General features: G+C 37.0%; 3 pseudogenes; 2 read left to right on the top strand and 1 right to left on the bottom strand.

Moving 5' to 3' along the window:
• Positions 1-12721: 12721 nt before the first annotated feature.
• Positions 12722-38674, top strand: LOC140506314 (galactose-1-phosphate uridylyltransferase pseudogene; annotated as a pseudogene).
• Positions 38675-38710: 36 nt separating this feature from the next.
• Positions 38711-39320, top strand: LOC140506262 (matrix metalloproteinase-26-like; annotated as a pseudogene).
• A 16971-nt stretch (positions 39321-56291) lies between these two features.
• Positions 56292-56850, bottom strand: LOC140506208 (ubiquitin-conjugating enzyme E2 G1 pseudogene; annotated as a pseudogene).
• Between the last annotated feature and the right edge of the window lie 15239 nt (positions 56851-72089).

The raw sequence follows: 72089 nt of genomic DNA, 5'->3' as shown, positions 1-72089 counted from the left end.
TAAGAACACAAGCATGCATAATTTTTGTAACAGGTCTCATCCAAGCTCTATGTAAGTTTACGGATGAAAGCCATTTCATTGCTGACCACCAGATTCCTATGCAGCAATTTAGAGTAGGTGATGTTATCTGACTCTTCTATGCTCAGGACAGCCCAAAATAGACGCTGAAAAGGCAGATTAACCACTGAGGAAAAAACTCTTAACTTACAAACCATTAAATCCATTTGATGGTGACTTTGAAATGCAGTAGGTAACTTAACAATCAGGGTATTTTGTCTGCGTAGTTTCCCAACAAATAAAACTGTTATTGATAATTTATGCTGAAGTAGTTTATGTCACATGGAAAAGGGCTCAATTTGCAAAGCACATATCTCTTTATTACCAAATGATTCATTGTAAACTACAATTTGTGATGATCGCCTAGTGGAAGGGTGGTTGGTTGTAAAAACATCATAGAAGAAAATTCCATGATGAATATTATTTATACAGAAGAATGCATTTGTATTAGTTACGCACATCCTACTATGTATATCCTGAAATTATGGCTACACTGAAAATTTAGATGAGCCTTGTAGTAGAGTGAACGTCAGCATTCCTGATAAGCTCCAGTCTGCACAAAATGATAGCTTTTTGCAGGAAGATGAGTCAAGTAACACAGAAACTACCTTAACACCTTCATTATTTCTAAAATTAGCCACTATTTGTTGCAAAAGAAAAATATAAATAATACAGATAAAGAGAAAAGATCGAAAGAGAATAAAAGTATGAATTTTGGAAACAGATTTCCCAAGCATTCTAAATTACTTTGTCAAATTGTCAGTTGTATGAGGAAGCAAGTTAACTCTTTCACCAATATGTGAATCACTAGATATACTTAGAGCAACAACTAGAACATTTCATAAATGGATCAAAAGGCTCAAAATGTGTGTGGAAAAAGCAGAATGAAATATACCATCAAGAAGGGGCAGGGAGGGAGAAGGGGAGAATTGATTGAGCATTGGGTTGAGCCCTATGTGTAGGTTGCTATCCAGTGAGTACATGTGGAGGGTAATCAAGGCAGGACATACTGTCCTCAGGAGGAAATCACGCCAGCTGTTTACTTTCTATTTTAACAAATTTTTCATGACAACTAAGTACCAATCTCAGTGGCTTCACAAGCGATTTCAGTGGTCCTATAAATTTTGTGTCCTGAGGCAAAGCCACTGTTAAACTATTCTAGTTACTGCTGAGAACACTACAGTAGTATAAGAACATGCTGACAAACTCTATTTACTATTTGGCTATTCCATCCTACAACACCGTGGGACAATTAGTTCAATGACGGCACTATTATTGATGGACAATCAATTAAATTCCTTACAGTGTGGTTTCTGTGATATTTCATTTTTGTTTTCTTCCCTCACACTACTCCTTTCCTGATCTTCTTTGCTGATCATTCTTCCTCTCTAAATATGGTGATCCATAACATTCCACCATTAACTCATTTTGCTTCTTTTTAGAAACTCTCTAATTTAGTGATTCATATACTATTTTATCTTTTAGTAAAATTTCTATGCAGATATATCCCAAGTCTATTTTTCCAACCTCCACATCTTTCAGAGGTCTGGTATTACATTTCAAAATGACTAAGGTTATCTCTATCTGGATGTCTAATACATACCTGAAAATTCATATTCAAAGCTGAATTCATGATCTTTCCTCAAAGTCTAACTATTTCCATAGCTTCTCCAATTCTGTTTACTAAAGTACTATACTTCCATTCCACTAGGATTGACTCTTCTCTCTTTCATTCTTCATATCCAGTTGAATATTAAATCTTAATTACATTTCCACAACTCTTCTATATTCCCTTTTTTCAACATCAACTGCAATTGTCTTAGTTCATCATCTTTTGCTTATAATATTTTAAAAACTTCCTGATATTTTCAGCTTCATTCCGTCTTTCATATCACTGGCCGAATAATCTTCCTACTGATAATTTCTAGGTAAGACAATCCTCTATTCTAACATCACCAGAGAAAGGCTGATTGTACTAGCATTCAAAGTTCTCCACAAAACTTTGTTTTATATGTCATTGCTTCTTCCATTCAGATATTCTATATTCTAGCCAGATTGAGCTACCAAGTACTATCCATTTTTTTAACCATGTCATCATTATATCTCTCTCTTCATACCGTTCTCAAAATAATGGGCTTTATCACAACTCTCCTTTATCTACCTTTTGAAATGACTACCTTATTTCTAAAAAATCTGCTCAGGTGCTATGTCTTTCCTAAATCCTTTACTGACAAGCAATCTTTCAATTGCTTAACCAGCCTTCCAATCACACTACTCTATTGAACTGAATATCAAGTTATACCCTAAACTCAAGAAATCATATTTATATTTGAGTCTTATCCTTTCTGCATCTTATAACACTGTTACTACATTCTCTTAGCTAGTCTCTCTCATCCCCTGACTTGTGTGATTCAGTTATTTCTTTGTTCTCCTCCTATCTCTTTGCTCCTTCTCTGTCTTCCTTGCTTAATTTTTATTATTTCCTAAATGTTGCTGGCTATCCTTTAATGCTCTGATATGAACCCTCATTTTTTCTTTCTCTATATTCTTTTTTCATCTTTTTAACAGTTCTCAGAACTACAACAATCATACCAAAGTAGATGACTTCCACATCTGCCTATGTGTCCACTCATAGACTACCCACCTACCTATTTGTCAGCTATCCTATCATCTATCAATGCACTCATCCATCCACAAATCAATCTTATTTAATCCACTTATTTTATCAATCTATCAATATCATATTTCTCCACCTGCCTGCATTACATCTCTAATTGGATGTCTTTAGCACCAAAGTGATTTTCACCACACCTGTAGTGGCTATGAATGTGCCAGTACCGTTTTGAATTGCAAAATATAACAGACTCTTCACATGGAAAACAGAACCCAATCATTTATTCAAACACCAGAAAACGAAATCCATCTTAGCAACAAAGAAATCTATACACAATAACAGTGCAGGGGGCACTACCATCCCCAAGCCTTCCCTCTGTTATTCTTCCCACAAACCAGCTCTCTTAAAGAAATCACAGAGTCCCTTGAACAAAACCATACACAAGCTCTCCCACTCACACTAGTTGCTACTTGCTCTCTCATTCCCAGCTCTGACTGCTCTGACTCACTTCCTGATCCATCCCAGAAAATTTCTCTCACCACAGGCTCCATGTGACTCAGACTTGCATGTAACCCAGGCAGGTCAAATAGGCTTAGTAATGGGTGAGAAAGATCTTCCCATTTAAATTACCATTGCAATGCCCCATAGTTATCTCAAACTCAGCAAGCCTAAAAAGAAACTTATTATTTTTGTCTATCAGTCATACTCATCCCTTCTCAACGTCTCTATAACTTTGTGGAGGTAGCCACCATGTTTTGAATACCCAAGTTTTTCAAACCTTTGCCTTTACCCTCACATTCAGTTATCAAGTCTTATCTATTTTATGTCCCATTATTTCTCCATCCTATCCTTATAGCATTCTTCATTCATAATTCACCTTTGCTACATTTTTCTCATCAAATACTCTCCTCCTTAATATTCCTTCCTCTCCGTGTTTCTGAGAGAACTCTATGATGATTGAACCTGTCTGATTGCATCATATATATCATGCTGTCTAACAGTGGGCATTCCCAAAGCCTCAACCCTAGGCCCTCCTCTCTTCTTCTTTGTGTTGACTTTATTAACTCCAGTGGGCTAATTGTTGTATTTCTGCAAATAAATCATAGGTCTATTTATTTAACCTCAATCTCTTCACTGATTTCAGTCCTGTCTTAGTAATTGTCTCCTAATTTTTCTAGCAGAATGCCATGAAAATATTTTAAAATCAGCCTCTGCAGATCAAAACTTACTATTTTTCCCCTCCCTCCAATCACAGCAAATCCATCTCTCTAGCAAAATTCACTATTACTTTTGAAGGTACCATATTCTTCTAAGTAATTCAGGTTCATAATCTCAGTTTCTTCTTCACCTCCTTCCCTTAACTCACTCTACATATTCAATCAATTGTTAAATCTTGTCATTTTTACTCTCAAAACTATATCTTATTCTACCCCATCATTATCAAAATCTTTCTATAATAGACCAAGCAGTATGTCTCAAACTTAACTATTTTTGGAATACAACATATTATCTTTGTCCTTAAACCTACCCCTGTTCTCAACCTCCTCATTGCAATTAATTGTAGCAAAAATTACCCAGTCTATAATATGAACTTGAAAATTGTGATAAGATCTAAGGATACAAGGCAAAAATTAAATTATTCTTGCCTTCACAGTCTTCACATTATTTGAAAAACAGCATGTAGATAAGAATATTCAAAATGTGGGAATTCAAAACTAGGCCTATTATTTCAGTCATATAGGCAACTACTAGATGAAGAAGCTCTACCAATGAAGATTAATAACATTTCTGTAATTTGCATTCTTGCTGTGTTATTGAGATCACTGAGAGGTGGAGGGATTTGCCCAGGGTTATAGCTAAAATGCATTTGGAGAGGCTTGAATCCAGGTCTTCCTTACCAACTCTATATCTACAACGCCATGTGGTTTTATAAAAGTGAGAGAGTAAAGCAAAGTGATTTTTGTGGGTTGGATAAGAGTGATAAAAGCTGAGGGGGGTCAGGAAAAGTCCTCTATCAGAGCTGATATTGAAGGAAACAAGATTTCTTTTTGTTTTGTCAAGAGTATTGCCATCTTTCTTAAACTCCCATGCTTACAATTTAAGAATCATCCTTGACTCTTCATTTTCCCTCTTCACACACGCACACACACACACACACACACACACACACACACACACACACACACACACTAGCTTACCAAGTTCCATCAATTCTGTCTTATTTCTGGTCACATGTGGCTCACTGCACAGTTATTACCTCCCTTTAGGATTGCCATTTTCTGTACAGACACTGAATTAGTAGTCCCAAAGCTCATCTCTCCAATTTTTCCTATGCTCAAAAAGTTTCTATGGTGGCCTTTTTCCTCTGGGACAAGACACAAAATGTTCTCTGGCATTTAAAGTCATTTTTTATTTTTCTCCAGTAAATTTTTCCAGACTGCTGTCATATTAAATCTTGTCCTTCATTATATATTCCAAATAGCTTGGCCTTCTAACTGTTCTCTGTGTAGTATAGAATCTGAGACTTACTCTCCCAAAATTTATTTTTACTTCCAGGTTGGGTTCCTGCAAGGAAGCTACTACTTTTCCCTTCAGAGTTCTAAGAATAAACATGAAAAATTAGGAGTTTCTAAAACAATTGTTAATGAGGCCCCCTCAGGTCTGTGGTCCCAATATCACTTACTTATTTACTTTATCCCTGGTATAAATTAGCCATTTTATATCTCTACAATATCAATTAATTAATTATCAATTTGTTTATAGAGGGAAGAGTGGACTTAAAATTAAATTGGTTCCTGTAAAACATTCCCCTTAATAAACTCATTTCTGAATTTGGCATAACCAATAAATGAGCTACTTCCTTGTTTGCAAAATATGGTATCTCTGCTTCCAGGTCAATTCACTTCAGGAATAAGTCTAGTAGGTCACTTTTCAGGACTAAATCTTCACCAGATTAATGGATTCAGTTGCCAAGGGGCCACTCAGAGGCCCATTGCATTTCTTTTACATCCTCCCTCACTTCCAAGGCAGAGAAATTTCATCCACTTCAACTTTTTGAATACACACTCAATTCTAACTCAAAAACATATTAAAAGGTTTTTTTTTGTTTGGTTGTTTTTTTTACCATTTATTAAGCAAACAAGAAACAACCAAACAGGCATAGAAGAGTTTGTCAGCTATGAGCTGGTCACATGTATGCAAAATCAAGGTTACCAAGCCTTTATACACTTTACGTGTTTTGGAAGCAGGAAAACAGTGAACATTCTCTAAAGTTTGGGCTTTATTGGCTAGACCTCTAAGTATATGTTGCAGTGGCAACGTGATATTCACAGTGCCTATGGAAGCTATAACTATGCCAGCATAATTCTGAATCACGGAATACAACACACTATCCACATGAAAGACAGAAGCAGAACACTTATTCAAACACCAGAAAGCCAAATCTCAACACCAGAAAACCAAATTCCTCATGGCAGGAAAGAAATCTATACATAATAGCAATGTAGGGGGCACTACCATCCCCAAACCTTCCCTCTGTTAGACTTCCCTTAAACAAAATGACAAACAAGCTCTCCTACTCATGATAGTTGCTGTCCCATTAGCCTGCTTTCTCTGTCCTTCCCAGTTTTGACTAGTCTGACAAACTTTGTCTCAGGGCTGTTCCAGCTCTGCTTCTTCCTGTTCCATTCATCCAACAAGATCCTCCCACCATAGGCTTCATGTGACCCAAACTCATGTGACTTAAGTTTCTATGCGACTTATGCAGGTCATATGGACCTATTAATGCATGGAAAAGATCTTCACATTAAGAAGCAAAATTCCATTAACAATAAACACAAACGCATTTTCAAAACATATCTATGCAAGATGTTTCATCTTCTGTCTCTGTTATTTTCACATGTTGTTTCCTGTATTAGGAATTCTCTATTTTTTCTTTCCAAGTCTTAGAATCCTTAGTTATCATCAAGACTCAGCTCAAGTGGCATCTCCTATGCAAGACCTTTCCTGATTTTACTAGTTTTTAATGCTCCCACCCTGGCCAACTTATTTTGTATGTACTTTACATCTATTTTGCAATTTCTTATCTGTGCATGTATTTTATTTCCTAAGTGGAATGTGAGCTCCTTAAGGGCAGAGACTTTTTATTTTTTTATCCAGTGCTGGTACAAAGCAGGTGATTAATATATGTTATTATAGATACTTCTTGAATCATTTGTTGAATGGGAATAATAAAGATGTGGCACTTATATTACAGGGCAGTTTTAAGGATTCAGTGATGTATTATATGTAAAATGCCTTATATATCTTGAAATCAGATATAAATATCAGTTATCTTAGTTATTTCATTCATTACTAATGAACCTGCCTAAATAAGGCAAATTTATACCAGGAACTGTCTGAAAAAACAAAGAAACAAACAAAGAAAAACAGATTGTGACAGATGGGTTTTGTGTCAGAGAGCAGCTTGGGAATTTTGAAAATAACTGCACAGTTTTCCATATCTACTCCCCTCCTTTCAGTTCTAGGTCTACTTTCTCTTCCATCTGCTGTGCCTGTTTAGGCTACTCCTGGATGAACTCTATATAGAGAGGGGTTTTTTTGCTATAAAATTAAAATGAAAACCAAAACCCACAGTTTCAGCAACAGTCATTTTTCAGCAATTTTTTTCTCTATAAATTATTAGCCTTGGCTTTGAATGGTTATAGATTTCTATAATATTCTGGGGATACCAGGAATTAGTATCATGTGTTTGGCAAAGAGAAGCATATGGATTCATAACGTCAAAAATAATAGTTGAAAAACTAAGGAAGGCCTTCTGTAGAAACTATATGTAGAGTTCATAGGTGAACACAAACAAGCAAGAGTCATTTCAGAAGAAAAAGTATGGGGTCATTGCTGTTTTTGCTTGATGGAAAACATAACTCATGATGAGATTATGGATTCATTAAAATATTAAAATATAAAAGCAAGACAGAATGAATTTGTAATTTGTGGCCAACAGTTTATTTAAATTGCAATGTAGTCAATTTGATAGATTCTGTGGATACTGAACATCAGTAGAGTGGATAATAGTTTCTTCATTTGTATATTGTATAAGCCAAGGAAACGTGTTACTGAGAGTGCACTGAACCCTAGCGAAATTTCTAAGTCAAAAAATATAAGCAACAAATTCAATTCACTCACCACACAATACCTTTTAAGGAAATGAGATTGCTATGTTTAATTAAATTCAGTGTAAACAAATATTTATTAAGTGTGTACTATATGCAAGACAGAAACCTTTGGTATTACTCTATACACACTTGAACACATATTCAACAGCTTTGTCAGTGGATTTATTGCTTTAGTGAGATCTTTTATTTTTTATGCATGTGTTTGTGTATCTGGTTGATAACCCTGTAGTTTTGTACATATGATTCCACTGATGTGGTAAACATCTGGATGAGGACACTAGTTCTACAATGAAATTTGATATGTACTGTGCAATTTATAGGGAAAAGAAAATAAGTTGTCTAGACTCATAAAATTGGTTAAGTGTCTGAAGAAGGATTGGAATCCAGCTCTGTGACTCTGAAGCTAGTATATAGTATATAAGCTAGTATATAGCATATCCCCTATGTCATAGTGGCTCTCAGTGAATTCATTAGTAGTGTGTATTGTTGAAAGGTAATTAGGAGAGATATTAATTTGCTTCCCTTCAATGACTATATGTGTTTGACATGAGAAAAACACATACTCAGTGAAGTCCAATTAAAAGTATTTGGTAATAGCAGGGAGATCGCTGAGAATATCACCTCTATCATATAAAATTGCTTTATAATAACTCTGTGATACTAATCAGTTAATTCTTTCTATAACTGACCAAATTACTTTTCAGGGTTCATGTTTTTATCAAGAGGTAATACAAAGTTCCTGACAATTATACAGCATGACAATGCATTTGTCAAGCTACATTAATGCTTGAGTTCTTTACCCACAAGGTAATTAGTAAGGCAGGAAGAGGTGGGTTCAAATCTTGCTTCCAAAACCTTCTGCCTATGTGACCCTGGGCAAGTTACTATAGGGTAATTCGCTAAGACTGAAATTTAGTAAGTACTAAATTGCATCAGTTGAAGAAGTTTCCTTCTATGAGCTATTTAAATGCCTATGATTCTAAAGGTGGGTCCCTATTATACCACACTGCCTCATGAATTTGAATTAGATGGTACTTAGATTCCTTGAAGAGATCATGCCTATAACTTGGAAAGATGCTCTCAGGTGAGATAGAAGATTTGCTTTTGGTTAGATCAGACAGAGGTCTCGTCTTGATTTTTGGAAGGTGAGTTTAAAAAAGATAAAGAGAATGAATGCTGAGACTCTTCTAGAATATTCTAGAGGACGTGGTCTTTAAGGAATTCAATGAGATATTATACTTTGATCTGTCACTATAACAAATTCCTTTTTTTGTGACTTGGATATTACCGAAAAAAAATAATGAATTTCTGGAATTCTTTGAAGGCCTACAAATATACAAAAGTATATAAAATCTATCTGAAGGTAACCCTCTTTATCACCAATTTTGATTTTAAGAAGTGCTAAAACCTACAATAATATTAGGTTCCTTGATGCCCAGGTTCACTAAATGAAACACATTTTAATGTGTCTTCACTAGCAACTCTTCATTTATGCCAGTGAGGCAATTTTGTCCCTAAATGACCCCAGAGCTGAATTTTTTTTCCAGATCTCCTTCTGATGTCACTTTCAGATTCTACATCACAACACTCACTCAGAAAAACCATAAGAGCTTTATTACAAAACTTGCTTCTGGAGTTTTATACTTTTGAACACACCCAGATGAGATTCATATTCCAAATGAATGCTTCATACAGAAGTCCTCTATTCCTGATGCGAAAGTGAGTCTTATTTGGGAGTCCAATTTCAAGTCGAGAATTTCACCTTTGCTGCATAATTTTAGATATAAGAAAATTGCCAGAGGAGTAGTTTTGTTAATGAAAACAGAAATCCCAATTCATCAAGAAAAGCACTGTAAAATAAAGGGTGGCTTCAGTCAAACTGTTTATCAGAAATGTAGGCTTTGAACAGTTATTTACTCATAGGAACTCAAATCGGTAAAACATTTTTCAGTTACTGCTTCACCACAGAATTTTTTTCTCGATAATATCTCCCATAATATCAAGAAGTTGTGGATTTTTTTCCTGGCAAAACAACTGTAAAAGAAAAGCCTTTTTTTCTTTTCCCATTTAATTGTTGGGATAGCAAGAAAATCACATTATTCTGGTTTTAATGAAGATGAGTTATAATTTATTGATAAAGCACTAGAAGGACAAAAAGGAATCTTTCTAAATTAGCCTGCTGAGTGAGCTCTAGTCACCCTAGAAGGAGGAAAACCACAAAGCACAGATACTCACACACACACACACAAACACAAAGACATCTGAGATATTGATTTGCTTCTCTTCAATGACTATATGTGCTTAACATGAGAAAAACACATACTCAGTGAAGTGCAATTAAAAGTACTTGGTAATACCAGGGAGATCACTAATAATATCACCTGTATCGTATAAAATTGCTTTATAATAACTCTGTGATACTAATCAGTTAATTCTTTCTATAACTGACCAAATTACTTTTCAGGGTTCATGTTTTTATCAAGAGGTAATACAAAGTTCCTGACAATTATACAACATGACAATGCATTTGTCAAGCTACATTAATGCTTGAGTTCTTTACCTAGTTCAATAGTATCTCAAAGTATACCTTTAAAAACAAGCAAGGAAATATAATTAAATTTCATTTAGTAGTTTGTTTCTTTAAAATGAGATGTGTGAAATGGGCATGGTGGTACCTGACTTTAATCCTTGCTTCCAGAGCTGATGTTGTTAGATTTCTTGAGCTACAAGGTACAGTTTGTCATGGCGGTGGAGTGTCTACATTAAATCAGAAACAGACAGAAAATAAATTACTTGCCTTATCAGGGGATCAGGCCCAAAAGTAACCTTTGTACTCCCATATTGAATCAGATGGGGGTAAACAATCTTTGAAAAATTTCAATATTAATGTTGATAATGGAGTTAATAGCCAATGAGAACCTGGTTCATTAAACATGCACAAATATTCTCTGCCTGACTCAGTCCAAGAGATTGTGTGGAAGGCTAAAGACAGTCTGCTTGCAACAGTATGTGCCTGGAGGATTGGTACTGTGTTTTGACAAAGTCTTCCAGATTGCTGTGAAGCTAGAAGAGCTGAAGATTCAGGAGGCATTGAAGTCAAACCATGCTTGCATACAAAAGAGAATGCCTAACATCTTTAATTCCTTTATCATTCTTGGCAGTGAGGGAGGAAAGAACTGTTGTGAGGTACCAGTTAAGAGAAAGGCAGCTACCCTATCTCCCAACTGGCAATCATGTGTCAATGAACTCCTGGCACTACTATTGTGTGTGTGTGTGTGTGTGTGTGTGTGTGTGTGTGTGTGTGTGTGTGTGAAAGAGACAGAGAGACAGAGATAGAGAGACTGAGAAGCTGAGATACAGAAACAGAGACACAGAAATGACAACAGAGACAAAAAGACACAGAGAGAAAGTATTATCAAGTATTTAGCAGTACAGTACCTAATGATAAAATCGATAAGGTTACAACCTTGTGAATTCTGAAAAATCTAAAGAACTTTCAGAATTACCACCAGCACCTCTAGTAGGTAGCAAAGCCTCCTAGAAGTGTTAGCAGTGGATGATGATAAAGAAAGCAATTTCAAATAAATATGGAAATCCAGTCATCAAACCATGGTGCAAGCTTTGGGAACTATAGTCCTTGAGAAAATGAATGTTTTGAATTCTAGAAAGATACTGCACTAAGAGCCCAGGAGAAAATTTTACTTAAGGTAGACTTCATGAGGACCTTGCAAAAAGATTTCTAGTAGTTTGAAGCTGTGAATTCATCCTTGACTATATGTGTTCTAGATGTGTTTGCTTCACTCCTTTTAAACTTTTCATTTGAGCCACTATTCCATGGAACCTTGTGAGTACAAAATTCTTGTTTAGAGTATTGTGATTGCAACTGGTATTCTTGCTACTCCTTCTCAGTAATGTTCTTGCTAATGTAATTCAAATTATTTTTACTGACTTTTGGACCTTATCAATGAGAAATTAAAAAACAAACTAACTATAGTGTTAAAAAAACGTCAGTTCTTCAGTGTTATCCCCAGATACCTGAGGTGTGCCCTTTGGGAGACCCAACTGACCACTGCTAGTATGAATTGAGAAAGGGACTTCAGATGAAGTGCTTCACAAGAAGCTAACACTCTCAGGAATTTCAAAGTGGCTATGGCCTCCAGCCTGACTCACTTTTTTTAAATAAAGATATTCATACAACTTATGAAGGATGAAACAAGGGGCACTCAGGTTGTGACTGCATGGAGTCAAAAAATACTCATTTAAAGAGGAAAAGAAGACTATTGGTTAATATATCCTTATGTATAAATTAACTGAATGTTCTTATTTTTGACTATCAGTGTTGGTATTCTGTATAAACATACTCTTTACATAATCTTTTCTATTTATCCCACTGAGAGGACTGATGGGTAAAAATAGAAGAAAAAGCTGTGTCTGGAACTTGCACTGCTCCAGAGTTAGGTCAGTTATAAACATGTCAACCATACTACAAATAAGTATAAAGAACAGTCAGAACCTAGCGTACTATAGGGAGAAACATATAGGCATGAGGAACCTTGACAACTGGTAGGACATCTGTCAGAAAATACACAAAGTCTGACAGAAAGAAAGAGCAATTGCAAAATTGGGAAATTATAAATTGCTAAGAAAGAATATGCATCAGATGAGTTAATGTGCTAGTGAGAAGAGGCATCCAAAATGGATGGCTGGGGTTTGGAGGAGCCAAATGTGATGGTCCCCATTTATAATTCCACCTAAGAGTGAAGGCTGAAGCTGGTGTGTCTCTTGATAATAAAAGTTTTGACCTACAACTGGAGATGAAGCTGAATTATTAGTTTGTACTGTTTAGCATCAATACAGTGATTTCCTGGGATCGAGGATGACCAGATTGCCTAAAAAGAGGGACATTAATCCAGGTAAGAAACTGAGCAAGTCAAAATCCCTGCCTGTGTCAACTGTTAAAGGGATCAACCAATGGGTAGTTCATATAGTACTAGCCAATGTGAGATGGGGAAAGAAAGGAAGGAAGGAAGGAAGGAAGGAAGGAAGGAAGGAAGGAAGGAAGGAAGGAAGGAAGGAAGGAGGAAGGAAGGAAGGAAGGAAGGAAGGAAGGAAGGAAGGAAGGAAGGAAGGAAGGAAGGAAGGAAGGAAGGAAGGAAGGAAGGAAGAAAGGGAGGGAGGGAGGGAGGAAGGAAGGAAGGAAGGAAGGAAGGAAGGAAGGAAGGAAGGAAGGAAGGAAGGAAGGAAGGAAGGAAGAAAGGAAGGAAGGAAGAAAGAGAGAAGGAAAAAAGTGAGAAAGAAAGAAAAAGAGGGAGGGAGGAAGAATTATGGATTTATTACATTTCTAGGGGTTTAGTAAAGCACTCAAGGGGCATCTTGTTGTTATTTGCCTTGTGAAAGCTGAGTATGAACAGTTACTGCTAAATACCCAGGACAAAGGTAAAAAAACAAAACAAAATTAACTGAAGCATATTTTTAAAGGGATAAACAAGGAACTTAAATCATGCTGAGAGGAATTATAGGTAACAAATCAATATCAGTAATAAACTTTTATGCTTCAATATGTTAGATACTCAAATTCATTAAGGAAAAATTGTCTGGTCTACAGGAAGATATCAATAGTAACACAATAGTGAGAGGAGACTAATAACTTTGGATAAGTCAAACAGAACGATAACAAAAGTGAAATATGAGCTGAAAAATAATCTAGAGAAACTATAATTAAAGACATAACATCTTTCAAATGGAACTGCAAAGGCATAGATAGATAGACAGAGAGAGAGACAGATAGATAGACAGATGCATGTGCAAATGTATATGATATATAACATATGTGTACATTATTGTGTGTGTATTATGTATATGTCTGTATCAACACCACGTGGAAGTTTTACAAAAATTGACGTGTAGAAGGGCATAGAAATATTGTAAACAAACTTAAAATGGCAGAAATAATTAATATATCCTTTACTAACTATAACAGAAATAAAATAGCCATTGGTTCAGGGACCACAAACAAAGATTCATATCCAAATGAAAATTTAACAATGAAATCCTAAATAATGAGTGGGTAAAAGAACAAAAAAGAAAAGTACGTAACTTAGAAGAGAAGGTTCTAAAACTTTTCCAAGAAATGAAATCTTTAAAAGTTAGAATAGATCATACAGAAAACAAGGATTTCATGAAACAAAAAATTTTAAAATGCAATCAAAAGACTGAAAAAAGATTATCCGATATAAAATAAACAACCAAAAATTATGATTTTAAGAAAAAGGCCTGGACATCTTATTTCAAGAATTCATAAACAAGAGGAGCCAAATCTATTAGAAGCAGAGGACAAAGTAAATATAGAAGGAATCTACCATCTACCACCTAAAAAGAATACTAAAAGTCCCAGGAATGTCATAGCCAATATCCAGATATTTTATTTATGATTTAAAAAATACTGCAAATATTCAGAAAAAGCAACTGAAATTCTGAACAATTAGTTTCAAATAAGATCTGGAAGCTTCTAGGGAAAATTAGAGCTTTGGAGTATATGACTCCAAAAAGTAAAAATTTAGGCTTACAATACAGTTTGCCTAGTAAAGCTAAATATAATTGTACAGAGAAAAGTGAACGTTTAATGGAATATAGGATGGGCAAAGGGACGTAAAAGAAGGAGGGACAGAAAATAATAAGAAAAAGAAGGGTAGAAGAAATGGGGAGTGGAAGGGAGAAGAGAGGAGGGGAGTAAAAGATAAGATATAGGAAGAAAGAGAAGGAGAGAGAGAGAGAGAGAGAGAGAGAGAGAGAGAGAGAGAGAGAGAGAGAGAGAGAGAGAGAGAGAGAGAGAGAGAGAGAGATTGAAACACATCTAAATAAATTCAGAATAAATAGAATACTGAAGTAAATTTCAGGTCTTCAGTTGGTCTACTTTGACACAGGGCATAGAGAATGTCTCACCTTATAAAGAGAGCTATGTTGCTGATAATTTTTCTGCCCTTCACAAGGGCACCCACACAGACAAAGAAAAAGAGAAAAGAGGAAAAAACAACTTAAAAACAACACTAACGACTACTATCTGTCCAAGAATAAGGTTAAAATTTATGCTTCTGCTCTCCATTTCTGAAAAAGAAGACACTCAAGGAGACTTCCCTGACATTTTGCCCAAATTACTTCTTTCACTTTTTTTCTACTACTAATCTAATGAAGACCAATGCAATAAATTTTCATCCTGCTTGCTTAAACCTGTTCCTCGGGACCCCCTGAGTGTTGGGGACAATATAAAGTAAACATTTCAAGCTCTATGCAATTTGTTGGGGCCGATGGGAAAATCTCTTTGGAATCAAGAAAAGTCAGAATTTTTTGGCCAGAGGAAGTTATATCATTCATTGGTGCTTAATTCCTGAGACCTGTTGTTTTTGATGCTTTGTTGGAGAATACAAAATTCATATATTTCCTTGCTATGCAACTACTGAGGTGACACTAAATGATTACCAAGGATAGTTAAGTAGGCATGTTTTTCATTTCTCTCTATCAGTGGAAGGACAACAAGTACTAAACTTCCCTCTCTGATATTTTCTAAGGCTTTATGAACTGATGTTATTGAAAAAAGGACATTTTCATGGCTGAAGGTATTTGCAAGGTAGCATTCAATGTATGTAAGTAAACGTTTTTGAAAAGAAAAAAAGCAGTTTGGATTTTGGAGGTTAAGAGCTGGCATTTTAGTTTACTGTGACATATATTCAAGGAAGATCAAACTTACTTATTTTACATCTTATTCAGCTCTATTTATATTACTGGGAAAATTAATTTTCTATTTTAATTATATTTACTTATCTCAGAAATCCCTCAAACTATCTAAATTTATCTCTGCAATATTTTCCGTCTCCAGTAAATATAAGGCTTAATTGTCTAATAAAATGTTTGTGAATGATAAGAGCTATTAATGAAGCTCTTAAAGTGCCAACTTTTAAAGTAGATTTTGAAACTGAATGTTGAGCTTCAAAAAGATAAATGGATGAAACGTTATAATGCACAATGCATTTAAATAATATTCACTTTATTGAACATAAGAGTACCTTATAAGTGTTCAATATGCACGTTCTTGTTACATTTCAAAACCACTTATAGTTTGCTTCTATGGTTTATGAAGTCACCAATAAGCCTTGAAAGAGTTATTGCCTTGTATACGTAGGATATGAATTGTAGTTGTGGTAGAAATGGTGGAAAATATATCTGATCATTTACATAGTTTATATCATATTATTCATAATATTTATCTTATTTTTAATGTATTTACTTTCCAGAATGTACAATTACTGAGTTTGTGTTTTACAATCCCATAACTTATATTGTCATTTGTCCATCATAAAATAATATAACTGTGCTGTATTTTTTCTTATTCTGTATGTATCTCACCCTTACAATAAGTGAACCATACAACTACACTGTTTGTGGACTTTTAGGTAATGCATGCATATTTCTACTCAAATATCTGCAATTTATTTATTCAAAATTTTTTGTGCACATAATATGTAAGAAGCATGTTTTAAGATTTGTTCATAGCAAAAAAAAATTTAAACCAATGAAACAAAATAATAGTAATACAAGTAAATTAGGAGAAAACAATAAAACATCTTCATGAGAATCTCAATGTGCTGAAAGGGTATGTGTGAATCTTTGACTGTAATTCTACTTATCACCTACTGAGCTACATCATGACATTATGGATCACTAACATAGCTAGTCAACTTATTTTATTCATTTTTTAATGCTTTTTGAGCAGTTATTTCTGTCTCCCTTGCTATTGTTCAACTAGTACCACCCAAAGAGCTTTTCTTTGTAATAAAGTGGGGAGGGGGAGTGCATAAAAATGAAAATCATGACTACTTCTGACATCCTGTGTAAATAAGTAAAAAAATAATTTGAAGCATTTATTAACCATTTAATGTGCATTAAGCAGTTTGATAAGTGCTGGAGATACAAATGTAAGGAAAAAAGATAGTTCCACGTAGTGTCTGGTGCCAAATTTGAACTCTCAAAGATAAGTCTTCTGGAGTCTGGGTCTGTCACAGTATCCACTGTGCCACTGAGCTGCCCTAAGCTGACCCGACCCCTAACTCAAAAAAGTTCTAAGAGGAACTCAGTAGCAGAAGGAAGGTGAAAGGAAGATTGGATTTATGGGAGCCAAGGTTGCAGACAAAGAGATAAGTCCCTTTCATTCTTCCTTCTTGACCTCTAAAAACCCAGTAAATATTTCCCCAGGAAAAACTCTGTGATAGTTAAGTCAGCAGAAAGACAGTGTTTTGTAGACCAGAAAACTGGGAAATTAACCAGAAAGGCTTCCCTTGCTCTGGCAAAAGCAGAGCAGTACCGGACCTGAGGGGCCCTGCAAAACAGTGGTAAGATGTACCTCAGCAAACCAGGGGTTTGCCAATCCCCAATTAAATACCAAATCAGAAATTCAGCAAGTTAAAGGAGAGATTAATAAAAATGCAATTATGAAATCTGATTAACTAATATGTAAAACTAAAAGCTGTTTTTATAAAAAAAAATAAAATAGATAAATCTTTAATTTGATTTTTTTAAAAAAATTACCAGTATCAAAAATGATAATGGTAAATTCACCCACCAATAAAGAGGAAATTAAAACAATAATCAGAAACTACTTCGCTGAATTGTATGCCAACAAATTTGACAATCTCAGTGAAATGAATAAATATGTACAACAATATAAAGTGCCCAGTTTAACAGAAGAGGAAATAAAATACTTATATAACCCCATTTCAGAAAAAGAAATTAAACACACCATCAATAAACTCTCTAAGAAAAAAATCGAAAAAGAGCAACGACTCACCTAAGCTCCTGGACAAACTTCTTTGGATACCTCTGAAAGGAGAATGTGACTAAATTTTGGAGGTGCAGAATGCAGTGGCAGACAGACTGTGACGGATTCAGAGGCCAGGTTAGACTGGAAGGTCCACAGGAAGGATCTATTCCACGGGGATGAGCCCCCAGCGCACAGCGCAGCGTGGTCAATGCAGCGGAGAGGAAGGGACCCGAGAAGCCTGAGAGCAGCGGGTGGAACCAGCGGAGTGGGAGACAAGTCAAACCGATCTGGTGAGAGACACTGAGCACCAGATATCAGCGCAGCAGGTCCTGAGACCTTCAGCCTGAAGATTAAACTTTGGTAAGTCAGCTACTTGAACTGCTGGGAGCTAGGATGGCGGAGTGATCAGTAAATGCTCTCTCCTCCCCCCAATGACTGTGAAAGAACCATAAAATATTTCCCCAGAAAAAATCCTGGATCAGCGGGAACAGCAGAAGGGGCAAATAGTCTCATAACAACTGAGGCTAGGAAAATAGCTAAAGGGGATTCCTCCTACTGTGGCGTGGGCGAACCAGAAGGACAGAGGACCCAGGGCAGAGAAAACTCTCACTGAGACCCAGGCAAGCCTCAGCTCCAGGAGAGGAGCCCCAGGAGGGGTGGGAACACGCATTAGCATCTAGGCTTGCCTCAGCCCTCGAGGGGAAAAGGGAAGGCAATAGAGAAGCTGGGATCACCATCCCCTGAGCTTGCCTTAGCCTCAGTGCAGCAGAGGAGATATCCTGTGACCAGACCACTCTTCCCACACACTTAACAAGCTAGCCCCACGGTTGATCTGGGAAGCAAAAAACAAAAACATGCTTTTAGCTTTTTCACACATCAGCTCAACACAAAGTTCTGTAGCTTCTGACTGAAAGAACCAGAAGCTACAACACTCAGTCAACATCACGAACAGGAAAAGGCAGATGAAAGGTGAAAAAACCATAGAATCTTTCTATGGGGATAAGGACCAAAACACAAACACCAAAGAGGTCAGAGCTGAGCCTGTACTTCCATCTGAAACTTCAGAAGGGACTATGAACTTCTCACAAGCACAAGCAGCTCTCCTGGAACAGCTGAAGAAGGAAAGAGAAGAAAAACTAGTCAATGATTTTAAAATCATAAAAAAAGAATTCACTGATGAGAACATCACTCTGAAAAGAAAAATTGAACAAATGGAAAGGGAAGTTCAAAAATTAACAGGAGAAAATAATTCCCTAAAAGGAAGAGTTGATCAAATGGAAAAGGAAACCCAAAACTTAATTGGGCAAATGGAAAAGGAAACACAAAACCTAACTGGGAACATTGGTCAAATGGAAAAGAAAATACAAAAACTAACTGGAGAAAATAGCTACTTAAAGAGAAAAATTGGTCAGATGGAAAAGGAGATGCAAAAGTTAACTGAAGAAAACAATATGAGAAAGATTAGAAGTGGGCAAGTAGAAACTAATGAGTCAATGAGGCAGCAAGAATCAGTCAAACAAAATCTAAAGAATGAAAAGATAGAAGAAAATGTAAAATATTTAATTGGAAAAACAACTGACCTGGAAAATAGATCCAGGAGAGAAAATCTAAGAATTATTGGCCTGCCAGAAACCCATGATGAGAAAAGAGCCTGGACAATAACTTCCAGGAAATCCTCAAGGAAAACTGCCCAGAAGTGCTAGATTCAGAGGGCAACATAGTCATCGAAAGAATCCACCGTTCCCCTCCTGAAAGGGATCCCAAACTCAAAACCCCAAGAAATATCGTTGCCAAATTCCAGAGCTATCAAGTGAAGGAGAAAATACTACAGACAGCAAGAAAGAAACAATTCAAACATCGAGGAGCTACACTCAGGATCACACAGGACCATGCAGCTTCTACATTAAAAGATCAGAAGAATTGGAACGCAATATTCCATAAGGCAAAGGAGTTGGGACTTCAACCAAGGATCAATTACCCAGCAAAGTTCAGCATAACATTTCAGGCAAGGAGAAAGTCATTCAACGAAATAAGGGATTTCCAGAGCTTCCTGACCAAAACACCAGAACTCAATAGACAATTCGATCTTCAAATGCAGGTCTCAAGAGAATCATAAAAATGTAAACAGGGGGAAAAACAAAAACAAAAACTTGTTATTCAATTAGGGCAAACTGTTTACCTCCCTATAAGGGAAGAAGATACCTGTTAATCTTGAGAATTGTACAGCTATTATGATAAAAAGGATATACATAGAGGGAACGGGTATAAAGTAAATGATGTCACCTCAAAAATATGATTTAAGTATGAGAAGGGATTGTAATAGGAGGTGTGAAAAGGAGGAAGCAGAAAACGGCAAATTACATCACAAGAAGAATTACAAAACTATAGTAGAGGGAAGGAGGGGAGGGAGATGAGCATTGTTTGAGAGGTACTATCATCTGATTTGTTTAAAGGAGGGAATAATAATCTGAAGTAGATAATCCTAACTAGCTCTATAGGTAGTAGGAGGGGAAGGGGGAAGAAAGGGGAGGGAGGCTAAAAGGGAGGGAAGAAGCAATAAGAGTAAAGGGGAGGAAAAGGGAAGGGGGCTAAAAGAAGGAGGGGAAGGTTGCAGGAGGAGGGGGTGAAAAGTGAATACTATTGAGGAGAGGAAGGGAGACAGAAGAGTTAAAGGCACAAATGGTGGGAAAGAGGATGGAGGGAAATACACAGATTGTAATCATAACTGTGAATGTGAATGGAATGAACTCTCCCATAAAACGGAGATGGATAGCAGAATGGATTAAAAGCCATAATCCAACAATATGCTGCTTACAAGAAACACATTTGAAATGGGGGGATACACATAGGATAAAGGTCAAAGGATGGAGCAGAATATATTGTGCTTCAGCTCATGTAAGAAAGGCAGGAGTAGCAATCCTAATCTCAGACAAAGCAAAAGCAGAAATAGATCTAATTAAAAGGGATAAGGATGGAAACTATATCCTGCTAAAAGGTACCATAGACAATAAAGCAATATCATTACTAAACATGTTTGCTCCAAGTGGTATAGCATCCAGATTCTTAGAGGAGAGGTTGGGGGAGTTGAAGGAAGACATTGACATCAAAACTATACTAGTGGGGGACCTCAACCTCCCTCTCTCTGAACTCGATAAATCTAACCTCAAAATAAACAAGGAAGAGGTTAAGGAGGTAAATAAAACTCTGGATAAGGTAGATATGATAGATCTTTGGAGAAAATTGAATGGGAATAGAAAGGAATATATCTTTTTCTCCGCAGTACATGGAAAATTTTCAAAAATTGACCATGTACTAGGACATAAAAATCTCACAATCCAGTGCAGAAAGGTAGACATAATCAATGCATCATTCTCATATAACAATGCAATAAAAATTACATATAATAAAAAGCCATGGAAAGATGAACCAAAATCAATTGGAAATTAAATAATCTAATCCTAAAGAAGGAATGGGTTAAAGAAGAAATCATAGAAACAATCAACAATTTCAATCAAGAGAATGACAATAATGAGACAACATGCCAAATCTTATGAGATACTGCAAAAGCAGTTCTTGGGGGAAGTTTTATATCTTTGAATGCCTACATAAATAAAATAGAGGAAGAGGATATCAATGACTTGGGCTTGCAGTTGAAAAAGCTAGAAAAAGAACAAATTGATAATCCCCAAGTAAATACCAAATTAGAAATACGGAAAAACAAAGGAGAGATTAATAAAATTGAAATTAAGAAAAGTATTGAATTAATAAATAAAACCAATAGTTGATTTTATGAAAAAACTAATAAAATTGATAAACCTTTGGTCAATTTGATTAAAAAAAGAAAGAAGAAAATCAAATTATCAATGTTAAAAATGAAAGAGGTGAACTCACCTCCAATGAGGAGGAAATTAAAACAATAATTAGAAACTACTTTGCCCAACTTCATGCCCACAAATTTGATAATCTAAACGAGATGGATGAATATTTTAAAAAATACAAATGGCCCAGATTAACAGAAGAGGAAGTTAAATACTTAAACAACTCCATCTCAGAAATAGAAATTGAACAAGCCATCAATGAACTCCCTAGGAAAAAAATCTCCAGGGCCAGATGGATTCACAAGTGAATGCTATCAAACATTTAAAGAACAGTTAATTCCATTACTATATAGACTATTTCTGAAAATTGGGGAAGAAGGAGTCCTCCCAAATTCTTTCTATGATACAAATATGGTTTTGATACCCAAACCAGGAAGAGACAAAACAGAGAAAAAAATTATAGACCAATTTCCCTAATGAATATAGATGCAAAAATTTTAAATCACATTTTAGCAAAACGAATACAGCATCTTACCAGGAGATTAATACATTATGATCAGGTGGGATTCATACAAGGAATGCAGGGCTGGTTCAATATTAGGAAAACTATTAGCATTATAGATCACATCAAGAACAAAGCTAACAAAAACCACATGATTATCTCAATAGATTCAGAAAAATCTTTTGACAAAATACAACACCCATTCCTATTAAAAACACTGGAGAACATAGGAATAAAGAGAACTTTCCATAAAATAATAAGCAGTATCTACCGAAAACCTTCAGCAAGCATTATATGCAATGGAGATAAGCTAGATGCATTCCCAGTAAGATTAGGGGTGAAACAAGGATGTCCATTATCACCTCTATTATTAAATATGGTACTAGAACTGTTAGCTGTAGCAATTAGACAAGATAAAGATATTGAAGGAATAAGAATAGCCAAAGAAGAAACTAAGTTATCACTCTTTGCAGATGATATGATGATTTACTTAGAGAATCCCAGAGATTCAAGTAAAAAACTACTTGAAATAATAAACAACTTTGGCAAAGTTGCAGGTTACAAAATAAACCCACACAAATCTTCTGCATTCCTATGTATAAGCAACGAAGTCCAACAGCAAGAGATAGAAAGAGAAATCCCATTTAAAGCTAGGGTAGACACTATAAAATACTTAGGAGTCTACCTGCCAAAACAAACCCAGGGATTATATGAACACAATTACAAGACACTTTTTGCACAAATAAAGTCTGATTTAAGTAAGTGGAAAAACATCTGTTGCTCATGGGTAGGCCGTGCTAATATAATAAAAATGACAATTCTACCTAAATTAATTTACTTATTTAGTGCCATACAAATTAAACTATCAGATAATTACTTTCTAGAGCTGGATAAAATAATATCAAAATTCATTTGGAAGAACAAAAGGTCCAGAATATCAAAAGGACTAAAGAAAAGAAATGTTTGGGAAGGTGGCCTAGCACTACCAGGCCTCAAATTGTACTATAAAGTAGCAATTATCAAAACCACTGGGTACTGGCTAAGAAACAGAGAGGTAGACAAGTGGGATAGACTTGGCACTCAAGATGCAGTAGGCAAGGAATATAGCAACCTCCTGTTTGATAAACCCAAGGACCCCAGTTTCTGGGATATGAACTCACTGTTTGACAAAAATTGCTGAGAAAACTGCATAACAGTGTGGTGGAAATTAGGCATAGACCCATACCTCACACCGTACACAAGAAAAAAGTCCAAATGGGTACATGATTTAGGTATAAATATTGATACCATGAATAAACTGGAGAAGCAAGGAATAGTGTATTTATCAGATCTATGGAGAAGGGAAGAATTTTTTACTAAAGAAGAGATAGAACGCATTATGAAATGCAAATTGGATAATTTTGATTACATTAAACTGAGAAGTTTTTGCACAGCCAAACCCAATGCAACCAAAATTCGGAGGGTTGTAGTCAATTGGGAAAGAATTTTTATGACTAAGCTCAGGGAGAAAGGCCTCATTTCCAGAATATACAGAGAACTGACTCAAATGTATAATCATGCAAGTCATTCCCCAATTGATAAATGGTCAAAGGATATGAACAGGCAATTTTCAGAGGAAGAAATTAAAGATATCTATCATCATATGAAAAAATGCTCTAAATCACTTTTGATTCGAGAGATGCAAATCAAAACAACTCTGAGGTACCACATCACACCTATAAGATTGGCAAACATGACAGAACAAGAAAATGATAAATGCTGGAGAGGATGTGAGAGAGTTGGAACACTAATTCATTGTTGGTGGAGCTGCGAGCTCATCCAACCATTCTGGAGAGTAATTTGGAACTATGCCCAAAGGCTACAAAAATGTGCATACCCTTTGACCCAGCAATATCGCTACTAGGACTATATCCCCAAGAGATCATAAAAATGAGAAAGGGTCCCACATATACAAAAATATTTATAGCAGCACTCTTTGTGGTGGCCAAAAACTGGAAATCAAGGGGATGCCCATCAATTGGGGAATGGCTGAATAAACTATGGTATATGAATGTAATGGAGTACTATTGTGCCATAAGAAATGATGAACAAGAAGACTTCAGAGAGGCCTGGAAGGACTTATATGACCTGATTCTGAGTGAAAGGAGCAGAACCAGGAGAACTTTGTGCATAGCGACAACCACAGTGTGCAAGAGTTTTTTCTGGTTGACTTGGAATTTCGTAATAATGCAAGAACTTATTTAAAAAAAAATCCCAATGGTGGATTTCTAAGGCAAAATGCCTTCCACACTCAGAGAAAGAAATATGGAAGTCATTTGCAGAATGTAGCAGACCATGTTTGTTTGTATGCGTGTTTTTATGTATCATGTTTTGATTTGTTATATGATTTCTTCCATTTATTTTAGTTCGACTACATAACATGACTATAGTGAAAATGTACTCAATAGGAAAGTATATATAGAACCCATACAGAATTGTTTGCGGTCGTGGGGTGGGAGGAGGGTACTGGGGAGTAGGTGTGGGGGGATAAAATCTTAATTTTATGGCAGTGATTGTAAACCATTAAAAATAATAAAAAAAGAAAAAGAAAAAAAAGAAAAAATCTCCAGGGCCAAATGGCTTTAAAAGTGAATTCAGTCAAACACTTACAGAACAATTAATTCCAATACTATCGAAACTATTTGAGAAAATAGGCAAAGGAGTCCTACTAAATTATTTGTATGATACAAATATGGCGTTGATACTTATATCAGGAAGAGTCAAAACACAGAAAAAAAAAGTGTAGATGAATTTCCCTAATGAATATTGATTCAGAAAATAAAAAAAAAAAAACATTAACAAAGAGATTGCAACTTATCTCAAGGAGAATACACTACGACCAGGTAGGATTTATACCAGAAATACTGAGTTAGTTCAATATTTGGAAAAATATGAGCATAATTGACCATATCAATAGCAAAACTAGCAGAAAACATATGTTTATCTCAATGGATGCAGAAAAAGCTTTTGACAAAATACAGGACTTGTGCCTATTGAAAATACTAGAGAGCATAGGGTTGCTCTCCATCCCTATGAATGGAGTCTTCCTTTAAATGATAGGTAGCATCTATCTAAAACCATGAACAAGCATTATGTGTAATGGGAATATGTTAGAAACATTTCCAATAAGATCAGGGGTGAAAGAAGGATGTCCATTATCATCACTATTTTTCAGTATTGTACTAGAAATGTTAACTTTGGCAATAAGTGAAGAAAAACGTTGGAGGAATTAGACTACACAATGAGTGACCAAAGATATTACTGTTTGAAGATGATATGATGGCATACTTAGTGAATCCTGGACAATCAACTAAAAAAATGCTTGAAAAAATTAAAAATCTTAACTATCAGGGGACTCATACTCTTTCCTCTGGAATGTAAGGTATGTTCAGGGATGGCCATTACCTTTGGTATGATGGCTGTCAAGCCCTTTTTAGGGCCCTTTTCCACCTTTGATGTACACCTGTTCTTCCTAACTCTCACCTGTGGCTCCAAGAAGCTTCAGCATGTGCAGTGACCACACCCCAGGAAATCATTTCAGCAGATGGGCCAAACCAGGTTGAGGGTAACCAAGGAGTCTGAAACCCATTGGTGAGCTAGGGGGGTGTCTATCCCAAGTATTGGAAGACTTCCCCTTGTTCCAAAGGCTACAAGCCAAGACCAAAGTGAAGGGAGTGCTGGTGCATGATTTTCTGTTTGGAGATGGTTGTGTACTCAATGCAGCCTCTGAAGTTGGGATGCAACAAAGTATGGACCAATTCTTTTTCGCTTGTGCTAATTTTGTGCCAATAATTAACACCAAGAAAATACAGGTATTCCATCAGCCACCACCACACCACCAATACATGGAACCAATGGTTACAACAAATGGAGAAGTGTTAAATGCTGTGGTTAAGTTCACTTACCTTGTTAGTATATTTTACAAGGATATACACAATGACAATGAAGTTGACACATGCATTGCCAGAGCTAATTCAGTGTTTGTGAGGCTCTGAAGAAAAGTTTGGGAGAGAAGAGTTATTAGACTGACTACCAAGGTGAAGGTCTACAGAGCCGTTTTATTGATCTTATTGCTGTATGCCTGTGAAACGTGGACAGTCTACCAGCATGACATCAGGAAAGTGAGCCACTTCCATTTGAACTATCTTTGGAAAATTCTGAAGATCACCTGGCAGAATAAGGTACCAGACACAGAGATCCTTGCTCAAACTAAACTGCCAATCATTCAAATTAAGCTTCAGAGAGTGCAACTCTGATGGTCTGGCCATGTTTGCTGGAATGCAAAATGTACGCTTGCCAACAAAACTATACTATAGCAAACTCGCATGAGGCAGGTGATTGCATGGTGGCCACAAGGACACTCTCAAGGTCTCTCTCAAGAACATTGGATTTGATTGTGTGACATAGGACACACTGGCACAGGAATGCTCAGCATGGCATGCTCACATCAGAAAGTGTGTGTGCTGTGCTCTATGAGCAAAGCAGAATTTAAACAGCATGAAAGAAACATAGGATGTGTAAATTTGGAGTATCCACCCCAAATGTTCACATAGTCTATCTGTGCCCAATCTATGGTAGAACATTCCAAACCCATACTGGTCTGATCAACCACAGTTGATTTACCTGAGGTCACACAGTGAGTGAATGTGAAAGGCAACACTTAACCCAGGTCTCCTTCAATCCAAGGCTGATCCTCTATGCACTGCATTATGTTAATTCAATAGCTGCAATGAATGCATACTCATGTGAAGAAATCCTCAATGATTCAATAAAGAAAGAATGCTCACATGAAAGGTATGCTCAACTCAGTAAGGACTACAAACTCTCAGGGATGAATTCTGAACAAATAAAAAAAAAACAATTTCAATGATGAGGAAAAGAGGAAGTTATCTAAAGGTAAATAGAAATTTGATCATTAAACCATGTATAAAGATTTCTGCAGGCTACATATTCACTTAGAAAATCACACACTAAGTTTATCTATCTTCTACTGCATTTTCATTTATTTGGTCAAATATTTCTCAATTCCATTTGATATGGTTTACTGCAGCATCTCTGGGACATGTTTAACACCTCTGATATAAAGGTTCTAATATTAATGTAAAAGATCTCACTAACTAATTTTCTTTGTTTTTTCATTCTCAGTAGTACTGTGGATTTCTTTTTTCCAATCGCTTGTAAAGATAATTTCCAACATTCAGTTCTGTAAAATTTTGAGTTCCAAAATGGTCACTCTTTGACCAAGACAGCAAGCAATCTGATCTAGGTTTTTAACAGGATTTTACTGAATCAGTCTCTGACATGGAAGTTCTTGGAGTCACATAAAGCTGACCTACAGAGAGGAGTGCCAGTATTCAAGTAGCAATTTAACTAATCAATTTTAGAGGGAGTAATTCTCTCTAAACTCGAGTAAAATCACTGCTTGTATGCATATATCACACATGGGGAATGAGATAGGGAGAAGGGGGATTACAAATAATCATTTCCCAGCTCCTGAGTAGTTTCCCACAACAAGCCACAATACGAATGGGAAATATAGCAATTATTTCATTATTTCAAATTTGGAGTGTCATGACCCCTGAGCCCCCTCTCAAATCCCCTCAACAAGGTTGTAATGTCAACGAGAGTTAAAGATCTTCCCCACCCACTAATGGGCATTTAGGTAGATTAGGGGACATTTGTTTTGTAGAAGGCCCACACCTTTTGTTAATTTCTAATGAGGCAGTGATTCTCAAGGGTCATGATTCCCTTTGGTTCTCAAAAGTATATATATAATCTGAGGTGAGGTTTTGTTTTGGGGGTTACCCATTGGAAGTGTTTGTTTGGCCAGATGAGATTCTGAGTAGCTACTAAGGAGCTCCCCAGCTTTGAAAACCCAGATGCAGGTGCTTCTTTCTCCGGTAACTGTGTACATATTGTCAGACACTTAGATCTGTCTGTTGATCTGTGATATATGTAATGCTTATGGTCAGACAGTTGGAAGCCCTGTCTATTTCTCTTTGTTTGTTTACATTTTCTCTCAAGTTCAGGTTGCTAAACTTTTTCCTGTGAACTAAGTGAATGATATAGGTGCTTGATTAAAATAGATTGTTGACCCCTCAAAAGTTGTTTTCCTTTTGGAAAAGCAGATCTAAGAACCTGTAGATCAAGCCCTCCTGTGTATGTTGGAGTCCTTGCTGTTACAAAGGCATAGAAACTTCTGTTTCTGTGACAGTAGCAAGTTTTACAGTCTTTGATTCACTTCACTTTAGGTACACAGGCAGTGACTGAATGCAGTGATTTAAAGAGTTGTCAAGGGTTTGATTGTTCATTTCAAGCTGCATTGTAAGTCTGACTCCCAAACCAGAAGATTCAATTTGAGAAATGTAGTCTATTTGTATATTTATTACACATACCATATCAATTAATATGAAACATCATAATTCCCTTCATATCTGCAATTATGTTAAACATATCTTCACATTAGTCATGTTGTGAAAGAAGAATCAGAACAAAAGGGGAAAAATCATGAGAAAGAAAAATAAAACAGTAAAAAACGTGAAAATAATATACACCTCTCTGTGTCCAGACTGTTATCCAACTCTGTCCAAGAATATCAGTTCTTTCAGTGGATGTGGTTAACTTTTTCAATCACAAGTCTCTTGGAATATTATTGGATGATTGTATTGCAGAGAAGAGCTAAGTCTGTCATACTTAATCATCACAAAATGTAATAGTGATTGTGCACAGTGTTCTCCTGGTTCTGCTCACTTCATTCAGTAACAGTTCATTTAAGTATTTCCAGGTTTTTCAGAAATCTGTATACTCACTACTTTATAGCACAATATTATTCCATTACATCCGTCCCAATGGATGGATATCCCTTCAAACTTCCAACTCTTTGCTCCCACAAAAAGAGCTTCTATAAATACTTTTGTACATGGGAGTCCTTTTCCCCTTTTTTTAATGAGCCCTTTGGGATACAGACCCAGGAGTGATATTGCTAGATCAAAAGGTAGCCACAGTTTGATAGCCATTCGTCAGTACTTCCAAATTTCTTTCTGGAAGGGTTAGGTCAGTTCACACATTCACCATCTGTGCATTAGTGTTTCAATTTTTTCATGTCTTCTCCGAAATTTATCATTTTCCTTTGCTGTCATATAAACCAATCTGATACCTGTGAGACAGTATTTCAGAGTTGTTTATATTTGTATTTCTCAAGTCAATATTGATTTGAAGCATATTTTCATCTCCCTAAGAAACTCCTAGTAGAGAAATTCCTACCACCAACCTAGATTGCCTCTCTTTTTTGACATAGCATATAAATTCTAAACACTTTCCTTAGCTAAATATAGAATAAATTACCCAAAGTCACATATGTCATAAGCATAAGGAAGATTTGAACTTAATCCATCTGAATTCAAAGTTAATACTCTGCTATGTTTAACATACTATATAGGTGATACATTGATGAATTATACATAAATATTACATAATAACAGCAAAAATTTTCAGCTAGAGAGAACTTACTGTTGTAAATCAAATATGGAAACAAAAAAATCAAATGAAACCAAAAAGTAAAAGAATGAAAGTCCTTTTTCATAACGCATTTTAAAAGATTCATTTAAATTAGAAGCAGCTAGGTGATTCAATGGATAGAACTCCAGGCCTATAATCAAGAAAAGTTGAGTGCAAATCTAGTCTAAGGCAGTAGATGTATGGCTATGGTCAGTGAGGGCAATAATAATATTTATAAAGTTCTTTTTTTTTAATTTTTATTAATTTATTTAACTTTTAACATTCATTTCCACAAAATTTTGGGTTCCAAATTTTCTCCCCATTTGTCCTCTCCCCCCACCCTAAAACACCGAGCATTCTAATTGCCCCTACCACCAATCTGTCCTCTCTTCTATCATCCCTCCATTCCCTTGTCCCCATCTTCTCTTTTGTCCTGTAGGGCCAGATAACTTTCTATACCCCTTTACCTGTATTTTTTATTTCCTAGTAGCAAGAACAGTACTCAACAGTTGATCCTAAAACTTTGAGTTCCAACTTCTCTTCATCCCTCCCTCCCTACCCCTTCCCTTTGGAAGGCAAGCAATTCAATATAGGCCATATCTATGTAGTTTTGCAAATGACTTCCGTAATAGTCGTGTTGTGTAAGACTAACTCTATTTCCCTCCATCCTATGGTCCCCCCCCATTCCTTCTATTCTCTCTTTTGATCCTATCCCTTCCCAAGAGTGTTGACTTCTAATTGCTCCCTCCTCCCCCTGCCCTCTCTTCCCTCATCCCCCCTATCCTGCTTATCCCTTCCTCCCCCACTTTCCTGTATTGTAAGATAGCTTTTCATACAAAATGAGTGTGCATTTCATTCCTTCCTTTAGTGGAATGTGATGAGTAAACTTCATGTTTTTCTCTCACCTCCCCTCTTTTCCCCTCCACTAAAAAGTCTTTTGCCTTCCTCTTGTATGAGAAATAATTTGCCCCATTCCATTTTTTCCTTTCTCCTCCCAATATATTTCTCTCACTGCTTAATTTCACTTTTTTAAGACATGATTCCATCCTATTCAATTCACTCTGTGCTGTGTGTGTGTGTGTGTGTGTGTGTGTGTAATCCCACCAACTACCCAGATACTGAAAAGTTTCAAGAGTTACAAATATTTTCTTTCCATGTAGGAATGTAAACAGATCTACTTTAGTAAGTCCCTTGTGAATTCTCTTTGCTGTTTACCTTTTCATACTTCTCTTCATTCTTGTGTTTGAAAGTCCAATTTTCTTTTCAGCTCTGGTCTTTTCATCAAGAATGCTTGAAAGTCCTTGATTTCATTGAAAGACCATTTTTCCCTTGAAGTATTATACTCAGTTTTGCTGGGTAGGTGATTCTTGGTTTTAGTCCTAGTTCCTTTGACTTCGGGAATATCCTATTCCATGCCCTTCGATCCCTTAATGTAGAAGCTGCTAGATCTTGTGTCATCTTGATTTTATTTCCATAATACGTGAATTGTTTCTTTCTAGCTGCTTACAATATTTTCTCCTTGAACAGGGAACTCTGGAGTTTGGCCACAATGTTCCTAGGAGTTTCTCTTTTTGGATCTCTTTCAGGTGGTAATCTGTGGATTCCTTGAATACTTATTTTGCCCTCTGGTTCTAGAATCTCAAGGCAGTTTTCCTTGATAATTTCATGAAAGATGGTGTCTAGGCTCTTTTTTTGATCATGGCTTTCAAGTAGTCCCATAATTTTTACATTGTCTCTCCTGGATCTATTTTCCAGGTCAGTAGTTTTTCCAATGAGATATTTCACATTGTCTTCCATTTTTTTCATTCTTTTGGTTTTGTTTTGTGATTTCTTGGTTTCTCACAAAGTCATTAGCCTCCATCTGTTCCATTCTAATTTTGAAAGAACTGTTTTCTTTCGTGAGCTTTTGAACCTCCTTTTCCATTTGGCTAATTCTGCTTTTGAAAGCATTCTTCTCCTCAATGGCTTTTTGAACCTCTTTTGTCAATTGTGTGAGCCTATTTTTCAAGGTGTTATTTTCCTCAGCATTTTTTTGGGTCTCCTTTAGCAAGGTGTTGACCTGCTTCTCATACTTTTCTTTCATCTCTCTCATTTCTCTTCCCAGTTTTTCCTCCACCTCTCTTACTTGATTTTCAAAATCCTTTTTGAGCTCTTCCATGGCCTGAGCCCATAATATATTTATTTTGGATGTTTGGGATACAGAAGCCTTAACTTCTGTGTTTTTCCCTGATGGTAGGCATTGTTCTTCCTCATCAGAAAGGAAGGGAGGAATTATCTGTTCACCAAGAAAGTAACCTTCCATAGTCTTATTTATTTTTCCCTTTTCTGTGCATTATCCCAGCCAGTGACTTGACTTCTGAATGTCCTCTTCACACCTCCAGATCCGCCCAGCCAGCACTTGGGGTCTGAGATTCAAATGCTGCTTCCCGGCCTCAAGGCTTTGGGCAGGGGCAGGGCTGCTATTCACTGTGAGATTCAGTTCAGGTGCTCAGGTGGGGGCAGGGCCGCCACACGGGACTCAGTTCCCTCAGGGATTTTATGCAGAGACCTTCAACAATGAATCCGGGCTCCTGCCTGCTTTGGGAGCCCCTGTCCCCTGCAGACCCCACTGCTGCCTCCCGAGGGGCCCCAAGCCACGGGGACACTCCACTGCCCTCTTGACCAGCCAAAGAGACCCTCTCACTGACTCTTGTCACCTGTGGGTGGAGGGACCTGCGTGGCCACTGGAGATTCTGCCCCTGAAGCCTGCTCGGATCTGTTACTCTTGGTGCTGTATGGCCAAGGCTCTGTTCTGGGTCCGGTGGGCAACGAACCTTTCGCGTCAGGTTTTCAGGTCTCTCTGGAACAGACATCTCATCTGCTCCATTGTTCTGTGGCTTCTGCTGCTCCAGAATTTTTTGGGAGTTCTTCTTTACAGATATTTTAAGGACTGTGGGTTCAGAGATAGCATATGTGTGTCTTTCTACTCCGCCATCTTGTATTTATAAAGTTCTTGTAAGTGCTTAACACAATGCCTAGCCCTTAGTAGGCAGGCACTTTAAAAATGCTCATTTCTTTTGTACCAAATTCTAAAATCAAGAAATAGCCTGCAGTGCCAATGCAATATTCACAGCACCTATGGCAACTATGAATATTGCAGTGCAGTTTTGAATCTTGAAATACAGCAGACTTTCCACATGAAAGACAGAGGCAAAACATTTATTTAGACACCAGAAAGCCAAATCCCAACTCTAGAAAGCCAAATCCATCACAGCAACAAAAATCTATACACAATAACAATGCAGAGGACACCAGCCCTGAGCCTTACCCCTGCTAGGCTTCCCACAAACCATCTCCCTTAAAAACATCACAAACAGGCTCCCCTAAACAAAATTCCCATTTTTCACGCACAGCTGGCTTCAGGCTTGTCTGCATCCTTCAATTTTGACTGCTGTCTGACCAAATTATCTCTCATCTCTGCTGTAGCTCTGCCTCTTCCTGTTCCCCCCTTCTTGCTCTACTCATTAGGCAAACTCCTTTCACCACAGGCTCCATGTGACTCACATATCCATGTGATCCAGGAAGGTCACATGGACCCATTAAAAAATGGGAATGATCTTCCACTTTAAATTACCATTACTTAACCCAATGTAAAGAAGAAATATTAGAAATATTCCCAATATGACTAGGGTTAAACAAGGATACACATTATTCTCCCCATTATTCCTACAGAATATAGGACACAAAGAATATCAAAATGTCTATGGAAAGATTGGCTCATCAACAAGAAATTAGTGTAGTTATAAAACATTCAGAAATTTCTGTACTTCAATTTGAACTTATTCAAGAAAAAGTCAGTTAGTTGTCCATATCACTTGACCCAACTCATTACTAGGTATAGAACCAAAGCAAGTCAAAGACAGAAATAAATGCTAAGCATATGCAAGATATTCATAGCAATGATCCTTCTGATTATAAAGGATGCACGAGAACAACGTGCTTCTCTAGTAACATAAGAAAATAAAGTGGGTGAACTTTAAGGGGGGATGTCTAAAAATAATGAATATGTGAATATCTACATTATTGCTGTGAAGTTAAAAATAATGTGCCAATCAGTATGGTATATTTGATAGAGAACTGGTATCAGACTCAGGAAGACTTCCACTCAAATCTTCCATATGAATCACACTGGCTTTGTGAACTATCAAGTTGTAAGGAAGGTGCTGGTTCACATTTGAGTGAAAGACCCTGGCCAGGATATGATTAAATTCACAGAGTTGATTAAAAGTAATTATAAATTAATAATAAATATGAGTAATACAGAGAAATATAGAATGATTTAAATGAACACAGGAAAATTGAATGAAAAATTGAGAGAAACATACGTACAATGAATATAATAATATGAATGAAATGATTCCTTAAAAAAAAGACAAACTCTGTGTACCTAAAAAAAGAAAAAAACCCTGAAAAACAAACAATGAAACATGACTTTCTCCACATAGATAAATAGATTAGTATAAGTATACTATACATTGTCATTTGCAGTCACTGTGTCAGATACTTTTGCTGAATTGTTTTCTTTATTACAAGGGAGGATTCTCATTGACTATAAATGACAGTGTTGTAAAGAAAAAAATAATGAAAAATGCTATAAATAAAGTATATACACATTCTTATGTAAATAACATATTGTGTGTATGTATGTCAATAAAGGAATATAATAAAAATAAATAGAAATCTGATTGCTTTTGCCATGTTTCAAAATAATTTGATGCATATGAAAATATATACATATATGCCCGTGTATCATACCTGTGTATATATGCATGGGAGGAAGTAAGGCTGCTCACCTTGCACTCAAATCAAAGTCAGCTGCAAGTCATGTCATCATCTCCCTGATGTCATGGTCTTCCTTAGAAAAGGAACACAGCCTGTGAGCAGTCTCTCCTTTCTTCTTCCCCTCCCTTCCCTTTTTCTCCCTGTGCTCTCCTATCTCACCTTACCTGTAAGTGCTCTGCCCAAGGGAAAATACTTTTCCATGGCTGGAAGCTATCTCTTTAACCTGGCTGGATTTCTTTCTAAAAAATCAGGCCTAAAACCCAATTCACTTCTGGAACTTGCAGACTGGAAAACAATAGGCCCATACCCTCCCAGCACAGAGTGAATGTAAATAGTAAATAGTAACTGTTTTTCTTTTGGCCAGGAACCCTGAGGTTCTTCTCCCAGTTCAATTTTTTTTAACGGGATCATCCACTGAGTAACTTTTTAAAAAACTTGTTTATTTTTAGTTTTCAACACTCATTTCCACAAAATTTTGAATTCCAAATTTTCTTCCCATCTCTTCTCTCTGTCCACCCCAAGATAGCATGCATTCTGATTACCCCTTACCCCAATCGGCCCTCCCTTGTATCACACCACTCCCTTCCCTTTATTTTCTTCTAGGGCAAGATAGTTTTCTCTGCCTCATTATCTGGATATTTTATCACCCAGTTAGATGTAAAAACAATTTTTACCATTAGTTTTTAAAACTTTGAATTTCAGCTTCTCTCCCTTCCTCCCCTTCCCACTGAGAAGGCAAAAAAAAAAAATCGATATGTTACACATGTGCAGATATGCAAAAGACTTCCATCAAAGTCATGTTGTGAAAGACTAACTATATTTCCCCCCATTGTATCCTGCCCACGATTTGAACTCTGGAATATCATATTCCAAACCTTGCACTTCCTTAATGTAGAAGGTGATAGGTCTTGCATTATCTTGACTGCATTTCCACAATACTCAAATTGTTCCGTTTTGACTGCTTGCAATATTTTCTCCTTTACTTGGGAGCCCTGAAATTTGGCTACAATATTCCTAAGAGTTTCCTTTTTTGGATCTCTTTCAGGGGGTGACTAGTGGATCCTTTCAATATTTATTTTGCCCTTTAGCTCTAGAATATCAGGGCAATTTTCCTTGATAATTTCATGCAAGACGATGTCTAGGCTCTTTTTTTTGATCATAGCTTTCAAGTAGTCCATAGTTTTTAAATTCTCTCTTCTGGATCTATTCTTCAGGTCAGTTGAGATATTTCACTTTGTCTTCCATTTTTTAATTCCTTTGGTTTTCCTTTATTATTTCTTGATTTTTCATAAAGTCATTAATTTCCATTTGCTCCATTCTAATTTTTAAGGAATTATTTTCTTTGGTGAGCTTTTGGACCTCATTTTCCATTTCTCCAATTCTGACTTTTAAGTCATTCCTCTCCTCATTGGCTTTTTGGCTCTCTTGCCATTTTTGATCTATTTTGTAAGGTGTTATTTTCTCCAACATTTTTTGAGTCCCCTTTAGCAAGCAGGTGCTTTCATGATTTTCTTGCATCATTCTCATATCTCCTCTCAATTTTTTTCTCTTTTCTTACTTGATTTTCAAAATCCTTTTTGAGCTCATCCATGGCCTGGGACCAATTGATATTTTCTTGGAGGCTTTGGATGTAGGAACTTTGACTGTATTGTCTTCTACTTTCATGTTTTGGTCTTCCTTGTAAACAAATTATTTTTTCAGTTTTTGCTCCTTTCCCCAGCTATTTACTTGACTTTTGAGCTATTTGTCAAGGTAGTACTCTAGTTCCAGTGGGGTTGGTGGTGTACTGTGAGCTGCTTGATGCCCCCACAATCGGTGGGCCTAGAGTTCCAGAAAAAGTTGCTGCCCCTCCTGCTGCTGGGGTTCTGTGAGTTCCTCTGTCTCCTCCCCCCTCTTCTACCCTGGGTCTAGGGCAAGACCACTCTGCTGTCTCACACAGGTCCCACACGGTTTTTTTTTTCCACTGACCTTCCAATTTGTCCTCAGAGTTTGGAGTTTTAAAATATGGAAACCACCACAGGTGTAAGAATGTAATCCCTACAAGGCCTGCTCAGGTCCCCTCTGTGCTGGCCCAACCCACACTGGATTGTGCTGTGCTCCCAGCATGGTCTTATAGACATTTCCTGGTGACCTTGAAGGCTGTCTTAGGCTAGAGATTTGCTTCACTCTGTCATTCTGTGGGTTGTTCAGTTCCAGAATTTGTTTAGAATCATTTTTACAGGTATGTGACTGGGCCTGGGGGGATCCCTCTAGAAAGCTCATGCTGTTATTCCACCATCCTGACTCCATCTACCCCTTCTCTGAGTAACTTCTTAAAGAGGCCTATTCACTGAAATGTCATTGGGGCAGCTAGGTGGTACAGTGGATGAAACACCAGTGCAGGAGTCAGGAGGACCTGAATTCAAATCTCACCTCAGACACTTGACACTCACTAGCTGTGTGACTTTGGGCAACTAACAACCCCAAATGTCTCATCCTGGGTCATCTCCAGTCATCTTGATAATATCTGGTCACTGGATTCAGATGATTCTGGAGGAGAAGTGAGGCTGGTAACCTGCACAGCTCTCCCTCACTCAAAACAAAGTCACGTGCAAGTCATGTCATTATTTCTCTGATGGCAAGGTCTTCTTCAGAAACAAAGGACTAATATATACACACATACACACACACACCTCACTCAAAGTGAGAATCTGAAAAGACATCAGCCTAAAAGGGCCAAGGTCTCCCCTTGCATCCTGGGTCGTCTTCAGTGGTCCTGATCAATATATGACCATTGGGCCCAGATGTCTCTGGAGGAGAAAGTGAGACTGGCAACTCTGCTCAACTCTCCCTCATTCAAATCAAAGTCAACTGCAAGTCATGTCATCCTTTCCTTAATGTCATGGTCCTCTTTAAGAATGAAGAACAAACACAACAAAACAACAACAACAAGTATGGATACATATATACACAATATTTGGCAATGGATATCAATTTGAAAATGTATTGGATTAAATTAGTATATCACTAAGCACCTCAACATACAGAGAGGGATATGTTATCATAGGTTCTTAGAACTACATTCATAAAAGGGGAGCAACTTTCAAGGGTTAAACAACCACTTTAATCAAAACTGGTATCAGAGAAAATCAAAATCAAAATTTCAGAGAAAATACAGAGAAATCAAAAGTCAACTGACGTGCTTTCCAAATATCTGACTATTACATATATACAGTTACCAGAGAAGGAAGCATCAACTTCTGGGTTTTAGAGGGCAGGGGGCTCCTTGACCGCTTCCCAGAATCTCTCTGGCCAAAGAAACACTTTCAGTCAGTAAGCATCAAAGTAAAACCTCACCCTCACAGTATTTATACACTTTTTAGAGCCAGTGCCTCAATAGAAAAAAACAAAAGGTACTTGGGACCCTCCTACAAAATAACTCCCCTAATCAAGCTTCCCACATTGGGCAGACCCATCAGTGGGTGAGAGAGATCCTCTCCAATCACATTATTCAATTAGAAGCACCTTTAGTAAAACAAAAACAGCAAAAGATTCTAATTTGATTGTCATTAAAATTAGGTAAGCTAGACCCAGAAGAAAATGTATGAAGTAGTGTATTTCTTCATAACTGGACAACAAAATAGTGAAACTGACTCAGGTCAAGAAATACTGGTCAAAGAGAGAAGGTGAGGCCAGGTTGGGGTCCAGATTTAGGCACCAGTGTGGCTCTCTGGGCCAGTCTATGTGTATCTTAGCGCATACTGAAGCTGTGTGGAGCCATGGCTGCAAGTGCAGGACAGGGTGACCTCGAGGAGCAGAAGCTGCAGCAGAGGCAATAGGCTTCCAGGCAAGAGAGCATCAGAACATCTGATACAACCTGTTGCAGGATAAGTGGGTGCTAGCATCCACGTACCAAATGAAAAGCCCCTGGCAGAGGCAGGTGGAGTCCTTCCCTACTGATGTCATAACTCTGCAGGACCCTCATAATCCCCTCTGCTCCAGGGCAATTCAGGCCAGTGGTGAGGCCACTACCAGGGTACCTTCCTGTTCAGCAATGACTTCCCTATCCTGTAGCCCAATGCACCTAGTCCTGAACCCAGTAATCACTCACTGCTCCCAACTGAAGCTGTCAGAGGAGTTTGTAAAGTCTTGCGTTTCCATTCCTGGCCTGATATCACACTGCTTCTCATATCTATTTCTGAGATCAGCTGATATACGGGCCTCAGTCAGGGAAGAGTTGAGGTCTCAGTATCCCTGGTTCCAGATCTTTGAGAACAAAGGAGCATAATGGGCTGTTCCCACCCCCACTGCCATGTGTGAGTGAGCACCTTCTTGTGAGATGTGACCCAGTGGGAGGAATGAAGCCAGTGAACCTATCAGAAGCAGCATGGGGGTAGCCTACAGTACCCCTGCAACTTTAATCATGCTGCTACCTTTCTTATCTTTATCCTTCTGCCATGCTGTTTGTCCTTTCCAGTTACCCCCAAAACTATCCTTGATGATTTGGACTTCTTTAAGGATTGCTTCCATCAATTCTTTTTCAACAAAGAACAATCCAAGTACAAAACTCTGGAGGGTCAGTTGCTTTTCTTGCAGCATTTCTTCAGGCTAGAAGAAACCGGATGGCTGGATGATTCCACAAAGGCCATCATAAGGCAGCCTTGATGGGAGGTACAAGATATTGCTGACTACTCATTTTTTTCCTGGGAAGCCCCAAATTAGAAATAACTCCATAGCCTGCAGTATTATCAACCATCCAAGGGACATGAATCATAAGACAATTGAAAAGATCTTGCAGAAGGGAGCAGAAGTCTGGAGTAGTGTGATGCCCTTGAAGTTTGAAAGAGCGTATAAACAAGATTCTGACACTGAGTTTCCTTTCCTGGCTGGAGATCATGGAGATGTCCACCTGTTTGATGGAGAAGGAAACATCCTAGCTCATGTTTTTGCCCCAGATCCTGACTACCAAGGAGCTGTCCACTTTGACAGTGATGAAAAATGGTCCTAGAAAGTGTACACTGGCTGATGCCCTTCTGGGCTATCTGGCCTTTCCAGACAGTGTTGCTTCCATAAAGACATGTGAAGAGGCTCCTGTAGCTGAGTCTTGTGGAAAGAAATGATCTGGTCTGAATCATGAAGAAGCTCCTGAACACATAAGAAACCTATTTGAGACATCCTTCCCATACTCCATCGGCTGGCATGGTACCCCTACTAGGGCTGAGGCTGAGGCTGATTGTGACTACTGGCAGTACTATGCCCACTAGTATCCATCACAACTGCGATCAGGTATCATCTGAAAGTTCATGGTTGGTTATAAGATGTTGGCCCAGGTTCATAGGGACCTAACCCGGGAGCAGGCAGCAGAGCAATTAAGGGCACTACCAGATCGTTATAGGCTTCCACAGAAGGAGTCATCCTGACCATGGCCTCCAAAGGAGATCACAGTTAGGACTGATTCCAAACTGTCCTCTACCTTCCCCATCCCCAATTTCTTTCAACACCCTTATCTTACAGGGTGGGGAGTGGTCTTGAATTGACAAAAATAAATCCTTTGTCTCCGTCAAAAAAAAAAAAAAAGAAATACTGAAAGGCAATTTGGTTTATATCAGAATAATTTACCACATACGTCAAATAAGTCCAGAATAGTAAACAGTTTAAATATCAAAAAATCAAAATATAAGAGGAGAATGGAAAGTTAAGTCTTTCTAAACAATGGATAGGAAAATAATCCTTAACCAAAAAAAAAAAAAAAAGAGTAGAGAAATTACTAAAGACAATGTCAATTGTGTTAGACTAAAACTTTTGTATGGAAAAAAGAGAATGTAACTAGATTCCTAAGAAAAGATATAAATTATAGAAATAAATCTTTCTTTTAAATATTTCATATAAAATTTTGCAATCCAGAATTGATAGGGAGATGATATAAATCTGTCAGGCTAATAATCATTCTCTAAAAAAGAAGTGTTTAAATAATAGGAACAATTGAAATTAATAAATTTAGACCATTATTAGCTATAGACAATAATGAACAAAATTACTAATAATCTGAGAAAGCAAAGCAACACTGAGAAATTATTTCAGACATTTTAATTTATCAAAAATTGAGGGGGAGAGGAGAAAATTAATTTATGAAGGACTGTAAGAAAACTAACACACTAATTCACTAACATTGGCACTGATCTCTATCATGAAGAACTAGTGCAACCATTCCATTAAACAATTTGAACTTATGGAGGGAAATTTAGGAAGTTATTCATATTCTTTTACCTAGAGATACTATTACTGAGATTATTGTTTCAAGGAAGTTATTGAAATACATGCAAAATATTTATAGCAATGTTATTTGTGATTATCATTAAAAATAAACTATCTCTTCCTCCTCCTTTTCCTCCTCCATTTCTTCTCCTCTTTTATCTCATTTTCCTCCTCCTCCTCCTTCTTCCTCCCCATTTCTTCTTTCCTTTTTTCCTTCCTTTCCTTTTTCCTTCCTTCCTTTTTTCCTTCCTTCCTTCCTGTGTACTTCAGAGGACAGACTGTTGAATCTGGAGTGAAGAAAATTTGAGATTTAATCCAGCCTCAGACACTAACTAGTTGTGTGATGCTGGGCAAGTCATTTATCTTGTCAGTCTCACTTTCTTCACCTTTAAAAATTGGGATAATAAAAAATAACTCCAAGCATAGTCATGATAATAAGATGAGATGATATTTACAAAGCGCTTGGTGAATATTAATAATGTTTGCTATTATTATTTCTTAAGAGGGAGGAGTGAAAAATCTAAGAGTAATATATATGCATATGCAATATACATATATATATATGAAGATACTTTAATTATATTTACAAGAGACCAAAATAAATGATCAACTTTTCAATTTTCTTTTAAAAAAATTTCAATCTTTTTCAAAATTAAAGGTTTATTGTTAAACAGAAACTATTAATACAGTTCAAAAGTTATCCTGTCAGTTTACTATTTCTTATTAACAATTTGATCAATTTGAAGCAGTCCTTAAAAAGATGTAAAAAAGACATTTAAACATTTAAGTAACTGATTGTAAATTATTACTTTTTAGCATGACATTCAACATTAGGAATTTAGAATGTGGACTTTTTAATTTCCCCAGCTTTCTGTTTGCTTATTTATTTTTTATTTGGTCTGTGAATATTTTATTTTATTTTTTTTTATTTTTAACAAATACAGTACATTTTTATTGTTTATTCATACCCTGTAAATTGCTCTATAAATCTTTATTCCCTCAAAGAATATTTGATTAATGTTCTATTCTTAAAGTCTGTGCATTAACCTATTGTATCCAGAAAGTATTTCCCAAGTGGAAGGAATATATTTTAAGATTCATCTGTCAGTATTTTTTTTATCTTTCATGATTAGTTTTTCTTTTTCTTTTTTTTTTTAATTTTTTTATTTTTTTAATGTTTAACAATCACTGCCATACAATTGCGATTTTATCCCTCCCCACCCACCCCCCACTACCTCCCTCCCTCCCCACGACTGCTTACAATTCTGTATAGATTCTACATATACATTCCTATTGAGTATATTTTCACTATAGTCATGCTATGTAGTCAGACTAAGATAAATGAAAGAATCCGTATAACAAATCAGAACATGATACACAGACAGATACACATACACAAACATGATCTGCTACATTATGTGAGTGACTTCCATATTTCTCTCTCTGAGTGTGGAAGGCATTTTGCCTTGAGGTCCACCATTGGGATTTTTTTTTTTTTCAGAAGTTCTTGTGTTATTACAAAAATCTAAGTCTACCAGAAAAAACTCTCACACACTGTGGTTGTTGCTGTGCATAAAGTTCTCCTGGTTCTGCTCCTTTCACTCAGCATCAGGTCATATAAGTCCTTCCAGGCCTCTCTGAAGTCTTCTTGTTCATCATTTCTTATGGCACAATAGTACTCCATTACATTCATATACCATAATTTATTCAGCCATTCCCCAATTGATGGACATCCCCTTGACTTCCAGTTTTTGGCAACTACATAGAGTGCTGCTATAAATATTTTTGTACATGTGGGACCCTTTCCCATTTTTATGATCTCTTGGGGATATAGTCCTAGTAGCGATATTGCTGGGTCAAAGGGTATGCACATTTTTGTAGCCCTTTGGGCATAGTTCCAAATTGCTCTCCAGAATGGTTGGATGCGCTCACAGCTCCACCAACAATGAATTAGTGTTCCAACTCTCCCACATCCTCTCCAGCATTTATCATTTTCTTGTTCTGTCATGTTTGCCAATCTTATAGGTGTGATGTGGTACCTCAGAGTTGTTTTGATTTGCATCTCTCTAACCAATAGTGATTTAGAGCATTTTTTCATATGATTATAGATAGCTTTAATTTCTTCCTCTGAAAATTGATTGTTCATATCCTTTGACCATTTATCAATTGGGGAATGACTTGTATGATTATACATTTGGGTCAGTTCTCTATATATTCTAGAAATGAGGCCTTTATCCCCGAGCTTAGCTGTAAAAATTCTTTCCCAATTTACTACATCCCTCCGGATTTTGGTTGCATTGGGTTTGGTTGTGCAAAAACTTCTCAGTTTAATGTACTCAAAGTTATCCATTTTACATTTCATAATGCATTCTATCTCTCCTTTAGTAAAGAATTCTTCCCTTCTCCATAGATCTGATAAATACACTATTCCTTGCTTCTCCAGTTTATTCATGGTATCAATCTGTATACCTAAATCATGTACCCATTTGGACTTTATTCTTGTGTACGGTGTCAGGTATGGGTCTATGCCTAATTTCTGCCACACTGTTATCCAGTTTTCCCAGCAATTTTTGTCAAACAATGAGTTCTTATCCCAGAAGCTGGGGTCCTTGGGTTTATCAAACAGAAGGTTGCTATATTCCTTGCCTACTGCATCTTGAGTGCCAAGTCTATTCCACTTGTCTACCTCTCTGTTTCTTAGCCAATACCAAGTGGTTTTGATAATTGCTGTTTTATAGTACAGTTTAAGGTCTGGTAGCGCTAGGCCACCTTCCCAAGCATTTCTTTTCATTAGTCCCTTTGATATTCTGGACCTTTTGTTTTTCCAAATGAATTTTGATATTATTTTATCCAGCTCTAGAAAGTAATTGTCTGATAGTTTAATTGGTATGGCACTAAATAAGTATATTAATTTGGGTAGAATTGTCATTTTTATTATATTAGCACGGCCTACCCATGAGCAACTAATGTTTTTCCACTTACTTAAATCTGACTTTATTTGTGCAAAAAGTGTCTTGTAATTGTGTTCATATAATCCCTGGGTTTGTTTTGGCAGGTAGACTCCTAAGTATTTTATACTGTCTACCCTAACTTTAAATGGGATTTCTCTTTCTATCTCTTGCTGTTGAAATTTGTTGCTAATATATAGGAATGCAGAGGATTTGTGTGGGTTTATTTTGTACCCTGCAACTTTGCCAAAGTTGTTTATTAATTCAAGTAATTTTTTACTTGAATCTCTGGGATTCTCTAGGTAAATCATCATATCATCTGCAAAGAGTGATAACTTAGTTTCTTCTTTGGCTATTCTAATTCCTTGAATATCTTTATCTTGTCTAATTGCTACAGCTAACATTTCTAGTACCATATTGAATAATAGTGGTGATAATGGACAACCTTGTTTCACCCATGATCTTATTGGGAATGCATCTAGCTTATCCCCATTGCATATAATGCTTGCTGAAGGTTTTAGATAGATACTGCTTATTATTTTATGGAAAGTTCCCTTTATTCCTACGTTCTCCAATGTTTTTAGTAGGAATGGATGTTGTATTTTGTCAAAAGCTTTTTCTGCATCTATTGAGATAATCATGTGGTTTTTGTTAGCTTTGTTGTTGATGTGATCGATAATGCTAATAGTTTTCCTAATATTGAACCAGCCCTGTAGTCCTGGTATGAATCCTACCTGATCATAATGTATTAATCTCGTGATAAGATGCTGTATTCGTTTTGCTAGAATCTTATTTAAAATTTTTGCATCTATATTCATTAGGGAAATTGGTCTATAATTTTCTTTCTCTGTTTTGTCTCTTCCTGGTTTGGGTATCAAAACCATATTTGTATCATAGAAAGAATTTGGGAGGACTCCTTCTTCCCCAATTTTCAAGAATAGTGTATGTAGTATTGGAATTAACTGTTCTTTAAATGTTTGATAGCATTCACTTGTGAATCCATATGGCCCTGGAGATTTTTTCCTAGGGAGTTCATTGATGGCTTGTTCAATTTCTTTTTCTGAGATGGGGTTGTTTAAGTATTCAACTTCCTCTTCTGTTAATCTGGGCAATTTGTATTTTTTAAAATATTCTTCCATCTCGTTTAGATTGTCGAATTTGTGGGCATAAAGTTGGGCAAAGTAGTTTCTAATTATTGTTTTAATTTCCTCCTCATTGGAGGTGAGTTCACCCCTTTCATTTTTAATGTTAGTAATTTGGTTTTCTTCTTTCTTTTTTTTGATCAGATTAACCAAAGGTTTATCAATTTTATTAGTTTTTTCATAAAACCAACTATTGGTTTTATTTATTAATTCAATAGTTTTCTTTATTTCAATTTTATTAATCTCTCCTTTGGTTTTCAGTATTTCTAATTTGGTATTTACTTGGGGATTTTCAATTTGTTCTTTTTCTAGCTTTTTCAACTGCAAGCCTAAGTCATTGATCTCCTCTTTCTCTATTTTATTTATGTAAGCATTCAGAGATATAAAACTTCCCCTAATAACTGCTTTTGCAGTGTCCCATAAGTTTTGGTACGTTGTCTCACTATTGTCATTCTCTTGAATGAAGTTGTTGATTGTTTCTATGATTTCTTCTTTAACCCAATCCTTCTTTAGAATTAGATTATTTAGTTTCCAATTGATTTTTGGTTTCTCTTTCCATGGCCTTTTATTACATGTAATTTTTAATGCATTATGATCTGAAAAGGATGCATTGATTATCTCTACCTTTTTGCACTGGATTGTGAGATTTTTATGTCCTAGTACATGGTCAATTTTTGTAAATGTTCCATGTACCGCTGAGAAAAAGGTATATTCCTTTCTATTCCCATTTAATTTTCTCCAAAGATCTATCATATCTACCTTATCCAGAGTTTTATTTACCTCCTTAACCTCTTTCTTGTTTATTTTAAGGTTGGATTTATCTAGTTCAGAGAGGGGGAGGTTGAGGTCCCCCACTAGTATAGTTTTGCTATCAATTTCTTCCTTCAACTCCCCCAACCTCTCCTCTAAGAATCTGGATGCTATACCACTTGGAGCATACATGTTTAGTAATGATATTGCTTCATTGTCTATGGTGCCTTTTAGTAGGATATAGTTTCCATCCTTATCCCTTTTGATTAGATCTATTTCTGCTTTTGCTTTGTCTGAGATTAGGATTGCTACTCCTGCCTTTCTTACATGAGCTGAAGCACAATATATTCTGCTCCATCCTTTGACCTTTATCATGTGTGTATCCCCCTGTTTCAAATGTGTTTCTTGTAAGCAGCATATTGTTGGATTATGGCTTTTAATCCATTCTGCTATCCGTCTCCGTTTTATGGGAGAGTTTATTCCATTCACATTCACAGTTATGATTACAATCTGTGTATTTCCCTCCAACCTCTTTCCCACCATTTGTGCTTTTAGCTCTCCCGTCTCCCTTCCCCTCCTCAATAGTATTCACTTTTCTCCCCCTCCTCCTGCAGCCTTCCCCTCCTCCTTTTAGCCCCCCTCCCTTTTAGTCCCCTTTACTCTTATTGCTTCTTTCCTCCCTTTTAGCCACCCTCCCCTTTCTTCCCCCTTCCCCTCCTACTACCTATAGAGCTAGTTAGGATTATCTGCTTAAGATTATTGTTCCCTCCTTTGAACAAATCAGATGAGAGTACCTCTCAAACAATGCTCATCTCCCTCCCCTCCTTCCCTCTACTATAGTTTTGTACTTCTTCCTGTGATATAATTTGCCATTTTCTGCTTCCCCCTTTCCACACCTCCTATTACATTCCCTTCTCATACTTAAATCATATTTTTGCCATGACATCATTTACTTTATGCCCATTCCCTCTACATATATCCCTTTATCATAATAGCTGCACAGTTCTCAAGATTAACAGGTATCATCTTCCCTTACAGGGAGGTAAACAGATTGCCCTAATTGAGTTGCAAGTTTTTGTTTTTGTTTTTTCCCCTCTGTTTACCTTTTTATGATTCTCTGGAGACCTGCATTTGAAGATCAAATTGTCTATTGAGTTCTGGTGTTTTGGTCAGGAAGCTCTGGAAATCCCTTATTTCGTTGAATGACTTTCTCCTTGCCTGAAATGTTATGCTGAACTTTGCTGGGTAGTTGATCCTCGGTTGGAGTCCCAACTCCTTTGCCTTACGGAATATTGGGTTCCAATTCTTTCGATCTTTTAATGTAGAAGCTGCAAGGTCCTGTGTGATCCTGACTGTGTGACCTTGATATTTAAATTGTTTCTTTCTGGCTGCTTGTAGTATTTTCTCCTTCACTTGATAGCTCTGGAATTTGGCAACTATATTTCTTGGGGTTTTGAGTTTGGGATCCCTTTCCGGTGGGGAATGGTGGATTTTTTCGATGACTATTTTGCCCTCTGAGTCTAGTACTTCTGGGCAGTTTTCCTTGATGATTTCCTGGAAGATATTGTCCAGACTCTTTTCTTCATCATGGGTTTCTGGCAGGCCAATAATTCTTAGATTTTCTCTCCTGGATCTATTTTCCAGGTCAGTTGTTTTTCCAATTAAATATTTTACATTTTCTTCTATCTTTTCATTCTTTAGATTTTGTTTGACTGATTCTTGTTGCCTCATTGAGTCATTAGTTTCTGCTTGCCCAAGTCTAATCTTGATCTTATTGTTTTCTTCAGTTAGCTTTCACATCTCCTTTTCCATCTGGCCAATTTTTCCCTTTAAGGAGCTATTTTCTCCATTTAATTTTTGTACTTCTTTTTCCATTCGACCAATTTTCCCAGTTAGGTTTTGGGTTTCCTTTTCCATCTGATCAATTTTCCCTATTAGGTTTTGAGTTTCCTTTTCCGTTTGATTAACTCTTCCTTTTAGGGAATTATTCTCTCCAGTTAATTTTTGAACTTCCTTTTCCATTTCTTCAATTTTCTTTTTCAGGGTGATGTTCTCATCAGTGAATTCTTTTTTTATAGTTTTAAAATCATTGGCCAGTTTTTCTTTTATATCCTTCTCCAGACATTCCAGGTAATCTAGTTGTGCTTGCGAGAAATTCATAGTCCCATCTGAGGTTTCAGATGGAAGTACAGTCTCAGCTCTGATCTCTTTGGTGTTTGTGTTTTGGTCCTTATCCCCATAAAAAGATTCTATGGTTTTTTCACTTTTCGTCTGCTTTTTCCGATTCATGATGTTGGCTGAGTGTTGTAGCTTTTGGTTCTTTCAGTCAGAAAATACACATCTTTTAAGTTGAGGTGATGTTTGTCTAGGCTAAAAGCAGGCTTTTGTTGTTGTTGTTGTTGTTGTTTCCCAGATCAACCCTGGGGTTAGCTTGATAGGTGTGTGGGAGGTGTGGTCTGGTCTCAGGATATCTCCTCAGCTGGCCTGAGGCAAAGGCAAGGTCCGGGGATGGTGATCCCAGCTTCCCTGTTGTCTTCCCTTTCCCCTGGAGGGCTGGGGCACGCCTAGAGGCTAATGCGTGTTCCCGCCCCTCCTGGGGCTCGTCTCCCGGGCTGAGGCTTGCTTGGGTCTCAGTGCGAATTTTTCTCTGCCCTGGGTCGTCTGTCCCTCCAGATAGCCTACACCACGGTAGGAAGAATCCCCCTTTGCCACCTCTCCAGCCTCTGGTGTTATGAGACCACCCGCCCCCTTCTGCTGCTCCCACTGATCCAGGATCAAACTGGGGAAGAATTTTATGGTTCCCTCACGGTCATCGGGGGGGAGGGGAGAGCACTTACTGATCAGTCCGTCATCCCAGCTTCTGTATGTTCAAGTAGTGATCCACTGAAGTCCCGTCTTTAGGCTGAAGATTTCAAAGGCTGTTGCGCTGATATCGTTGGCTCGGCCTGGCTTATCTCCTGCTCCGCTGGTCTCGCCCGCCACTCTCGGGCCCCTCGGGTCGCCTCCGCCCTGCCGCGCCGACCGCGCTGCGCTGTGCGCCGGGGTCTTACCCCCACCGAACAGATCCCTCCCGTGGACCTTCCAGTCCAGCCTGGGCTCCGAATCTGTCAAAGTCCGTCTCCCACTGGATTCTACACCTCCAAAGTCTGGTCAGACTCTCCCCCCAGATATATCCAGAGGAGTTTTTCCAGGAGCTTAGGTGAGTCGTTGCTTTCACTCCGCCATCTTGGCTCCGCCCCCCCTGTGAATATTTTAGCAAGAACTTGCTTTATAGAAGTAATTTTCATTCCTTGCTGCTTTGCAATGTTTGAGAAAATGACTAGAGGAGCTTTTTTTAGGCTGCCTTGTTCATCAGTTAGAATCAGGTAAAAGATTAAAAACAATACCTAGAGTACAGCTCTTCACTTGCGTTCCTGTATACTGATTTTTAATTTCTAAGCTTAAACTCTTGTTGTGATAGAAGACAAACAAACAAACAAGCAAATAAATAAATACTCACTGTGGAAGCAATATTTTTTTTTAAGTCAAACTATTGTCAATTTTTTTGTGCTTCTGCTTAGGACACTAGTCCCACCATAATTCTTTGTTACAGGCAAGCCACCTGTTTCCCATTTAAGAGGTCTTGAACATTAAGGGAAGGAGTAATTGAAAAGATATTGAACTGCTTTCTACTGACAGTTTTTGGCTGTGAATTTGAACCTGCAGAATTATACATTCTCCTTGCTCTTCAGGGATTTCAATCGGTCCTATCGGTTCACAACAGACAGTATTAGTTGACACTTCTCTTCAGGTGGGGAATAGATTGATTGTTTGTAAAATATTGTGGAATGAGGCACAAGTGAAAGCACAGTAATCCAAAGAGGTCATAGACCTTCAAGTACTTCATTTATTTTTCAACAAGGAACAAGTTTATCAGTTGCAAAATTTTTAAAGAACAATAATAACCTTAAGCATTTGCTGTGTGTTGTGGCTTGTTCTTCCTTTCCAAGAGGACCATGACATCAGAAAAATAGTGCCAGTCAAAAAAAAATTGCAAGTCAATTGAGTTTAAGTGAGGGATTGCTTAGCTGGCAGGTGAGGAATTATGGCACTTAACATCTATCAAAGAAATTATTGGTACAAGTGATTATTAGGTCTGGGGCACAGAGGGGAAACAATTATACACATTTGCACACTCATTGGATGCTACCTTCAAGTTTCTGGCAGCTAATTAGGCCAGGTATAAAAAGTAAAAAGTTGTAAAAGTAGTAAAAATTGTAAAAAGTTGTAAAAAGTAACTTACCTGCTTTTTAATCCTTTTCAACTGAAACAGGTACTATGGTCATGAGCAATACATTAAGATAGCAAGGGCTATGGTCTTTATAGAATTTAGAGTTCAAGGGGATATTAAATATCCTGTAATTTAGCGCTTCTTAAACTGTGGGTCACAACTCCATATGGCTGACAACCATATGGGTTGTGACCCACAGTTTAAGAAGTGTTGGGGGTTTTGAGTGGGAAAAGTTGAAGAAGTCTCGAATTTGATCTAACCCCTGCTGGTAAGGAAACTGAAGCAAGCTGAGAAAGTTTAAATACTATACCTAAGGTCAAACAGGCAGCAACAGAAGCACCAATGGAAACCAAGACTTCTTGAAATCTAGTCCTCTTTTTTAGTACACCACATAGCTTTCTTTGGAATTCATTTTTTAAATTTTGTTAACTGATTTTGTAAGGCGCTAGGATATTTATATCTTCTCTTTATTTTGCTGAAGTATCCTCAAATAATCATTTTAAGTCATGCCAACATTTCAAAAGGTTCAAGTATTTCCAGCATACATGAGCCACTTTTCATAGTTTAGCTAGTATTCACAAAGAACAGATAAAATATTCTGAATGCAAGAAAGTATCCATTAAATTGTCCAGTACTAGCTAATTAGAATTAAAATCTTAAAGATTTTTGGCAGTCACTTTTCAAAAGTCTAGAGGACTTTTACCCATTTAATCCATTTAACAAAATGTAGATTTTGTCTCTCACAAAAGAAAACAGAGACCAAAAACCACTTTAGGGTGCTCTTTCGTTTTGAATTTGAGTTATATAGTAACTTGAAAAAATGTCATAAAGGAAAATAGACACAGCACACACATACACACACACACAAACACACACACACACACGCACTGCTGAACAGAAAAAAAAAAAGGAAGGAATCCTATTTATCATCTGACCGTGATCAATGCTGAGTGATGTATAGTGATTACATTTTTTTTTTTAATTGGCAGGCTTCAGAGACTGCTACGGGAATTGGTGACAAGATGATGGATCAGTTTCACCATATTGACTGGCTGATCCAACAAACCTAAAGTAGATATTGGCATTTGTCATTCAGGATTGGACCCCTACAGACTGTCTGCTGATTAGTCAAATACTTCACCTCCCCTTAATTAATGTTTTAACAGCAGAGTCTTACAAAGAGCCTCAAGGGAGCAAAGTTTTGCAATATTCCTGGGGAACAAAAGCATTACTTAGTACCAGTTGAATGATGAAAAGTGAGCATATTAGGAAAGTGAAGAAATCAATGACAATGTTTGAACTGCTTAACCTTGTTGGCCTTTGCATGTTAATAGATTATTTATACTGTTTTGCTACTAGGAGGAAATTAGTATGATTAGCATTTTCCGTTTCTTGACTGAGCATCACAAATTGAGGAAAAATGTTTACATGCATTTTTGCTTATTTCCTTGAAAATCATTAACAAGTAAGACCAGGACAGGCAACTCTTCTTTCATGATGTTATCATAATCTTTTCTTTTTCTAATAGGTAAAAATGATAATTAGCAGTTGAATTATAGTTCTCCTACAGTAATAAAAAATAAGAAAAAGGAAAAACCTTTTTTCATCCTTTCCAATAAAACAGGAAGGTCAGTTGTCCTGAGGAATGACTTTTCAAATGAGTAGTTAGTGATCTAAAAATGAGATTAGCATGGCTCTTTTTCTTTCTTTGGTTTAGGTTAAGAGATTTGCAAGGAACCATCATGGCTCAAATACATCTTGCCTTTCTGTTTCCCTTTGAAAAGTCCCACTGACTTTAATCGAATGTTACTTTGGTATAGAATTTGAAGTTCATAACAGAATGATAACTGAGGAAAAGATTGGAACTCAACATTAAAACATTGGAGAGGGGGAGATACAGTTCAAATTCAGTCAGCATTTATTAAATATTGACAACTCATGTGTTGCAATGCCACCTATAAAACGTTAAATGGCCTATAGGATTAGACCAAGACTTGCTATGGCTAGGTCTGCCAAGAAGGTTTTACAGGAAGGCTATATCAAAAACCACGCAGAATGAGATTTGCGTGACTTGAAGTCTTTACCTATTAACAAATATTCACATTATTGAAATAAGATATTCATCAATATAAAAGAAGGTGGATTGAATTGTGGTCCCATATGCTCTTGACTTAAGGGAGCTTAAAAAAATTCCTGAGATCAAGTAAATTTCCTTTCACCAGAACCAGAATGGATTTCCTATCATAAGATCATACAATCATAACTTTAGAACCAGAAGGGACATTGGAAATCATCAATTCCAACTGTCTCATTTTACAGATAGGGAAGCTGAGACTCAGAAGTTAGGTGAATTTCCCATTGTGATACAGCTAGTAAGTCCCTTATGTTACCTTTAAACCTAAGTCTCCCTTAATCCACGTCCAGGATTTTATATACTATGCAACATGGACTCTGGTCTGTCCTCAAAGAGACGAAGGTAAATATTAAGTATAAGAGTATAATGAGCTGGCTTATCTACACACTTTTTTCTTTCATGGAAAAGGGTAGTTTTCTCCCCTCCCCTAAATAATCTTGAGTTTCTCTAAGTCTCAGCAGGACATCAGTGAGGATATCCATACTTATCTTGGAGAGACATTCCTCATATGTCTCCAAACAAAGGCTTCTGACCTGAAAACTCATTACCTTGATTGAGTTAACTCATGAATTTCATAGGGAACAACCTAACCCAGAATATTATATAGAAAAAGCCTTATACTCGGCACTGTACAAAGATGAAGCAAGAGAAAAGAAAGGATCTTGGAGCCTATCAGTGACAGAGCTATGTTCCATGTGCATTTTCCTCTCTGCCAGTATCCTGTATGTATCCTTTTCTCACTGATGCTCTGTATATTTGTGAGAGAATGTTTCCCAGATTTTTACATGAAAGCTTTGTGTAATGACATTACATTACATTTCGTGTAATGAATTTTAAGTAAAAGTCTTCTTTCAACTAATTGTGTCAATTGGGTATTAAATGTAAGCTCATCAGTGAAGGCTGATATATGATTTTAAAATGTGAATACACAAAGAACCTTGAACCTGGGATAGTCATTCATTAGACAGATTTAAATCTGTTTGTGCAAGTGAGAGTTTTTGTATCTCAGAGTGGTTATACTTTTTCTTCTTCTTTTTTTTTTTAAATAATGCATTAAGTTTAGTGGATGAACTTTTTTTAATTCCCAAAAGAAAGAATGGAGTGTAAATACTTCTTTACATTTTCTTTACAATCTGTGAACAGGACACTCAGATTTCCAACCACTCAAAGTCTTACATCCTTTGAAATATACATGTATAACACAGGAACTTTTACAAAAGAATATTTAACTTCCAAAGATATAATCACAAATACCCAAACTTACTCTCCCCACATGTGAGAGTTAAAACCCTCCAGTGGTCCCAGTTTCAAGTCCAAAACCCACCTTTGACTGAAGTTCTAGGTAGGTTTTTTAGGGTTCCTTTCTCGAACTGACCTTCTGTAGCATTCCATCTACAATAATGGCTCTAAGGTCATCATAACTTCCACTCCAGGTCCCGTTAGGATAACTTTGGTACCTGAAACAAAGAATGACAAACAATTCAAAAGAGAAACAAATATTTCTAGATATATTTCTCAAAACTAGGGTAAAAGAAAATGAACAGGGGAAGAATGTTCTTTCCCCTCTCAGTGTTTCAGCTTATGAAATCCATGGTGCTTACAGCAGACAAGTGTTTCCAGAAAGTAGACAATCGAAAAGATAGTGGAAAGGAGAGTGAAAGACTCAGTGTTAAAGACATGAAGTTGAGTAGAGAAGGCTACACCCATCCTCATGATAAGAGGCAAAACAGGCTCTATTTTAGGAAAAGTAGACACACTGAACAAGACCTCTCCTGTGTATCTCCATGTATGAAAAGGACATGCCCAGAAAAACCCAGGTTATAGGCACAAATGTGAACATTCTAAAAAGGTCAAAAACTTATTGTCTTTTATTATTTTATTGTTTTTCTTACTTACCCTTAAATTTATGTAGTCTAATCAAGCGGACTGAGAGTACTACACTGATTATGGACCTCCTAATCAACTCCTCCTACACACACACCTATATGTATTCACTCTTACGTGTTTGTGTCAATATACGTATGGATTGAAATAATACATATATGAATTACACATACACATTGTATGAGTATATGTGTATCTGTATATGAACAAATATATTACATATGGAAATCCATGTATGCATAGACATATTTGGAAATACATACATACATACATGTTCATATGTGTGTGCTAACAGTACAAGGACACTCAAGAACTTTGGATTTGGTAGTGAGACAAGGGAGACACGGGCACAGGACCACTAAGCACGACGCGCCCACATCACAAAGGATGCTGTGCTCTATGAGCAAAACAGATTTGAAACAGCATAAAGGAAATGTAGTATGTGCAAATTTGGAATATCCACCCCAAATGTTCACGTGGACTATCTGTGCCGAATCTGCGGTAGATCATTCCAAGCTCATATCGTTTGGATCAGCCCCAGTTAGACCCACCGAAAATTTACTTTATTTTTCTCAATTTATCTTTACAAAATTCCTCTAACAAAGCTCTCCATCTCTGAGAATGAAAGACAACAACCAACCAACCAACATATGTGTGTGTGTGTGCACACACACACACATACACGCTACCCTGTTTCTGGAGAGTTTCCCAGACATGGGACAGGAAAGAAGTATAGAGGATTCTCTAATTTTTGATAATAGAGAGAACTATCCCATTTCTATAATCCTAGGTCACTATTAAAATAGGACTAATGTTTAAGGGACCTGATATGACCTCCCTGTTGTAGCAGGTGGAAGACTTTAAGAGTTTGTAGGCAAACACCTTCTGGTGAGCAGTTGAGATATAATAGCCTTTAATAGAGAAGATCACATATGTCCACTAGATATATTCTGTTAAAACTCCTTGGCTATCGACTTCAGTGTAACATCTCTTAATTTCCAAATTATAATTAACTGTTGCTGGCTTATTAATCAATTAATAAAGTGACAGTTTGTTTTTTGAAGACTTGAATAAAACAATGTGTCAGTTGCTTGTGGGTGTGGTCATTTGCTGCTGCAGCACCTCAATATGTCACACACTAAATATATACAGTCTGCTCAGTACAAATAAAATGGAGATCTTTGTTAGAGGAATTTTGTAAAGATAAATTGAGATAACGCATCAAAAATGTTTTCCGATCTTAAAATGCTTCATAAATTACTGATTAACTTTGAAGCTAGACTTAACTGAGTGAGGGCATAATTCTGTAAGAGGTAAAATAAATTCACTTTGGAGTACTATTTTTTGAAATTAGAGACAAAGGAAAGAAAGAAAGCAATCATTTCTTAAAGCATAGAATATTGCAGTTGAAGGGGACTTTAAATATCATCCATTACAACTCTTGCTTCTTACCATTTAAAAAGAGAAGAATTAGAACATCAACTTGGAGGAAGATTGAAGTTAAACATCAGTTGTAAAGGCTGTTAATCACTTCCATATACTTTTACCTACATTTGTGCCATGAGTGGAGCAACATTAACAGAGAATTACTTAAGTTAAATATGTGTCTCAGGAGAAGTGATCTGAGAGAATTAATTTCCTGTTTAAAGGCAAAGATCAGTGGCTGTAGTTTCATTTTTTGGATTTAAGGCTTGGCAAGAGAACAGACCTACATTTAAATGTTTCTTCTATTTTAGTCTGCTTGTAGCATGAGACTAAGGGGACTGATCCTAGTGGAAACTGAGAACCTATATGGGAAAGAAATCAAAGTAAAAAAAATTCTAAGTTCATTTTTGGTTGCTTTGTAGGAAAAAGTCCTCAAAGTTTTATTCATCTAAAAAGAGGTAAAACCATATCAAAGGAACATTTTTTTTTACTACATGCTTAGCAAGACCAATAATACACTTTACATACTGTTGTCTAGAAATTTTCCATTGCCTTTTATCATTCTCAATTTTTTTTTTTACTAAATGAAAGATGTTCATAAAGCCTCAGTGGTCTAAAGGAAAATTAAATGGACAATTTTAATCCTAATTGGTTTATTTCTAATATGTTTAAGAGTCTTTTTAAACTGATTTAGAAACAATAGGGATAGGGAAAGAAAATCTACTAAAATCTTTAGAATGTAAGGCAGTTTTGTCCTAACTAAAAGAAGCATCATTTGGTACATTGTGTATTCAGAATGTACATGAGCAGTGTGTGTGTGTACATATATGTATACACATACATATATACATATACATACACACATATACATACACACACGTACACACACATATTATATCCAGATTGTGTTGTGCTACGTTCGGGAAGGTTAAAGCAGTTCATTAGAATTCAAAATATGTAATCATTCTTAAATTGATCTCTCTTAGTCTCTCCTAAACATTGATAATTGGCACATTTCACAGCAGTCACGTTTCTGCCAGTGTTTGGTAAGTTGTTACAATAGTCCAGCAATAGATGAGAAGAATTCTGGAGAGGAAAAGGAAACAAAAACGGTGCCACCTTTCTCAACTGGAGGCTCCAAAAAGCATAGCTACTAGTGACCGAGCAAATGTCACTCAGAAGTGGTCTTCTGCCTTCTTTTTACACAGCGGGCCATTTTTTCCTTTCGAATTCTCCATTTCGATGTATTCTCCATTCTTTACCTGCACCCACGTTGTCGGGAGTGTCTCCTTTAGGATCTGCCAGTGTGGACATGAACTTGATCATGATGGTTTCCACTTTGTGAACGAGCAGCCAGGATTCTTCGGATTTTTCTCAGTCATATTTGTTCTTTCCTGGCACGTGAAGAATGGAAATGCACATGTCCCCATTTTTGTCAACATTTGGGTGCTAGATCTCGGGGATGCATTTCATTTCTGGAGGTAGGAAGGGATAGTCTCTGGGGAAAGTAAGATGAGCTTTGAAAATGCCGCCTTCTAAAGGGTGTCTGGAGGACCGACGTTGAGTATTTCCCATCCATGGAGGTCATTGCCATTTATCAAGCCCTGCGAGAACCATCCCACTGGGTTTTTGTCGTGTTCAGTCAGTTGCCTCCCAAGGAGCAACGCCCACTGCAGCTCCGTCAACCTCCTGGGCAGCCTGGGGGCAGGCAGGGGTAGGGATAGGGGCATCGTCGTCTGAGGGTAGAGGACTACGTCCCGCTAGGGAGCCAGAAGTGACATAGCACCTGAAGCCCAGGAGGAAAGTAAGGTCAGGGGAGGCTGCCAGGCCCCTAGTCATTCTCAAGTTTTAGTGACTGGACTGGAAACATTAATAAGATAATACGACTTTCCACAGGAATTTATCTTTTTTTCTTTGCTTTTCAACTTGTAGTTTAGCTGCAGCACTCCTGTCCCCCGACCCCAAAACTTTGTGCATTCTGATTGCCCTTTCCCTCAATCTGCCTTCCCTTCTATCACACCTCTCCCTATCTTCTCTCTTTTCTTGTAGGACAACATAGATTTCCATAATCCATTACTTGTATTTCTTATTTCCCAGTTGTCTTCAAAAACAATTCTCAACATTCGTTCCTAGGGCTTTGAGTTCCAACTTCTCTCTCTTCCTCGCTCCCCACCCATCCCCACTGAGAAGGAAATCAATATTGGTTATATATGTGTAATTTCGCAAAAGACTTCCATAATAGTCATGTTGTGTAAGACTAACTCTTTTTCCCTCCATCCTCTCTTGCTCCCCATTTATTCTATTCTCTCTTTGGACCTTGTCCCTCCCCAAAAGTGTTTACTTCTAATTGAGAATACATTTATTTGTAAGAAAAGGCTCTTAAGATTTTTCAAAATAGTAATGGAAGGTTCCCTTATAAATTTGAATCTCACTTCTCCACAAATGTACACACTTTCAAAGGGGAAAGTAGATCCACACTTGCTGCATACACACATGGGGGTCAGTAGTCTAGGTTACAAAAATGATAGAACAATTCATGTTCCCAAAACTACCATGCTACTTATTTCTGCTAGGGATTTGATTGTTCTGATGTCTTATGGATCTGTTCCCTTCTCGGGTGATATTACTGTTGTTTTCCATCAGTCATGACTTTTCCATTACACCCTACTGGGAATTATAACTCTTCCACAGCTGATAGACAAGGTATCTTGCTGTCTTTAAGACCAACTAATGCGTTGTCTTCTAATTGCTAGTAATGCTGTGGTTAATAATGTTCTCTCCTGAGGTGGTGGGTTACAGAATCAATCAACTTCTTCAGACAATGGCTATGAACCATTTAGAGTCAGTCATTCAGAGCTAGAAGAGACCTCAGGTAACCTATAGTACAGCCCTCCTTTCTAAATTATGCAGATAAGGAAATTAAGTCCCATAGAAGTTAAATGATTTACCCAAGATAACAATCAGAGAGGTGATATTTGAACCTGTCTTTGTACTCTAGAGTCAGTGTTTTCATTCACTGAACTATCCTTTCTCTCAGCATAGCCATACCTCAATGTGAGAGATATTATTCAGTTTCAGATAACATCTGTATATTGAGCTAATCCCTTCTCTGTTATTTTCTCTGACTGGCTTGATTCAATTGTATCTTGACTTGTGATCAGAGACTCATTTTAGTTCTTCATTCTTGTCATACCCATTCTGAATGAGGCAAGCATCCTTAGGGTACTACTTCCTCAAATGAAAAAAGAGCTGACAGAAACTGTTGTGAAGAATGTTTTTCAGTCTCTTCTCTACACTCTCTTCTGTTTTAGGCAACTGAAAAATCAAAAGAAAACTGAACAATTTGGTGACTATAATTACACGCCCACTTACCACAATTATAGCCTTGTCCATCTCTGATTTTTCTACATGCTATTCTAGATGTTGGCTCACTGGAAAAGATTATTTAGGTTAGCTAATATAAAATTTGTCATAATTTTAGAAATTCCCTGAGACTGATGCTATCTATAAATATCACAGTGGAACTAAATGCATAATTTTTTAAAGGTTAAAGTTAATTAAGTCATACTATTACTTTCCCTTTCTTTTTTATGTGTAGTAAAACAGACTATGAATTCTTTCTATACATGATTTCATCTAGAATTCAACCTGTTGGCTTGCCATTATCAAAGTATTTCTTAAAAATCATAGTTAATGCATATGTATGGTTCCTCTAAGGGCAATTTTGGTTGATTCATCTTGCAGCCAATTCTTATCATAGATGTAATTTGAATAGACTTCACAGGATAATTAGATAGTGTGTTCTACTGCATAGAGCAATTACAAGACTTCAAGAGCCTCATAAAACTTTCTTCAGGTTCATAGGCATGGGTGACAGTCTGTGCAAGTCTCAAAGTAATCACTGGACCGGAATTCTATAGAAGGTCTCTGCAGTACTACAAGAGACTTGCTAAAAGTCTTAGTAGAATTCAACTGGTGAGGCATAAAAGAAAACTTTGTATGTCACTGCTTCTCATCTCTACTTTAAGTTAGTTGCTGTTTACAAAAGTAAAGGCAAACAAGGATTTGATTATTTAGTCTTAGATTTTATGAGAATGCTGGTTGTTTCTTTTTTAAATTATATTATCTTACTTGTTTTCAGTGTTCTACAATCACTTTCCTATATCTTAGGTTTTATTCCCCTAATTCCCCCTCCTTCTCCCTTCTAACTTTACATAGGTTCTAAACGTACATTCCTATTAAATACACTTTCACCTTAGTCATGTTGCACAGAAGAATTTAAATGAATGGGAGAGACCATAAAACAAAACAAAACACAATACAAAAGAAAATGGTCTGCTTCATTAAGCGATCCAATTCCATAATTCTTTCTCTGAATGTGTAAGGTGTTTTATCTCGAGTCCGTTGGGAATTTCTTACGTTCTTGCATTACAATGAAGTATTAAGGCTACCATAAAAATTCCTTGCACACTATGATTATTACTGTGTACAAATTTCTCCTGGATCTGCTCCTTCCACTCAGCAACAGTTCATATAAGTCTTTCCAGGCTTCTATGAAGTCTTCCTGTTCATCATTTCTTATAGCAAAATGATATTCCATTACATTTGTATACCACAACTTGCTCAGCCTTTTCTAACTGGTGGACATCCCCTTGATTTCCAGTTTTTGGCCACCACAAGAGAGCTACTATAAATATTTTTCCCATTTCTAGGATCTCTTTGGAATAGAAGCCCAGAAGCGATATTGATGGGTCAAAAGGTGTGCACATTTTTGTAGCCCTTTGGGCATGGTTCCAAATTACTCTCCAGAATGTTTGGATCAGCTCACAACTCCACCAACAATGAATTAGTGTTTCAACTCTCCCACATCTTCTCCAACAGTTATCATCTTCCTGTTTTGTCGTGTTAGCCAATCTGATAGGTGTGATGTGGTACCTCAGAGTTGTTTTGATTTGCATCTCTCTAATCTATAGTGATTTAGAGCATTTTTTCATATGACTATAGGTAGCTTTAACTTCTTCCTCTAAAATCTTCCCCTGTTCATACCCTTTGGCCATTTATCAATTGGGGAATGACTTGTATTCTTGTACATTTGACTCAGTTCTCTATATGTTTTAGAAATGAGGCTTTTGTCACAGAAACTACTTGCAAAAATTATTTCCCAGTTTTCTGCTTAACTCCTAATCTTGGTTGCACTGGGTTTGTTTGTGCAAAAAATTTCAATTTAATGTAATCAAAACTGTCCATTTTGCATTTCATAATCTTCTCTGTCTCTTATTTGGTCAAAAATTTCTTCATTCTCCATAAATCTCACAAATGCACTATTCCTTGTTCCCCTAATATATTTAAAGTATCAGTCTTCATACTTAGGTCATGTATTCACTTGGACTTTATTCTTGCATACAGGGCCAGGTATTAGTCTATGCTTAGTTTCTGTCACAACGTTATCCAGTTTTCCCAGCAATTTTTTTCAGTGAGTTATTATCCCAAAGGCTGAGTTCCTTGGGTTTATCAAACAGTAGATTGCTATATTCATTGACTACTGTGTTTTGAGTACCTAAACTATTCCACTGCTCTACCATTCTGCTTCTTCACCAGTAGCAAGTAGTTTTGATAATTGCTACTTTAGCATTTCTTTCCATTAGTTTCCTTGGTATTCTGGACCTTTCTTTTCTTCCAGATGAATTTCGATTTTATTTTTTCTAGCTCTAGAAAATAATTACCTGATAGTTTGATTGGCACAGCAGTGAATAAATCAATCTGGCTGTATCCGAGTCTCTGCATTTCTCTGCATTATCTCTGTCTGTCTCTTTCTCCTTTTTTGCTTGTTTAGATCTTCTAATTTTCTATTGATTTCTAAAATATTTAGTTAGGCTTTTTATTACTTTTTGAAGCTATTTCTTCACTAGAACTAACAAATTCCTTCTCCACACCCCATAAATGAGAGAATCTTAGCTCTGATTGCTAGTCAGGTTTCTCTCTTCACTTTGATGAATTCTTCTAGAAAATTCACATCTGAAAAACTTATCTCTACTACGCAAAGTATTTGGCACACAGCCTTTCTGTATGTGGTAAGCTTGTTGCATAGAACAAGGGGACAAGAGGTAAAGATGACAAAAAAGACACTTTGTCACGCCACCATAACTTTCTCTAGAATTTTGTTTCTCTGCTTTGGAAGTAATTTAAACGAAACAAAATATAATGGACACATATGGAATTAACAGGTCGTTAACAGATAGGAAAGGGTGTTGAAGAGATACTACTAGAAATCACTGACCTAAAGCGAATGGGCAGTGCAACACAAATCCAACGTGCAGAAATGTCTCCCATGCTTAAAACCTTGTTACAGACTTTTAACTGTTGTCATGTACTTAACAATCTGGTTGTGATTGCTTTTGTTCTTCTTAAAGTTTAAAGGAGGGATGTGTAGTTCAAATTGTGGAACAACTTTTAGTCACTCCATTTTATTCTGGCACAAATTCAAGGGAATTACTCACAGAGATTTTATGAATCATAAAATTTTAGTGTTGAAAGGGGACTCAGTGGTTAGTTAGTTCATCCTTTAACTACATCCTGAAACCCTACAGCATGAATTATCTATAGAAATGTAGAGAAAGGCAGTGTGTTTATTTGATAGATCAGAATTTTTACTCCCTATTCCAATTATTCCTGCAACTACTTAGCAAACAAAAAAACAAAATAAATTTGACTACCTTTTTTCTATTGGTTTAGGCCTGTAATTTCACCAGCATAAGGGAACATTTTGAAAGCTATCTATCAATGAAGATTGTTGATTCATCTTTAACTTAAAGTATTAGTCTCTTTGAAGACTAAAAGAGTAGGAACTTGCAAAATCAGACAAGATGAGCTAAAAAAGGGAGAGGAATGAACAATGTACCCAATTTGACCAAGGTTGCAGAAGACAGGGAATTTTCAGGAGAACTTGTACAAAAAGACAGATTGAGATCTCTGAATTTCAGACCTGCAATGATGACCACTGCCCAAACCTGGCAAGCAGAATTTGTTTCTGTAATGGTGATTGACTGGTGTTTATCTTCTTCAACTTTTAAGGAGTCATTAATCATTTATTTCAATTTCAACAACTCTTTTTTTGAAGGAAAAGGGGAAAAGGATAAGTCTATTGAGATGGCAATCTATTGATGATGTCAGAAGCATGAGAAGATAGGAGTTATTGAGGGAAGGAAGAAAGGTCAAGCAGTCTTATACTGGCACAGTTACTAGTGCTTTATATGTCCAATACTTTTTGCTATGTCTTCTCCATTAACTACTGCTCCATATCCTTTGTCCTACAGACTCCTAGGCCTTGTTGACATACTGCAGTAGTCACTTTCACTTCACCCTTCATCTATTGATAACTGATAAGAGTTCAGTTTCAGGGATTGTGGAAACACTGAGTTAGTAAGAATAACCTAGCATCAAATATAACTTCATTATCATGTTAGAAAAAGTAAAATAGGAGATCCTATCCTTTTAGTGTCAGGTAAAACTCCAGCAAGATCTCTACAATGCAGTCAATTGTTTGGATAATTCCTAGCATCATAACAAACTTACCTGGGTGTAGTTTTCTCTAAATAATGGCTCAAAGAATATCTTCTGAATAAGTGAATTCTTTGTCTTAAAAATGAATAAAACTGGTTTCCATTGCCTTATAGATGAAAAGATTAGCAATCATATTTTTTAAAAACATTTTTACAGCATAGCATTCAGACTAGACTGAAGAGAATAGAAACAAAAAGGAAGACAAAGCAAAAGAGCACTTTTTATTAAGGAATATAAAAAAAAGAAAATCACCAAAAATATGAAATTAGAAGAAAGAAAGATGAGAGGAGACTGGAAAGAAAAAGAAAAGGGCAGAAAACTAGCTCTGGGTACAGAAAAGAAAGAAAAATAATGAAATAAAAATAAATTTAAAGTATTTATTTTGGTAGGTTAGTGAGAGCACAGGAATGGGAGAGTGTGTGGGAATAGATTGTCATCCATTTCTTGCAACCAAAAGTAATGGCTGGGAAAATGTACTGACTTAAATGAGAAAGGAGACAATAAAATCAATATTAAAGGAATAAGTACAATGAAGAATAAGCCTAATAATTATGACTTTAAATAGGAATAGTTTAATTCAGTGATATCAAACTCAAATAGAAATAGGTGCCTGAAGTTGCATATTGACTTAGAAAACCACGAATTAACAATATCTATCTTAAATTGCATTTTTAAATTTTTTAAACATTTACCACTTACAGTTATCCCTCTCCCATCATAAGTGTCTTTACTGTGGTTTTGATATATTTTGGGATGGCATAAGAAATTAAATGGGGATTTTTTGAGAGTTTTGTGGAAACTGCAAACACCATGTAAAGGCCAGCAGATGATACACAAAAAGTTTAGAAACTTAGAAATTCATAAAATATATGGACAATACTGTATGATGTCAACATATTTTATCTTTTAATGTCATAATAATTCAGACTTTTTTCTGATAGGAAGGAAGGGCCAAAAAATCTTGCTCAAATACTCCAGATTGTTGGGTGCCACACTTCTAATGCCCTTAACACAAAAGATATATTTGTACAATTTAATCTAGTTCCCACAGGAGACTGACAGGTATACATTTGCTACCTCTGGTTTAGCCCAAACAATACAATAAAAAGTAATAAAATGAAGAAGAAAAGAAAATTTAATAATTTGTGGACATAGGAAAATTTAATATACCTTTCTAGGAAAAGAATAAATCTAACAGAAAGATGAACTAAGAGGAAAATACAGAACTGAACAAACTATTGAATAATTTGGAGCTCGTTATCCTGATGTAAAGTGATGACAATAAGCAAGAGCTGTACCTGGATTATCAGTATCACAGCACAGATAATATCACTTTTGGCATAGTCACTAACCCTCTATATGGATTACATTCGTCTATACTGAGTTAATTAACGGGTCATCTCCCTCCTACAGGAAGCCTGCTCCAGGGTTAAGGTCAATACCAAGAATTTCCATATAGCACAAATCATTATTTGATGTTTCTTGGTCCATCAGGCATGGTTTTTCCCTTTTGGGGAACTTCATAAGGGATGAATATCAGAGCATTGCTCATTTAAAGGCCTCTGCTCAGGGACTTCTCCACTTCTTTTTCAAGAGGTGATTAGACAGTATACCTTCTTCTTGCCAGAAAGTAAGGCATTTCCTAATTTTTTCATTCTTGGATCCTAATGACCACCTTTTTGCAACCAAATGTTTCCTTCCTATCCTTAAGACTGAGTAGTATTACATTATAGTATTATAGGCAAAGGCCCCATTTGACCAAGGGCAAGCTCTGAAGTTGCATCCCTGCACTTAAACTAGAATGTCTTTACTGTGTCTCAAGTTTCAGAGTATGAACACTGCTGTGAGCACTTTTCCCCATATTTATTGGGCCATATTACTAGCACAAGAAGGCCACTCCCCCAACTCTTCTACTATATAGATGAAGTCAGAGACAGATGATGTTCTAGCTGCCAAATGTAAGCAACCACCATTTCTGCCAGGCATTGGTAGAAACCCAGGGACTGTTCTAGGGTCCATTCTGTATATGTCTTCATTAGAAGTTTCAGTAAGAAAGAGAATTATATCTTTGAGAGCAAAGGATAACTCTTCTTTTAACCTGATGGACTTGGACTCTTTTCCTCAGTAAATCGATTAGGGTACATTTGTTCATATCTCAAAGTCCAGAAAGGTCTCTGAACTCCAGACAGAATTAAACATTTTGCTTTCTGAGCTCTTGAGGAGGTAACTAACTCCTCATGACTTGAAACAAAAAGTCTAGCAACAAAAATTCATATGACACAGTCACCTCCCAAATACCGTTTAAAAATGCATTTAAGACGATATTTAAAAAAGTAAAATTCAGGGGTGAGAGGAATGGACTGGGACAAGGAGAAAGGGAGAGGTAGAATGGGGTAAATTATCTCCCATACAAGACACAAGGAAAAGCTTTTACAATGGAGGGGAAGGGAGTGAGGTGAGAGGAAATGAGTGAACCTTACTCTCATCTGATTTGACTTAAGCAAGGAATAACATATATGCTTATTTGAATACGAAAATATATTTTGTCCCACAGGAAAGTAGGATGGAAGGAAATCAGAGAGGGGGAATGGAAGATGGCAGAATAAAATCAGGAACTTGCTTGAGGTCTTCCCCAAACCCCTCAAACTTCCTGTAAAAATGTTTCTAAAGAAATTCTAAAGTGGCAGAACTCACAAAATGACAGAATGAAACAAATTTTCAAGCCAAGATAACCTGGAAGGTTCACAGGAAAGGTCTGTTGCACCAGGCTGAGAGAGGAGCACAGTTTAGGGTGTGCCATGCTGGCACAGACCATTCCCCCAGAATACTGCAGCACAAATGCGATAATCACAGTGCCCACAGTAGACATGAATATCCTGACACAATTCTGAATTGTGAAATACAACAGACTCTACACTTGGAAGATAGAATGAAAACATTTATTCAGACACCAGAAAGCTTAATCCATCATAGCAACAAAAATGTATCACAATAACAATACAGAAGATAACACCATCCCTAAGACTTCCCCCTGGTAGAATTCCCACAAACCAGCTCCATTAAACAAATCACAAGCAGGACCCCTTGAATAAAATCACAAACAAGCTCTTTCACTTACACTACCCAGCTGTTTGTTTCTCTGCTTCCTTCCTAGCTCTGACTAGAGTCTGACCAATTTCCTCTCAGCTCTACTGTGGCTCTGTCGCTTCCTGTTCAGCCTTTTTATCAAACTCCTTCCATGAAAGTCACCATGTGACTCAGACTCATGTGACTCAGGCTTCCATGTGACCCAGGGAAGTCACATGGGTCTATTAATGAATCGAAAAGATCTTTCCATTTAAATGACCATTACACAAACTTGGAGGAGGGCTCAGGCCACTGAAACACTGGCAGGTGTGGTGGTTTTCAGACTTCTCAACTCGCAAATGCCAAAGACAACTTAGAAGGTCAGTAGGAAAGGACCATCCAATCTGGGTGAGAGAGGAGCAAAGTTTGACCCCTTCCCTAGGGTGGTGGAGGTAGTGGCAGAATTGACTGCTTTCAGAGCTCTTGAACCACACATTCTGGGGGTATCAAAGGATAATTTCAGAGATCTCCTTGCTGACTTTGAGATAGAACTCTCTTCCCTTGCTCATGTGTTGATCTGGGTTTGTCATTCTGAGTAGTGGTCCTGGGATGATGAATAAGGCTGTCATAGTGGAGCTTGTGGAAGTGATATAGAGGGAATCCTTCTCATGGTTCCAAAGCAGAAAAGAGTGCTTGTGGTCACAAACAGACAAGAGTACTATCCAGGAGAGGAAAAAACAACTCTACTTTGATCATACTACCTTGGAAGAAATGAAAATTTGCAGGTCCCCAGAAATATCTTTGAAAACAGCTGCACAAAACCCATGAAGCTTTGAAGAGTACATCCACTACATTGGAAGCAGAGTCCTACTTTAATGAAGAACTCAAAACTCAAGTAATTGGCTGGGAAAATGAGTAAACAATGGGAAAAAGCAGACTATAGAATTTTACTTTGGTGACAAGAAAGATCAAAACATAAAACCAGAAGAAGACAACAAGGTTAATGCTCCTACATTCAAAGCCTCCAAGAAAATAAATGAATTGGTCTCAAGCTATGGAAGAGCTCAAAAAGCATTTTGGAAATCAAGTAAGATAAGTAAGGAAAAAATTGGGAAGAGAAATAAGAGTGATGTAGGAAAATCATGAAAAATGAGTCTACAAATTGGTAAAGGAGACACAACAAAGTGCTGAACAAAATAATACCTTAAAAACAGATAAGGACAAATGGCAAAAGAAGTCTAAAAAGGCAATACAGAGAATTCCTTAAAAAGCAAAATTGACCAAATGGAAAAAGAGGTCCAAAAAGCTTACGGAAGAAAATGCTTCCTTAAAAATTAGAGTGAGCAAATGGAAGCTAATGACTTTATGAAAAATCAAGAAATTATTAAAACTAAACCAAAAGAATGAAAAAGAGAAGACAATGTGAAGTATCTCATTGTAAAAGCAACTGACCTGGAAAATTGATTGTTGTACTGTATGAAAGTCATGATCAAAAAAGAGTCAAAGAGTCTGAACATAATCTTTCAAGAAATTATCAAAGAAAACTGCCCTGATATTCTAGAAGCAGAGGGTAAAATAGAATTAGAAAAAATCCACCCATTACCTTCTGAAAGAGATATCAAAAGTAAAACTCCTAGGAATATTGCACCCAAATTCCAGAGTTCTCAGGTGAAGGAGAAAATATTGCAAGCAGCCATAAATAAACCATTCAAGTATTGTGGAAACGCAATCAGGATAACAAAGGATTTGGCAGTTTCTACATTAAGGGATCAGAGTGCTTGGAATGTGGTATTACAGACGTTAAAGGAACTAGGATTAAAACCAAGAATCACCTACCCAGACAAAACTGAGAACAATATTTCAGAGGAAAAAATAGACATTCAATTAAATAGAGAACTTTGAAGCATTCTTGATGAAAAGACCTGAGCTGAATAGAAAATTTGACTTTCAAATCCTAGAATTAAGAGAAGCATGAAAAGGTAAAAAGGAAAGTAAGATCATAAGGGACTTATTAAAGTTGAGCTCTCTACATTCCAACATGGAAAGATGATATTTGTAACTCATGAGTCCTTTCTCAGTATTAGGGTAGTTGAAGGGAATACATATGTATGTGTGTGTGTGTGTGTATAATGTGTGTGAGTGTGTATACATGTTTATAGATATACACATATGTATGTATATATTTCCATATATGAGTATAAATCCATATACACTCACAAACACTTGCATACATACATGCATACATATATATGTATTATACACATGCATATACATATATAGACAGAGGACACAGGTTGAGTTGAATATGAAAGGATGGTATCTGAAAAATAAAATTAGGGGTCAGGAGAGTAATCTAGTGGAAGAAGGAGAAACAGAAGTTATCACACATTGATGGTTCTCCTTCGTTCTCAAAAGGACCAAACTGACTTCACCATGATAAAGTCAAGTTTCATTGTGTCTGACTGTGGTTGATCAGATCAATATGACATCAGAATGCTCTACCACATATTGGGCACAGATAGTCCATGTGAATATTTGGGATTGATACTCCAAATTTGTGCATTCTGCATTTCTTTTTTGCTATTTCTTTTCTGCTTTGTTCATAGAGCACAGTATCCTTTTGGATGTGGGTATGCCATGTTGAGTGGCCCTGTGCCACTGCACTCAATGAAATGAAAAGTTCTTGAGACAGACCTTGAGAGCGTCCTTGTATCTCTTCTTCTGAGCAGCATGTGATACTTGCCACATTCAAGTTCTCCATAAAAATTGTCTTTTTGGCAAGTGTACATTTTGTACTCAAATAACGAGGCCATCCCATCGGAGTTGTACTTTCTGAAGCACAGTTTAAGTGCTTGGCATTTTAGTTCAAGCAAGGACCTCAGTGTGTGGTATCTCATCCTACCATGTCATCCTTAGAATCTTCCTAGGACAGTTCAAATGGAAGTGATTCAATTTCTTAGCATGATGCTGGCAGACTATTCATGTTTCACAGATATACAATAATGAGGTCAGCAGTCTAGACCTTCAGTGAAGTAGTCAGTCTAATGCCTCTTCTCTCCCATACTTTTCCTTGGGGTCTCCCAAACACAGAACTAACTCTGGGAATGCATGTGTCAACCTCATTGTCAATGCGTATGTCCATGGAAAGTACACTACTAAGGTAAGTGAGCTTATCCACAGCATTCAAAGCTTCTCCATTTGTTGTAAAGGATAGTTTCGCGTATGGTTGGCGTGATGGTGGCTTGTGGAGCACCTGTGTTTTCCTGGTGTTAATTGTTAGGCCAAAATTAGCACACATAGCAGTGAATTGATCCATACTTTGTTGGATCTCAATTTTAGAGGTGACATTTGAGTGCACAATCATCTGCAAACAGATACTCCCTTCACGTTGGTCTTGGCTTGAAACCTTTTCAAATAGAAGAATTTATCATAAGTGATTATAGCTTATCTTGATGCTGTGTTCATCCTTATTGAAAGCATTTGACAACATAGCTGAAAACATCATGGTAAAAAGCATGGGACAAAGCACACAGCCCTATTTCACTCCATTGGTGACTGGGAAGACACAAGAACACTGGAAAGACACTATCAAGATCCTGGGCAAACATGCCACCATAAAATTTATATAGAATACTGAAGAACTTTTCTGGGCAACCAAATTTTGATATAATTTTCCGTAAGCCCTCATGTCTAACAGCGTCAAAGACCTTGGTTAGATCTAGAAATAGTGTGTGCAGACCTCTGTTCTACCCCTGGCATTTTTTCTGGAGTTGTGAGACATCAAACACCTTATTGACTGTTCCTCAGCCCTTTCGGAAGCCACACTCACTCTCAGGTAAGTTGACCGTCTTCTAGTCAAAGGATCAGCCTATTTAGCAGAATTCTAGTAAAACTCTTGCCAGCAATGACTAAGAGAGAGACTCCCCTGGGATTGTCACAGGAGAATCTATTTCCTTTACCATTATAGATATGGACAAAGGAGGCATCCTTGAACTCCCGGGTGATAACCTCCTCTTGCCACATAACCTGAAAAATTTCAGTCAGCTTTTGTATGAGGAATGGTCCACGTACCTTGTAAATCTCAGCTGTAATAGTATCAGTGCCAGGTGTTTTGCCACATAAAAGGTGTCTAATGGCACTCAAAACCTCTTCTTCAGTTGCCAGTTCAGCTAGGGAGGGATTGACTTCAACCTGAAGCAAATGGTCAATGGTCTCAGCATTGATTAATGATGATCTGGTGAGAATAATATGGAAGTGTTCAGCTCATCTAGCTCTGATTATGTCCTTATCACTAATCAATGTGGCTCCATCAGCACTGAGTAGTTGTAGTGCACCATAGGTTTTTGCTCCATAAATAACTTTCAGGAAAATCATAAAAGTGCTTTGGATTGTTACTATCAACATAAAATTGAATTTCATCTGCCTTCTTACTGAGGCAGGAATCCTGAATCTCTCTAAGCTTTGCTTGTACTTTTCATGGAATTAAATGCTGCCTTCTTAGAGATGGATGAACCATCCTGATGGGAAATCCTATGGAGTTCTCATTTTTCATTTAGCAGCTTCTGAATTTCCCTGTCATTTTCATCAAATGAGTCTTAGTGTTTGTGAGTGTTCTGACACAGATGAGCAAATACAGTTCTGTTCATCAAATCTCTGAAAGCTGCCTTTTCTGTTTCACTGTTGCCAATTTGGCAACAAACTGTTCACAGTCAGATAAAAGCTCTCATTTGGTGACATTAATTCTTCTGGTAGTCATTTTGCCTTTGGGATGGCACTTTTGATGGGTGCAAATATTTAGTTTGGAAAGGATAGGTCTATGATCAGTCTAGCATTCTGCACCACATATTGCCTTTGTCACTTTCACATCTTGTCTGCCTCTACTCCTTACAACCACATAGTCTAGTAGATGTCAATATTTGCTGTGAGGGTGCATCTCTGAATTTTTATTAGTTTAGGTAAACAGAAAAGTGTGTTGCTGATGAGATCATGTGATGCACAAGTCTTCAGCAGTAAATGAGCACTACTGCTGCTGTTTCTAACTCTATTCCTCCCTGGGACTCCCTGCCAAGTCTGGTAGTCTGAGACTACTCTAGCATTAAAGTCACCCAGAATTAAAAGCTTGTCTCTAGGTCTTCATAAAATTTTTCTTTTACTTCATCAGGGTTCATCATCGTGGGAGCATAGGCACTGATGACGGTGGCATGACGTTTTCCTTCAAGTGGCAATCACATTTATTCCTTTTGACAGGCATACCAGCTTACTGACTATATTACTTCTGATTGCAAAACCTACTCCAGCTTTACAGTATTCCTCTTCACTATGGCAGCTCCAGAAAAATGTGTATTCAGCTCCAACTTCAGTAAATTGACCTTCATTTGCCAACCTTGTTTCAGTCAGGGGTGCTATTTGGATGGAATATCTGTTGAATTCTCTTGCAACAAGAGTAGTTCGACACGTTGGCTTCATCGGTGTTGAGCCAAGCTCTAGGCGCTTCATATCACCTGCTTCAGGTGTCTCCATGGTCACTGGAACAAATTGTTCTCATCCACCCGTTCACTAGGGGAAGTATTCACATGATTGGGTTAGACATCCCCTAACTCACCAATGACTTTGAGACCACTTGGTTACCTTTAACCTAGTTTGGCCCATCTGCTGAAATGGTTTACTGGTGTGTGGCCACTGCATGTGCTACAGCTTCTTGGAGCCACACGCGAGAATTGGGTAGAACAGGTGGACACCAAAGGTGGAAAGAAGCCCTGAAAAAGGCTTCAAAGCCATCACACCAAAGGTACTGGTCCTTCCTGAACACACCCTCCTTCCAAATCATCACACATAAAAGAGACAAGAAAGTGCTTTTTCAATGATGGAGAAGAGAGGTGGGTAATAAATAAATAGTCCATCTTATTGATTAAAAAAAAATAGCCAGCATGATTGATTTATACATTGAAAAGTACAAATATATTGATAACATATTATAAAGTGACAATCATGGTGAACCTTACTCTTCTTATATTTGGTTTACAGAGGGAATAACATAGAAACTCAACTGATTATGGAAATCTATCTTACCATATAGGAAAGTAGAGAAGAAAGGAATGAGGGGATCATAGAAGGTGAGACAGGATGGAGTAATCAGAAGCAAACACCTTTGAGGAGGGACAGATCAAGGACAGAACTGAATAAGTGGAGGGTGGGCAGGATGGAGGGAAATATAGTTAGTCTTTCACAACATGACTGTTATGAAAGTGTTTTGCATGACTACACATGTATAACCTATATTGAATTGCTTGCCTTCTCAATGAGGGTGGGAAGAGAGGGAGGAAGGGAGAGAATATGGAACTCA

Source organism: Notamacropus eugenii, chromosome 1 (assembly GCF_028372415.1).
Source record: "Notamacropus eugenii isolate mMacEug1 chromosome 1, mMacEug1.pri_v2, whole genome shotgun sequence".
Taxonomy (NCBI): Eukaryota; Metazoa; Chordata; class Mammalia; order Diprotodontia; family Macropodidae; genus Notamacropus; species Notamacropus eugenii.
This window is presented reverse-complemented; position numbering and strand designations above follow the sequence as displayed.